Source organism: Meles meles, unplaced genomic scaffold, assembly GCF_922984935.1.
Source record: "Meles meles unplaced genomic scaffold, mMelMel3.1 paternal haplotype, whole genome shotgun sequence".
Classification (NCBI taxonomy): domain Eukaryota; kingdom Metazoa; phylum Chordata; class Mammalia; order Carnivora; family Mustelidae; genus Meles; species Meles meles.
In genome coordinates this window covers 36,549-97,496 of record NW_025721254.1, presented here as the reverse complement: position 1 = coordinate 97,496, position 60,948 = coordinate 36,549, and the positions used below count along the sequence as shown (strand labels likewise).

Below are 60,948 nucleotides of genomic sequence, written 5' to 3'. Positions count from 1 at the left end.
TCTGCTCAGCAGGGAGCCTGCTTCCTCCTCTCTCTCTGCCTGCCTCTCTGCCTACTTGTGATCTCTATTTGGAGAAAAAAAAGAAAGAATGGCATCCCTTCTCAACTACACACACAGCTTCCTCCTCATTTAAGCAGCAGTCACCATGGTAGGTAGGACACTGATAAAAAGTGTCAGGTCTGGGGCGCCTGGGTGGCTCAGTGGGTTAAGCCACTGCCTTCGGCTCAGGTCATGATCTCAGGTCCTGGGATCGAGTCCCGCAGCGGGCTCTCTGCTCGGCAGGGAGCCTGCTTCCCTCTCTCTCTCTCTCTGCCTGCCTCTCTATCTACCTGTGATCTCTCTCTGTCAAATAAATAAATAAAATCTTTAAAAAAAAAGTGTCAGGTCTGTCCACAAGATGCAGTCCTACATTGGCGTGAACAGCTTAATAGGAAATGTTGCAGTGGTGCAAAATACATTTAAACTTAGAATTTTATTTACCTAGCTGATGTTGTGAATTATATTTCAATTCCAGACACATTTGAACAGAATTTTTCGTTTGGGTCATAGTTATGTTTTGAGGTGTGAGTGGTGGTATAATTGAAGAATTAGGGAACCTTCTAAATAGCGGTGTGTGTTTGTGTATCCCATCTACGCTGAACTGTTGGATGTAGTTCCAATGACTGGACTCACAGGGGTACAACTAATTCGGGGGTAATGCTTAAAAAGTACTGGAAACAGAGGTTTATGTCCCATGTCAATGAATTTGAACTTTATCCTGAAAAACACGGGGAATCATTGAAAAATTTTGAGCAGGTGGGCGACTTGATCAGAGCGGTGTTTCCCCAGCCTCTCTCATTGGTATAACACCTTCATGATTTGTGCCATATCTATCACCTATCGTTTACTCAATGTTGTTTAAACCTACTTTTACTCTTTTTGCCAGTGTACTTAAAGAGGTAACTCATTACCAGCATTGCTTGCCATACTATTCAAAATCAGAGAACAACTGTTGACATGGAATAGTGTTCATTTATGAACAACTTAAAAGCTTCTCATGCACCATTCGTGTTAAGTCTGCCACACTTTGGGTCACTCTCCTGTGTCGTATGGACTGAGACGGGTGCCCCCTGAAGGCACAGAAACTGGATTTGCACCAGATTCTCAATGGCCAGGTCGGGTCTTAGATGTCACCCGGAATCCTGTTAGACAGTTGTAGGAGTGAAGTAAATCAGCCACAGGCCAAGGAGCTAGACATAAGTTTGTCTATGCCTTGTAAATGTCTGCAGCATCACCAGCGCTCCGGAAATTTTAATGTGCCCATGAATCTTGTACAATGCAGATTTCGACTCAGTATGGAGATTCTGCATTTCTGACTCCAAATGGTATTGATGCTGTTGGTTTCCCAACCTTGCTGCAGTCGCAGAGACTGTAAGTTCCTGAAGGACAAAGACCACGCCTTAATCTTGTGTCTGACACAAGGCGAATTCACAGTTAATACTCATGGAAAAAATGAACTTTCCTCCTCCGGATAGTGACATGACTCCCCATAGGCAGGTTTCAGCTCAGAAGTTACCCCCCGCACACACCCCCTACTCTTCAAAACCTTTTTTCTCATATGACAATTATAGTTAGGTTTTTGTCTCCTACGTAGCCCCAGCCTAGAATATGCATTTCACGAGAGCAGAGACCTTAGCGGGGAGGACTACCGGGACTTCAGGATTCATCCATGTGTGTCTCCCGCGGGTGCCGGGAGTCAGAGCAGCGAGTTCATTGGTCAAGGTCTCTACCCTCATTAGGCTAATGATCTAGTGAGGACTTCAGCACGCAAGAAGCAGTCATGCCCGGCTTCGAAATCCAGGTCTCTTCAGAAAGGCAAACAGATACGGAGACTCTTCTCTACAGGGCCCAGTCTCCTCTACAGACTTGCGGGGAGCGGCAGGTGCCAGGGCTCAGGGGCCGGATTGAGGCGGAGTCTGGGGCAAAGGGGCTGTGTCATGGGACAATCCGGTCGGGAGACTCCAAAGTGGCGGGGTGGGGGGTGTGATGGGCTGACCTAGACGTAGAGCAGGATTACAGAGTGCAGGATACAGGATATCCGCGCCAGGACGAGAATTCAAAAAGTGGCAAAATAAGTAATCTTCTGAGTATTTCCGTACAGAACGTTGTGTCGGCCTATACTGCGTCTTGGAGGAATTGGACTGGCCCGACCTCCTCCAGGGAGCAGTAGAGCGCGGTCCGCCTAGAGAGTCCTCTTCCCGGCGCCGGCGTGGGAAAGAGCGCGCGGGGGGAGCTGGGAAACGCCACTCGTCGGCCACCGTCTTGCTTTCCTTCCAGCCGGCCGTGACCGTGGATTAGAGCGAGCTTGAGCCGAGAAGCTACGAAGCGGACCCGGGCAGCCGGCGGGCACAGGGCAAGGTTGGGGAGCCGTTTCTCAACAAGGTGATACGGACCGGAGGTGCTTGGTTTGGAGCTCCGGGGCCTTGAGCTTCCGTCGGCCCTTCAGACAGACGGACTCTGCGGGCCAAGTGGTCTGCAAGCCGGGTGGGTCGGGCATTGGAGGCCCGGGTCGTGCTACGAGCAAAAGAGACCTAACGCCGGAAAACCTGAAGAGAATAGGGAAAGGGCTTGAGAGCGGCGGTGAAGCGAGTCGGTGGCGAAACCTCTGAAGGTCACTGCTGCACTTGCGTGCCGGAGGTGGAAACCGTGAGCTCTGGGGGCCAGGGGCCGGCGTAGACCTAGCCCTCCACCCTCGCCCTGTCAGCTCTGGCTCTGCTGCTTAGTGTATCATGGAACATCGGTTTCCGTGACCGTTAAGGGGGCTTATGAGTAAAATCTTAAGGAAGAAATGAGCTAATGCCTGTATAGTGCTTGTCACTATTCTAGAACTTTATTATGGTGTCCTGCCAGGATTACGTGTTTTTCTTGAAGTCTTGTTAGAGAAGTCTGGGAGGGCCTCTTGGCCGGCCCTCAGGAGCTGCTTAAACGACTCCACCAAGCCCAAGCGAAACATAGTTGTTCCTTGCGGCAAACTCCTCAGATGTCAGGGTGCTACCACAGTGGAGCGATGGTTCCCAAGAGGGGAGGTGAGGAGCACTTTTAAGAATCTCAGCTGGGCCCGTTTCCCCAGGGGACAGTTGGCAATATCTGAGTACATTTTTGGTTGGAACAACCTGTGAGGGAGTGCAGCTGGCCGCTAGAGTCCAGAAATGCTGCTAAATATCTTGCAGTGCATATTTCCAGGATAGAAAACATAATTTAGGAACAGGATATACCACAGAGTCTCGATTTTTAGAAAGTAAGGTGTGTGTGTATCCATCCTGGAAAGATACTAAGGTATTAACCGTGGTTACCTCAAAGTTATTAGCATTTTTTAAACATGTCTTTGGTCTAAAGGAAATTCTAAAGAAATTGGTACTAGAATTCTTTGAGTGATGGCAGCATTCAGTAGGGGAAAAATGGGATTCCACGCTGACTCAAGAGATGTGGGCACCATTCGCTTTAGGGCACACATTCTGGTAACTTGATTCAGTCACATTACCTTAGCCTAACGATTCTCAACATTATGACCCATTCCCTAGGAACCTTTTCAGCCGATTATTTCTACTCTGGCTCAGAGTGAATTTTTAATGTCAGAGACACTGTCTCTGCATATGTACATGTATATATATTTGTTTTATAAATAAAAGGAGTAAAATGTTTTTCTTGCCCCCGAGGGCCAATTTTCACTCCTTGGGAGCAATAGTCCTCCTGTTGAGGATAGGTTTTAAGCCCACTATAAAATGTTAATAATTTTTTTTAAATGTTCATAGTACTTTGTTTTTAATAATCCATATAAGACAAAAGAAATCTGCTACACGTCTGCTAAAATCACATAATAAAAGTCATAAGCTTAGTCTCATTTTTTTCAAATTCAGGCCAGTATGTGCTCTAATTTTTTTCAGGCCTATTGTTTGTTTGTTTTTTACAATTTTATTTATTTATTTGACAAAGATAGAGATCACAAGTGGGCAGAGAGGCAGGCAGGGAATGAGGGGGATGCAGGCTCCCTGCTGAGTAGAGAGCCGGATGCCGGGCCCAATCCCAGGACCTTAAGATCATGACCTGAGCAGAAGGCAGAGGCTTAACCCACTGAGACAGCCTGGTGCCTCTTCAGGTCATGTTTTTTTTTTTTGGTTTTTTTTTTTTTTTTTCTTAGATTTTTTTTTTTATTTATTCATTTGACAGGCAGAGATCACAAGTAGGCAGAGAGGCAGGCAGAGAGAGAGAGAAGGAAGCAGGCTCCCTGCCAAGCAGAGAGCCCGACGCGGGACTCGATCCCAGGACCCTGGGATCATGACCTGAGCCGAAGGCAGAGGCTTAAACCATTGAGCCACCCAGGTGCCCCTCTTCAGGTCATGTTTTAATCTTTTTTTTTTTTTTTTTTTTTTTTTTTTTTTTTTTTCCCCAGTACAGCTTTACTGAGATACAATTCACATGTCATACAGTTCACCTACATAAAGTGTATAATTCAGGGGCATCTGGGTGGCTCAGTCGGTTAAGTGTCTGACTCTTGGTTTCAGCTCAAGTCATGATCTCAGGGTCATAAGATCGAGCCCCATGTCAGGCTCCACACTGGATATGGACCCCTCTTGAGATTCTCTCTCTCCCTTTCCCAACTCATGGGCATGCTCACACTTGCTCGCTCTCTCTCTCGCTCTCTCTGTAAAATAAAGAAAATCTTTAAAAAAAAAAAAGTACAGCACACAGTTCAGTAGTTTTCACTGTATTCACCGTCATGTAACCATTACCACGTTAAGTTTCGTTCTTTTAATCAATAGTTTAAAAAATAAAAGCAGTATAATTCAGCACTAGATAGTCTGTAGCTCACTACAGTAGCTTTTAAGCCTGAGTATTTTCTGTTGCTCCGCAGTTTTAATTTTTTACAGCTTTTTGTATCTATACCAACATAACCTCACAGAATGTTCTTAATTTTCTCAGGTGCCTTACTTTGTCCAGAACCATTTCACAAGTGCGAGAATGGCTTTGATTGGACTTGGTAAGTTGGGAATTGCTTGCATGTCAGTCTGTTTCTTTAAGAGTAGTCTTTTTAAGCTGTAGTTATGTGAGCACAGGATTGAACCATATTTAATAACTCAGTCCTCTGTGGATGTCAGACGGGCACTGTGTGATAGGATCTTAACTGGTAAGTTGTTTGTTTTAGTAAGCAGAATCCAACATTTAACTATGTAAACTACTGGCTTTGAGTTTATTACAGTATTTGAAAAATCTATGATAAAGGGCAAATTTCTCTAAGCAAAGTGGTTTTACAAGTTTTTTGTTTTAAAGAAATATAATGTAATTCAAAATAGGTGAAGGGCACGAACAAACAATTCATGGGGGAAATGTGTGTGTATATGTGTGTAGCCAGTTATTAGAAAAGTTAGCCTTGGGGCACCTGGGTGGCTCAGTGGTTAAAGCCTCTGCCTTCAGCTCAAGTCATGATCCCAGGGTCCTGGGATCGAGCCCCGCATTGGGCTCTCTGCTCAGCGGGAGGCCTGCTTCCCTTCCTCTCTCTCTGCCTGCCTCTCTGCCTACTTGTGATCTGTCTGTCAAATAAATAAATAAAAATCTTAAAAAAAAAAAAGATAGCCTTGCCTAATAGTTAAAATTTTAACCCATGAGATTAGCAAAAATTAAAAGATTGACACTGCCCAGTATTAACCAGGGTTGGAGAAATTAGGCATTCCCAAAAATTGTTGGTGGGAATAGAAAGTCGTATATTTTGGCGTTCTCTTTAAGTATATTCAAATTTTATATATTGATACATTTAGACCCAGCGATTTTATCTTTAAGGATTTATCTTACAGAAACAGTTGGTCAGGTTTAGAAAATAATTTCACCAAGATATTTTTTGCAGTATTGTTTTTTGGTTCATTTGTTTTGTAAATAACCACATAATTGAGGTACAATTCAAATACCATAAAACCCACCTTTTAAAAGTATACGGTTCCATGAGGTTTATTCTATTCAGAGGGTGTTATAACTATTACCACTATCTAATTTTAGAACATTTTCATCAGCCCTCCCAAAAACCCTGTATTCATTACAGTCACTCCTTATTGCACCTCCTCCTTGCCCCTGGCAACCAATCTCCTTCCTGTCTCTGTAGAGGTGACTCTCCCAACATTTCATATAAGTGGAATTCGGCAGTATACGGCCTTTTATAACTGACTTCTTTCACTTGGCATCTTTTCAGAGTCCATCCATACTGTAGCACGTGCCAGTGTTCCATTCCCTTTTCTGGCTAAAATACTCCATGATCACTTTTTGTTCATCTGTTCATCACTTGGGCATTTGAGTTGTTTTCAACTTTTGGCTGTTGTAAATAAAAGCAGTCACATATAAGTTTTAGTTAGAACCACCTGTTCTAACCTGTTCCTTCTTCAGGGTATATCATAAGTAAAATTGCCAGGACCTGTGGTAACTGTTGTCTGATGCAGTTGAAGCATTTGACATCCCCCCAGACGCACAAGGGTTCTAGTATCTCCACTTCATCACCAGCACTTACTATTATCTGTCTTTTTGGTGATGGCCATCCTAGCGTCTGTGAGGTGGTACCTCATTCCCTTTGTGTCTCCCTAAGAACTAATAACATTGAACATCTTTTCGTGCTTTTTGGGCATTTGTATATCTTCTTTGGAGAAATGTCTGTTCACGTCCTTTGCCCATTTTTCAATTGGGTTGGTTTTTTATTATTTTTGAGTTGTAAGAGTTTTTTATGTACTTTGGATACTAAATCCTCATCAGATAGATTATTTACAATCATTTTTTTCCCAGTCTGTAGGTCCATTTCACTCTTGAAAGTGTTCTTTGATGTGGTGTATATTACATATAGTGGATACTACTCAGTCATCAAAAAGAATGAAATCTTGCCATTTGCCACAATGTGGGTGAAACGAGAGGGTATTATGCTAAGTGAAATAAGTCCGTCAGAAAAAGGCAATTATCAAATGATTTCACTCATAGGTGGAATTTAAGAAACAAAACAGATGAACATAGGGGAAGGGAAGGAAAACGAAAAGACAAAATCAGAGAGGGAGACAAGCCACAAGAGACTCTTTAACTGTAGGAAACAAAGGGAGGGTTGCTGGAGGGGAAGTGGAGAGGAGGATGGGGTAACTGGGTGGTGGCCTTCAGGAGGGCACATGATGTGATGAGCACTGGGTGTTACGTGTAACTCATGAATCACTCAACTACTTCTGGAACTAATAATACACTATGTTAATTGATTTTTAAGTTTAGCAAAAAAAAGTGTTCTTTGATGCACAGTGCAGTATTGTTTTAATAGCCAATGATTGGAAACATGCTAATATCCATCAAGAAGGGACTGATTAAGTAAATGATAGTACATCCGTGTAACGGAATTCTTTTTTTTTTTTTTTTTTTAAGATTTTTATTTATTTATTTATTTATTTGACAGAGAGAGACCATAAGTAGACAGAGAGACAGGCAGAGAGAGAGAGAGAGAGAGAAGCAGGCTCGCCGCCGAGCGGAGAGCCCGATTCGGGACTCGATCCCAGGACCCTGAGATCACGACCCGAGCCGAAGGCAGCGGCTCAACCCACTGAGCCACCCAGGCGCCCCCGTGTAACGGAATTCTTTATAGCCATTAAATGTTTGCTCTAAAACACTCAGATATAAATTATGAAAGACAAGTTAGAAACAATATAAATAAAATAACAGCATTTTAAAAATAAGAAAATGAGGATGATACTAATACAAGTATCGAAAAAAGTTCTAGATGAGTGTGTATTAGTGAACTATAAAGGGAATCTCTGGGAGAGAAGCATGGCTGGGGGGGACTCTTGTTTTCTTTACTTGAATGACTTGAATTGTATAACCACATATTATTTTTAAAACATGTTTTACAATTTGTATTTTAAAAAGTATGGTTCTAGCTCTGTTTTGTTTCTATTGAAATAGGTGTGAGTCACCGTGTCCTAAAGCAAGTTGCAGAACAGTTTCTCAACAGGAGGGGTGGGCTTGGTTTACCTGGTGCGAAGGCCAGATACCGTGGAGGTAAGCATTTTGTTGTTAGGGCCGATTTATCAGAAGGACGTGTCCCAGCACAGTAGTGTATTGGAGTAGGACAGGCCTGATTACTTACCACCAAACAGACTCCGTGTGGAAGGAAGGGATTAGATTGCTCCGGTGTTGTGTATTAAACATGTTTGTGTATGTGTCGTGGGGAGAGCAAGACGGTATGCTGGGAGCACCAGGCCACAGAAAACCGTAATCTTACTGGGTTAATACTGTGTCGTAGAGAATACAGAAGAATAAAGCCAATGGTGACCAAACCTCTTTCTTCCTCACTCTCTCCTTCCGTGGCACCAGGTGAAATCCGAGAGCAGAATGGAGACAGTCTTGTTCATGCTGCTCTTGTAGCCGAAAGTGCTGCCACAGGAAGTGCGGAAGCAAATGCATTTAGTGTTCTCCAGTATGTTCTTGGTGCCGGGCCACATGTCAAGAGGGGCAGCAATCCCACCAGCTCTCTGTACCAGGCTGTTGCCAAGGGAGTTCACCAGCCGTTTGATGTGAGTCTGAAGAGTCAGCATCTGTCCTTTTGTTTGTAAAGGCTCAGTATGTATGATGCAGTCCTGTTGATCTGCTTTTAAAATTTAAGGTGAACACAAAGAAAATCTTCGTAAAATTGAAGAGATAGCCAGGCTTGAGTTTAGTTCCTTAGGGTCTAATAAAAACCTTCCTGTCTTTTCAGTTATTCTAATATAGAAAGAGGGGAATGCTTAAAAAATCAGAAATTCACCCTTCAGTGCCCTTTTGAATAAAGTTTTAGATACTAAACATTTTCCTAGATTCTCATTAGTCTTTTTTTCTGGATTTTCTTTTTTCCTCTTGCGTTCTTGTGGCTGTTTTGTGAATTTCATTGCTCTTCATGTTTTCCAACCGAATGTACAGCATGTGCGCTGAGAAATGTTTACACGCCCATCCCTCCGGTTTGAGATTAAGTTAAAAAAAAAAAAAATGAGGGGCACCTGGGTGGCTCAGTCAGTTCAGTGTCTGCCTTTGGCTCAGGTCAGGATAACCAGAGTCCTGAGATCAAGCCCCGCATCAGGCTCCCTGCTCGCTGGGGAGCCTGCGCCTCCCTCTCCCTGCCGCTCCCCCTGCTTGTGCAAGTGTGCGCTTGCTCGCTCTCAGATAAAATGTTTAAAAAGAAAAAGAAAAATGATGTAACAAAAAGGTGTGTTACTCTAGAACACACTTTTTATGACAGAGTAAAATGCTAAAGCTTTCAAAATAATGATACTTAAAAGAATAAAAAATGTTGGCAAGCAGACTGCTTTAATGAGTGACCATCGTTTGCCCAATGTGATACCCCACATGACCTCCAATGGTAAACCTTTAAAAGGCAACAAATATACTACATTATGGGATTCAATATTGTTCATGATTTTATAACAGTACATGGCACAAGTAGGTAGTCTTTGGCCATTTGACAGTGAAGAGTAGAAATAAAGTCAACCCCTCTGTTCATTCCTCTGTTTAATACTGTCAATCCAAAGTGAACAAAACTTACAGAATCTCTGAAAGTAGGAAAGAGTTTTATTAGAGCCCAAGTCAGGACCCAGGAAACGTGGCCTTTGTTTATTTGTTTGTTGTTGTTTTTTAAGGATTTTACGTATTTATTTGACAGAGAGATCACAAGTAGGCAGAGAGGCAGGCAGAGAGAGGTGGAAGCAGGCTCCCTGCTGAGCAGAGAGCCCGATGTGGGGCTCGATCCCAGGACCCTGGGATCATGACCTGAGCCGAAGGCAGAGGCTTTAACCCACTGAGCCACCCAGGCGCTCCTGGGAACATGCTCTTCACAGGGAAGAAAGTGCTCTGGAGGATGAACAGTTTTTATAGGATTATTTACTTTTTACATTTTGTAAAAGCTCAAAAGATTTCTAGATTAGCATACAGGCAGGAATCACAAGTTTTTTTGTAAAGGAATGCAGGGAGTAGGGGCAGTGATCATTATTTTAAGGACAATGTGATTTTCCTGTAGGCTCCTCATTCACAAAACAGATGTATGGTGCATGCGTGTGTCAGGCCAGAAATCAGTCGTTTGGTGTGAGCAAAGTTCATTATATATGGTCATGTTGATTTAGAAATCTAAAATGGGGCGCCTGGGTGGCTCAGTGGGTTAAGCCTCTGCCTTCGGCTCAAGTCATGATCTCAGGGTCCTGGGATCGAGTCCCACGTCGGGCTCTCTGCTCAGCGGAGAGCCTGCTTCCCTTCCTCTCTCTCTGCCTGCCTCTCTTGTGATTTCTCTCTGTCAAATAAATAAATAAAATCTTTAAAAAAAAAAAAAAAGAAATCTAAAATGGTTCTGCTGTATCTCAGGCTTTTAGAGGGTTTTTCTCTCTTAAATGATGGTTTCCAAAAAAAAAAAAATTTTTTTTTTAAGCAGAGGAACCTTTTTCATCTTCGTTCAACCTTTTTCATCCCAGCTGCAATGCTGAACACAAAAAATGTTCACTTTTAAAGAAATTTTTTAATGTTTACTGGACCCTGAATGCCTTGGAATGTTCTCTGTAGAACCTTGGAGTTCCCTGGAGCATAGTTTGAAAACCGTTACCTTAAATTAGTCCTAATATTAAATTTAGCCGCTGCTTTTTAAATTCCCTCTATGTTTCCTCTTTCCTCGTTCATGCTACTGTTTTCTTCATGCTAACTCTTTACCACTGAATGTTAATGATGCTTTTGGGTGGCTGGAGTTCAGTTCTAATCAGTGATGTAATTTAATGGAAATTCCTACTTTAGCATTTGGCCAGAAATGTGAGGTATGAATAGGATAGTCTCAAAATTGTAATTCAACTTCAAATCATTAAAGAGCATTTCTTCTTATGCTTTCTATGGGCTAAGCCAGTGGTTCTCCAACTTTAACATGCATAAGAATCACCTGGAATTATTTTTGAAATGCGGCTTTCCAGATTGCATCTATGGGGATCTGACTGAGTAAATCTGTTACAGGAACTTGAACGTCTGTATTTTTAAAAACAGCCTAGGTGATCTTTATGTAAAGCGTCCACATAAACACTGGGAAACACGACACTGAGCATTCGTGTTCACCTTAGGGAGCTTAACACTCTGCTCAGACTGCAGACAGCAGTACCCAGTCCTGAGGCTGAACTTGCGGCTACCTTGGGTATCTGATAACGTCTACTGAGCATTTCCCCCAACCCTTTGACTTTAGTCTGTAGGAGAAGTGCAAGTGAATTGGCAAAAAAAAAAAAAGAGGTCACCAGCACTAGCCGAGGGAACACAGCAGGCTTGTCTGATACCGAAGCCCACAGTGTGTACCACTCAGCCATCCTACAGCTGTGATAATACTGTTCACAAATAAATGTTTACGTTAACCTTTAATCATCAAAGAACGTTAGAAAATACCCAGCAAAAAAGCAAAGCAAGGGGTCTGTTTTAGAGAGATTTAAGTGAAAATTGTTAAAACCATTATGGTTTTGAAAGAAGTAACCTGCATCCAAAACACTGCAGTCCTTGCCAGAACTGGTTACATGAAATCGTAATTCATCTCTTTTGCTTGTACCATGAAGGTCCCAGGTTTTTGTCTCTTTGGGAAATTGAGCCCTGTTTTCCCTGGTAAGATGACATACGGTAAAATTTCGTTATATTTCAGGTTTCCCCTTTTAACGCCAGTTACTCAGATTCTGGACTCTTTGGGATTTACCCCATCTCACAGGCTGCCGCATCTGGAGATGTAAGTTGCAAACTCACCAACTCTCACAAGTGTTTTTCCTCCATTAACATGTTTTTAGTAAAAAAAAAAATAGTGTTTGAAAGGCATGACTGATCAGAGTTCTGTATAGTGTAATATCATTACCATGTGTCTGCCTATAACCAACTGAAAAATGTTTATTCATGGGGCACCTGGGTGTCTCAGTGGGTTAAAGCCTCTGCCTTCACCTCGGGTTATGGTCCCAGGGTCCTTGGATCGAGCCCTGCATCGGGCTGTCTGCTCAGTGGGGAACCTGCTTCCCTGCCTGCTTCTACCCCATCGCCTGCCTCTCTGCTTACTTGTGATCTTTATCAAATAAATAAATAAAATCTTTTTTTAAAAATTAAAATTAGGGCTCCTGGGTGGCTCAGTTGGTTAAGCGACTGCCTTCAGCTCAGGTCATGATCCTGGAGTCCCGGGATCGAGTCCCACATCGGGCTCCCTGCTCCATGAGGAGTCTGCTTCTCCCGCTGACCTTCTCCTCGTTCATGCTCTCACTGTCTCTCTCTTAAACAAATAAAATGTTTAAGAAAAATAAAAATAAAAAAAAATAAATAAAAATAAAAATAAAAATAAAATTAAAATTAAAAAAAAAAGGTTTATTCATGCTTCCAGGAAAGAGGGAAGAAGTGTCTCCTAGGTATTTTGGTTCTGTTTGGGCAGGTGGCATTGAGTTGTCTCTCTGGGACATGTCCGTTGAGAACTCAGGTGACACCAAGGCCAAGATATATGTCCTCCACGTAGAGATTGTGTTGAAGTCAGAGTTGTGTGTGAAAGACTAGGAGAAAACGGCAGCTTAGTGACTAAGGAAAATGGCCCAGAAAGGAAGAAGAGAAACTGGTATTTTTAAGAGGCCAGGAAAGAGAGAATGGTTAACACCATTTTGATCCACTCTGGATTACCATCCAGTTCGTTACCAGAGAGCCCTGGTGGTTATAGTAGAGCAGGACATCACTGGTAGTATTATTTCAGTTTTCACCCGAGTGCTGGAAGGGAGCTCAAATGTATAGTGTTAAGGAATGAATGAGAAGAAACTTGAGGTTGGCATTGGCAGGTGGAACTCATATTTGCAGGGGAGGTGGGTAGCAGTTTGAGGAGAGCTTACACTGAGAGATTAAGCTGGGAGGGAATTCATACTGAAGGGAAAGACTGGAGCAGATACAGAACACAGGAAATTATAAATGGATCAGGTGCAAAATCGTGAGCGGGTGGGGTGCAGAGTACAAATGGACATTTTAGTCTTGCACACAAAGGCTGCTGGGGGCAAGATAGGGAAGTACATCGCAGTGAGGGAGGAGGCTGTCATGTCTTGCGAGTAAGAGAAAGTAGGAGAGTTGAAATAACGAGATTTGGGAGAAATGAATGGCTAGATACACATAGAATGGGCATCAACAGGGTATCTCGAGGTGAGAGACCACAGATTCCTACCGTAGTGACGTCCGACACTTACGGCACATGTAAGTGTACACATATCGTCGTGTATTCATCATTTCATAGTTTTTCTTCGGTAGTATTTCTTTTTTTTTTTTAAGATTTTATTTATTTATTTGACAGACAGAGATCACAAGCAGGCAGAGAGGCAGAGAGAGGGAGAAGCAGACTCACTGCTGAGCAGAGAGCCGGATGGGGGGCTCGATCCCAGGACCCTGAGATCATGACCTGAGCCAAAGGCAGAGGCTTAACCCACTGAGCCACCCAGGCGCCCCTTCGGTAGTATTTCTGATGGAAAAGTGGAGGGGGCAGGTCGTAGGGTCGATCCAGGGTTGGAAGTCTGCAAAGTGGGCAGGTCAGAAGTATGGGCAGATGGCGAGGGAGTGGGGCACACTGCTTGAGTGACTGAAGGAGTGATTCGTGGATCTCGCCGGAGAACTGAAGCCAGGGGACTTGATTGAAAGGAGACAAATTAAGGAACTAAAGATCTTGATAAAGTGGAACAAGGATTGTGTGATTAAAGACTCAGGCCAGGGGTTGTGGAATGAAGGATTTCACAGAGAGGGCAAATTCCGGTTACATCCAAGTCAGGTGGGGCTGTGCAGGGAAAGAAGGTCCCAGAATTTAGGTGAATAGGGATAGGTCAGTGACCCAGGATGGTACCAAGGTTGGGATGGAGAAAATCATGGACTGGTTTTATGAACTTATACATCCAACAAATATTTGCCAAATGCCCACCCACATCACTGGAACTTGATTCCTTCTTGACTCTGACATCCCAGGCAGGGATAAGCTTTATAAATCAGCTGTGTGTGAATTACTGCTTTCTCCTTAGTGAGTAGTAAGGGATAGCAGTATTAATTCCATGATGCTTTGAGAGTCTGGGGATATTTTAGAGCTATTTGTTCTTTACAGGGCATTAGAAATGGCTTTTTCTAAACCATCCTGGCATTCTCTGTGCTCTGCCACTATTTTTCGAAAAAGCTTGGCTCTAGGCAACCCTTTGGGGTTCCCTCCCTCTTCGGGAGCTTTGTACTATCACTCAGTAATAAAGTTTGCTATCGCTCCATAAACCTTACTCTGCTGCCCACCAGAAATCAATAGATAGATGACAAAGCTTGCTACTTGGGATATTACCGAGGTACAAACAGCTGCTTTATGGAACACTGGAAGAAGAAGGAACACATAGTGGCAAGAATCCCAAATTGGACACCGTTCTCTTTCTCTGGAACCAACCTTATTACATCTTACATTTTTTCCTCTGTAGAGGAGCATTTGATTACTTCATGAGTCTCTGGCACTGATCAGAAATGACCAGCTTTCTCTTGTCTATCCTGGGTTATCAAGGCTGCCTATAACCGAGTAAAAACGATTGCTCAAGGAAACCTTTCCAATGCAGATGTCCAAGCTGCCAAGGAAGTTGCAGTATTAACTGTGTTTTGTGTTTCAACTATTTGAGAGTTGTGTTTTTTTTTGTTGTGACATATGCCCAAAAGGATGGAAAGGTACAGAAAAGTATTTAAAAGGAAAGGGAAGGGGCACCTGGGTGGCTCAGTGGGTTAAAGCCTCTGCCTTCGGCTTAGGTCATGATCCTGGGGTCTGGGATCAAGCCCCGCATCCTCAGCGGGGAGCCTACTTCCCTTCCTCTCTGCTAAGCAGGGAGTCCGCTTCCTCCTCTCTCTGCCTGCCTCTCTGCCTACTTATGATGTCTGTCTGTCAAATAAATAAAAATAAAATCTTTAAAAAGCAAAAAAGAAATAGATATACTGTGGATTTTTGCAAATGGTGGTAATTTAAGCCTAAATTACCCTTACTGACACACCTAGACAAACCAGTGATGAACAGTGCTGAGAGCAGCCTAGAGTGGCAACAGAACCCCAGGTCTCCTCCATTCCATCCATCCCAACTTCCCCGTAGATAAAAGAACTCAAAGATAACAGTTGGAAGGACCAATGTAAACAAATTGCAGTAAACTTGAAAGCACTGAATGTTTCTAATTATATCACTCATTTTACAGACAGATAAATTTATTATACATATTTTGTTATTAAAGTTACCCAGTAATTGACAATTACAAGGATAAATCTTTGCAGCTGACTGGAACGGGACAAATTACAGGCGGTACAATGAGGTGAAACACCTCAGCCTTGGCAATGGAACTGTAGACGATTCATATTGAACAGCTGTGCTCACATGTCTTAAATTTTCTTTTTAGAGATTCAGAAGGTAAAATCACCACTAGGGTTAAGTATACCACACCCAGCAAATGAAACGGATGGTAAAACAAAGCTGATTGTAACTAAAAGGTACTAATAGCAAGTGAAAACTGGGGACCAACTCAGTGCAGCACTGATGGGGACTGTATTACAAACGGCTCTTTAGGACTCCACGGAGCAGGGGCATCGCAGCGTCTGGTGGGAGTCCTCCAGAACTCCAGCAGCACGTTCGTTTGATTCGGGGGTGACATCTCTTCTAATAACCTCATGAACCTTAGATGAATTCTATAGCATTGTGTATCATTTACCCAAAAAACAATAAAGTTAGGCATTTTGGGTCCATTTTCCTGCATTGAAGAGGACACTTTACGTTTTCAGTGGCTGCATGTAATGAACGGAGAATCTGCTGTAGCTGAAGCTGTTGTTAATCTCCGGGTGATATTCATGTGTATTAGTCAGAGAAATAAAAGCCTTGGTTGTGTGGTCTTACTCTAGCACCCAAGAGAGTGAAGATACTGTGCGAAACATTGGGGTCTTAGAGGAATTTTCCTTGATATACTTTGTCTTTTTTAAAGGTCACTAAAATGATTATAGAGATGAAGTCATTTCACTCGGGAAGTAAACTGAAATGAGACTCTGGGCAGATAAGGAAACTAGTAACGCTAAAATCTATGAAAGGGTACGGATGTGGCAGTCCTACTATTTTTCAAAAAATTCCAAAGCATTTTGGAGCCAGAAAGAACTACCTGAAGCTTTAATAAGATAGTTAACAGGGAAAAGAAAATACAGTGGTTTTTTCCATTCTAAACAAATGAACAGGTATTTCTTCGCATTCTACAAATCACAAATAAGTAGAGATTTAAGAGTGGCTGGGCAGTAATAAGTTAACTAAATCCTCCCAGTCCCATGAAGTTATTTTATCCCTGAACACTTTCTGTTGCGTGGGCGCACCGGAATACAAGACACTTTTCTTGAGAGAAATGTGTGTAACCTGTCTTTTTGTGTTTAGAGATTTTACTCCCTGACAGTTGCTCCCAAAGTGACAGCCGCGGCCGCCCCTGCAGGAGTGCCTTCACAGCCTCAGGACCTTGAGGTCAGGCCCACTGAGTGGCTCACTGGAACCCACACACGGCCTGTCTGTCTTTGGTAAGATAAAAGCGTTGATCACTTCTCACTTTATTTTAAATACAGTTTACCAAATTACCAAACGGCTTAGTGATGGCTTCTCTGGAAAACTACACTCCTGCATCAAGAAAAGTTTGTTCATTAAAACCGGCAGCAGATCTGAGGACTCCAGCAACTTAGGAACCTCTCATGTGCTTCGTCTTGCATCCAGTTTGGTAAGCATCTTTACTGTCTCACTCTGTTCAGGAATGCTTCGGTATCTCGATCGTACAGAAAAGAAAAGCTATTGTGTGTTTTGTTTTATAATACTTAAACTAAAAAAGGATCCGCTGTGTAGGTAAAGTCCTTTTTGAATCTAATGACAGTTAGACATTAGATTGTGATGTAGTGTGATGTTTGCCAACTTGGCATTAAGAAATTCCTAAAAATACAATTGTTGTTTCTTTTTCCAGACTACTAAAGGAGCTTCATCTTTCACGATAACCCGTTCAATCGAAGCAGTTGGTGGTAAATTAAGGTTTGTTAAAAACAAGTAACAGTAAATGAATAGTGAAAACACTGGAAAATACTCGATTATGAGGGAACTTTTCTGTCTTATCAAGGCAATTAAGGATTTGTTAAACAGATACAAGAAGAAAGCTACTGGGGGCGCCTGGGTGGCTCTGTGGGTTAAAGCCTATACGTTCGGCTCAGGTCATGAATCCTGGGATCGAGCCCCGCATCGGGCTCTCTGCGAAGCAGGAAGCCTGCTTCCCTTCCCCTCTCTCTGCCTGCCTCTCTGCCTCTTTGTGATCTCTCTCTGTCAAATAAATAAATAAAGTCTTTAAAAAAAAGAAGAAGAAGAAGGCTACTGAATTTAACTACATCAAAATGTAAAACATCTTTATGCCTTAAAGTGAACATTCAAGTAACTGGCAGTAAGATTTGCAACATACATAACTTGGAGAAGATTATTTGGAAAATATAAAGAACTACAAATTAGAAGACAAGCAAATAGGAAATGGATGGACAAAGGATAGGAACCGTCTATTCCCAGAGGCAGAAGCCAGAAACACTGATCTTTACTTGGAATCACAATGTGATGCTATTACCCGACAGACTTATGTATCATGTTGGCGGTGTTGAGAGGGAGAATCTTTTCTACGATTAGTGGAATAAATTGATACAACTACGTAGAAAAGAATCAAGAGAAATCTAGTCATACTGAAAGGAGCATATATTTCAAATTGAGTTTTTAATCCACCTGGGCAAAGATACTGTTTATTTTGTAAAGCCTGGAAATACTTTAAATAACATCTGCAGGGAAATGGGATAAGTAAAGTGTGATCTAGTGATGTGATGAGTCTAGAACACAGCAGTTAAGGGATGAACTAGATTATTCCAGTTAAATGTTTTGTGGAAAAACAAGATGTTTTTGAAGGCATGAGTTTTTTAAAAAAAAAATAATATGTAGTGCTATCTTTAAAAAAACAGGGGGTGCCTCGGATGCTCAGGTCGTGATCCTAGGATCCTGGGATCAAGCCCCACATCGGGCTCCTTGCTTGGCCAGAAACCTGCTTCTCCTTCATCCCTCTCCCCCTGCTTGTGTTCCCTCTCTTTCTCTCTCTCTCTCAAATAAGTGAATAAAATCTTTAAAAAAAAAAAAAAAAAAGGTAGTGCTTACAATTATGCTTGTCTCTAGAGTGGGAAGGAGGGAGTGAGTTCAGCCGGAGAAGAGTACAAAGACATCTTCAGCTTTAATTGCCATTTTTTTAAGTTGTAAAATGTACATGAAATTTACTGCTTTAAGTGTACAGGCCTTTGACGTGAAGTGGCATTAAGAAACCTTCACTACCATCCTTCTGCACAATATTTTTTTATGTTCCCCAACCGAAACTCTAGCTATTAAACAGAAACTCCCCCCTCTCTTCCTGCAACCCCCTACAGTGGCCATTGTCCGTTTTATGATTTTGACTTCTCTAGGTTCGTCCTGAAAGTGGAATCACGTTCTTTGTTCTTCCAAGACAGACTTACTTCACTTCACTCTATTTATTTTAATTTAATTTAATTTATTTAAAATTGAATTTAAATCTGATTTGATTTTATTTTAAGTTAGCAGGTTTGCACAAACTGTCACCAACGAATATTAAATCAATACCAACAACAATTTTAAGTAAATGAAATCGTAATGTGCTACTAAAAACTATTTCCTTTCCCTCTGATAGTTTCAGTGGCACTTCAGAGTCTCTTAGCAAATAGCAGTTCCTCTGACAAAAATCATTTCTAATTCAGCAGTGCCACACACGAGGTCAGCAGCACCTGAGAGCTGGAGAGCACATGAAGTTGGGTGGAGTCCATTTACGTTCACAGAAGTCACCACAGACTGCCTCCAAGTCTTCAAAACTTCTGTATTTGTCTATTCACTGAAGCAACCACCACTGACACCACTACATGTCCGACATGGCCCTAAGTGTTTCTTTAATGTCAAGATTCGTTTCATCTTTCCGGTCATCTGTGAAGTGGGATTATCATCATCCCCATCGCTCACATCAGGAAATGACACGTACAATGGATAAGGAACGTGGCTTATAAGAGGCAGAGCTATGATCCGCTTGGATCTGGACCCCATGCTTTAAATCACTCTGCTGAGTCGCCAAGAACCTATGAAAAGTCCAAGTCTTCACCCCAAACGTTCTTTTTCCCGACCCTATAGGGGCCCCTATGTGGCCCCATTCAAGGACATTCTCTCAATTCAAGGACATTCTCTCAGTTCCTTTAATGGTTCACACTCCTGCCCTGCTCTAACGGAACACCCTCCCACACCCTAAGACCATTTGTCTGAGCCTTCTGTCCGCAGCATAAACTGACTGCCTAAATTACAAACTAGTGCACATTGTATCTAGGCACTCAACACAGAACTGCAATTGCGTGATTCATGGGTCATTATTTGCTTCCTGTCTTTTCCACCAGGTGGTGAGTACCTCAGACATCCTGTCAGTCCTGCTTATCATGTGTTCCCGATCACTGAACACCCTCCACCCACCCAAAAGGAAGGGCCCACCACAAAGGACACCCTCAACAATTTCTGCTGAATGAAAGAATGAACAAAATGCACTCCAGCCTCCTGCTTTCTGATATGTGATACTTGTCTGTGAAAACTACGCTGCGGGCACTCCACCGCCAAGTCCCTTAAACAACAGGCTATGTACTGTTGAATGCAACACCTCCTAGGTGCCACTCTCATCCTCTCAGTGCGTTGGGTTCCTCATGCCGGTGGGCAAGGAGCCAAAGAAACGAGGGACAAGTGCAAGTGAGCTTCCCTGATTCTGAGTACATGAGGCACTCGGGGCGCAGACACAGAATGGGGGCAGGGAGAAGTCACTGAAGCATCCTGTGCTGCCCCCATGCCCCATGTGAACAGAAGACCGGCAGTTTCAGGAGCCATGGTCCAACAAGGGCAAGGGCTCAGAGAAACTTCGCAGGGTAGCGGAGGGTGAAGGTGAGGCGTAGGAACGAGGAGCTCCGCACCAACCGCAGGAGCAGGGATCATAGTTTTACAAACTCTCCCGCCTTGAGAGACTTGTCTGAGAATTTAGCTGGCTCCCAGCTGGATGCGGACTCTGTGACTAATCAGACTTGTACATTTTCTCTCCGGGAAGAAGGAAGGACATCTTGTTTGCAAAAGCGGAGGTCAACAGGGCACTCTTGTTGATGCAAGGGGCGGACCACGTGAGACACCGCTTCACCCGACTCCTACCACCCCTGAGATGCCATGAAAAGCAGGTGCCCTCGGACTGCGCCCCAACTCACCCCTTCACCTGGACCCCACACTTCTCATCTCCCCAAGGCTTCCCTGTTAGTGCCAAGCTGTTGGGCGCTGTGGGACTTGAGCTGGTACCCTGGCATGCAGACTCAGAAGTCCGAGGCAATCAGCACACCGCAGGAGAACCTGTGACCGTTGGAAGATGAGAGCTGGTGGGGAAAGCATCCCGCCACTCCAGCCCTCTAGAGGCACTGGCCTGACATGCAGTTTACGGAGCTTCTTTGATCTCCTGGTTGATCCAAGCATTCTTAAGCAAGGTGGTCTTTAGCTTCCAGGTGTTTGAGTTCCTTCTGAACTTTTCCTTGTGATTGAGCTCCAGTTTCAAAGCATTGTGATCGGAGAATATGCAGGGAATAATGTCAGTCTTTTGGTATCGGTTGAGTCCTGCTTTGTGACCCAGTATGTGGTCTATTCTGGAGAAGGTTCCATGTGCACTTGAGAAGAATGAGTATTCTGTTGTTTTAGGGTGGAATGTTCTGTATATGTCTATGAGGTCCATCTGGTCCAATGTTTCATTCAATGCTCTTATTTCTTTATTAATTTTCTGCTTCGATGATCTGTCTATTTCTGAGAGAGGCGTATTAAGATCTCCTACTATTATTGTATTCATATCAATATGGCTCTTTATCTTGATTAATAGTTTTCTTATGTAATTGGGTGCTCCCATATTGGGGGCATAGATATTCACAATTGTTAGATCGTCTTGGCGGATAGTCCCTTTAAGAATTATGTAGTGTCCTTCTGTATCTCTGACTACAGTCTTTAGTTTAAAATCTAATTTATCTGATATGAGAATTGCTACTCCGGCCTTCTTTTGAGGCCCATTGGCATGAAAGATGCTTCTCCATCCCTTCACTTTCAGTCTTGGTGTATCCTTAGGTTCAAAATGGGTCTCTTGTAGACAACATATGGATGGGTCCTGTCGTTTTATCCAATCTGCAACCCTGTGTCGTTTTATGGGCGCATTTAGGCCATTCACATTGAGAGTGATTATTGAGAGATAGGTTTTTATTGACATCGTGTTGCCTTTGAAGTCTTTCTGTCGATAGATTGTTCCTATATTTCTGTTCAATGATATTCTTGGGATTTTTTCTCTTTTATAGGACCCCCCTTAATATTTCCTGCAGTGTCGGCTTGGTGATTGCATAGTCTTTTAAGCCTTGCTGGTCTTGGAAACTCTTTATCTCTCCATCCATTTTAAATGTCAGTCTTGCTGGATAGAGTATTCTTGGTTGCATGTTCTTCTCATTTAGTACTCTGAATATATTTTGCCAGCCCTTCCTGGCTTTCCAGGTCTCTGTGGAAAGGTCTGACGTTATTCTAATGGGCTTTCCTCTGTATGTAAGAAGCTTCTTTGTCCTAGCTGCTTTTAAGAGGGTCTCTCTTGAAACATAATTCCCCATTTTAACTATAAGGTGCCGTGAGGACTTTCGAGAATCTAAAATCTTGGGAGGAGATCTTTCTGCCTCTAGTACATGAACATTGTTTCCATTCGTGAGATTGGGAAAATTTTCATAGACAACTTCTTCCACTGTATCTTCTAGACTTCTTTCTTTTCTTCCCCTTCAGGGATTCCAATAATTCTGACGTTGGAACGTTTCATGGCATCTTTTATTTCCCTGATTCTGTTTTCGTGGCTTCTGAGCTGTTTGTTCCAGGCTTCCTCCTGATCCTTTCTCTCTATCTGTTTGTCCTCCAGATCACTAATTCTATCTTCTGTCTCAGTTACCCTAGCTTTTAGAGAATTTAGATTGGACTGGAACTCATTGAGAGCATTTTGAACATCATCCCTGGTGGCTTTCAGTTCTGCCCTAACATTGTGAACATCATCCCTGGTGGCTTTCAGTTCTGCCCTAATCAATTCTGTTTGGTCATCCATGGCTTTCTCCAACCTAGCTATTGCCTGGATAATTGTTAGTCTGAATTCCTTTTCTGACATATTGTCTATGTCGATAGCCATTAGTTCTGTTGCAGAAGGCCCATCCTCTGTATTTTTCTTCTGTTGGGTATTCCTCCTCCTAGTCATTTTGGTAAGAGATGACTAAACAGATGCAGCTGGACTTATCGATTGTGGTGCAGTCAATGTGCACCCTGGAACGCTTCTGTGCAATCAGGATTCCCCACCCAAATGAGAGAAAAAAGAAAAGAAAAAGAAATAGAGAAGAAGAAAGAAAAAAAAGGGGGAAAGAAAAAAGGAAGAAAAAAAAAGAGAGAGAGAGAGAGAGATAGGAATAAAAGGGAAGATACAAGAGAAGGCTCAGCCCAAATGGGCCACAAGGTAAGATTTGTGGAGTATACAAACAAAAACAGACAGACAAAAAGAGTGATAAAAGTATATGACAAGAGAAAAAAATATGTATATATAAGCAAAAAAAGGGAAAAACCTCCTCAGAAAGAACCCCAAGTATAAGATTTATATATTGTCAGGACAGACACAAATTCACAGAAACACTGACAGAAGGAAAAATTGGGAGAATGGTTATAGATTCTCAGTGTGGGTGAGGAAGGTTATTTTGATTCTTCCTGAAGGTATCTTGATGTTTTTGTTAAGGGACTCAACTTTCCTAAGTTACAGGGGGATTAGAAACTGGTTTGCCTATAGGGGTAGCATTGATTGGGGAAAGGGGATTACCTTGAAGTTTAACTCTATATGTATAGTAGAAAATAAAAATTAAAAAAAGAATAAACTAGACTAAACTAAGTTAAAATTAAAAAAGAATTAAAAAAATAGAAAAACAAAAGAAAAACACGGGTGTATGTATCAGAAATTTCAGGTTAGAAGGTTATTAAAGAATTTGATGTACTGGACATCTCAGTGTGATGGTAAATAGGTTAAAAAATTATCTGTATGTATATAAAAAAAAGAACCAGAATATTGGTAAAGAGTTAAAAATAAAAGTTGTATTTATGAAGTAGTGGTGGTTGTTCTCTTGTAGTCTTTTTTTTTTTTTTTTTCCTTCCTTCCTGGTTGGTTTTCTGGGGGAGGGGCCTGCCACGTGGGTTTTCAGACAATGATGTTCCCTGAGTTAGGTCCTCCCACTCCCCTCAAGGGGGTGAGCTCTTTTTTTTTTCAGGAAACTGTTTTGTTTTTTTTTTTTTTCAGCCTTTTGTTCTCTGGGGTTTTTATGTTCTTTCATCTGCTTTCTCTCGCCTTGACAGCTTTTGATGGTTTTCGGAGGTTTAGAGGAGAGCAAACAGCACCCCAACCTCCCTCTCAAAGAGATGCCTCAGACTGTTTTGCTAAAGCTGCTGGCAGAGTTGGTTCTGGGTCACTGTCCCTGGGGATGCAGGAGCTCCTCGTTGTGCCCAAAACCAGGGCAGCGGTGGCTGTCTAGGCCGCTCCAGACCGCCAGAGAGGTTCCGAACAGAGGTCGCGCACTGAGATTTTCCCGCTGTCCCGGGCTGGGAATGTCTGGTTTTTCCGGCTGCCAGAGCTCCAGGCTAGCGCCTATGAGCACCTATCCCAAGGGAGGGTGTGGGACGCGCGCGTTTCAGGATTGCCGTCAGGCCAGGCTCCCAGCCCCTCACGGGAGACAGACCCCACTCGTTCTCGGGCGCGCTAGCGTTCAGGTGCACTCGCGGCTCAGGGACAGAGACCTGATTTCTCCGCCGCACTCTCTCTGGCTCCGCGCCAGGGGAGGCTGTCCTGGGTCCGGGGACTTAGGTCCCTGACCCTAACCGCCCAGGTTCCCACTATTACCCCCCCCCACCGCGATCCTTTGCTGTTTGTTTTTTGAGTGCTTTCAACCAGACTCCAAGTTAATGCTGGTCCCCAGATGGAGCTTCTTAGGGGACAGTCACACTTCAGGGCCGCCAACTTGATAATGCTTTCCCATACGGGCTCTTCCTCCTCCCTGTCCCCCTCACGTGTTCTCTGATATCACACCACCCAACAAGGGGCATATTAGCCCTCTGCCCTCAGAATTCTGCTTTTAGGAGCAAACCAAAGATACACAGAACAAAAAGTATAGAGGTAGGAAGTTCCAGAGTTCAGATCGATAAGTGCCCTTTCCATCTCTCTAATCTTCCGTTTTGATGTGTTGCGGTTTTGTCTTCACGCTTAATGCTTTCCTGGTTTAAAAGGACTGCAGTAACTCCGAGTGCCAGAACATCAAACAAAATTGTTGAAATTCTGAAAGAGGGGAAGAGGCCATTTCCCTTTCCCCCCTAACACAGGGGTTCAGTCTCCTAGAAGCTCCTCAGAGTTCTGCGGGATAACTTCTCACACGTCGCCGGCCAGAACTCCATCCCCATCCATTCCTGACACCAGGAGGAACGGAATCTCTTAACCCAGTCATCACTGGGGACTGGAGAGGACCCATCCTCCCCGCCAATCACATTCCTGAACAAATCCGGAAAGGAACGGAGAGCACCTGGCACAGCGGGTCACAACATCAGACAATCGGCGAACCCAAGAGTCCTTCTCAGCACTCCACCTTCGTCCACCTTGCGTTATAAAGGCCAAACAAACAAGATGCTCACTGTCCAGTTTCTCCTACAGCTAGGGAGCCATGCGCTCTGTTTCCAGACGTTTGTATGGAAGGGGAAGTCCTCTAAGGGGCTTCATCTTGGCCCTCCTTGATAAAAGTATAATGACATGAAATGAGCTCGAGCTCTCTCTCTCCCTCCCTCCCTGTCTCTGGTTACCCTTCTGATGTCGTTAGACTTGACGGTGAGAGGACATGATTCTCGGAGCTTTGGCAGCCACCTTGCAACCATGGGGCAATAAGCCTAAGTATGAAAAACTAATAAGCTGATACGGGGGGAGTAGGATGATGAAAAGCACCTGGCTCCTGAATTACATCCTTGAACCACTAAAGTAGTTCTGTGATTGCTACTCTCTGAAGTTCCTAGTTGTATCAGTTCATTATCTTTCTTACTTAGCCTGTATTAAAGTACTATATTACATGCAGCTAAATAAGCCATTCTAACTGATAGAGCAACCAACAGTGTCCGCCATTTCTAGGAAGTATTGCTGGACCTACAGACCACAGCAGCCGTCCCATCCCCCGGCACTGCTATCACAGTTATTACTGCACTGCGCTTTCACTGTTTGGTTGAACACAGAGTCCTTTGAAGTACCTACGGTGCACAAGCCAAAGCTGAGCCCCAGCCATGGAGACTGTGGTACAGGACACCAGTGGGCTGGACCAAGTGACCCGCAAAGTCTCTTACAACTTGGGAATCGATCATCCCGATTTTGTTCACATAAATGTCCCCTTTCCGTGTATAAAAAAGTCTTTTTACTCACATCATGACTTAACAAGTTGCCAGTTTGTCTTCCAAAATGAGGAAAATACAACAGTGCGAGTTGTAGAAATGTTCCCATTCTGGTTGGGATGTGGGGAGTTTCCCAGTTAAATTTCCACTTTGCAGATGATGTGGGGGTTATTTATTATTCTGAACAGGCCTGTCCCCGTTCTCCTTCAGCAGTATGGAGAAGGAATATGGAAAAAAAAATGCCTGTGTACAAACATTCACTTGGAAATGGTATGAATAATGGAGTTCCTGTGGTTATGGCTAACAAGTCACTTGTTTCCTAAATTTTCTGTGTGCAGGAAAGGCACATGGAAAAACTCTCATCGATATGCTTTTCATGGAAGCTAAGAACCCAAAACCTCTTCACATTGTGTGGTATTTGTAGAGTTCATTATCAACTATAATTAACAGAGGAACTGTCTTTCTGGAAGAACAGAAAATAGAAGACTAAAAATTTGGGGCGCCTGGGTGGCTGAGTAGGTAAAAGCCTCTGCCTTCGGCTCAGGTCATGATCCCAGGGTCCTGGGATTTAGCCCAGCATAGGGCTGTCTGCTCAGGGAGAGAGCAGGGAGGCTTCTTCTACCTCTCTCTGCCCGCCTCTCTGCCTACTTGTGATCTCTGCCTGTCAAATAAATAAATCAAATCTTTTAAAAATAAATAAAATTTAAAATCGACCAAATATCTGTCTGTAAACAGAAGCCTTTTATAAGTAGCAATGACGTCTTAAATTTATAATACACCTTGTGTTCAGAAAACATTCCCAATATTTGTCTCTCTTTTTTAATGTTTTATTTATTTATTTGAAAGAGAGACAGATCACAAGTAGGCAGAGAGGCAGGCAGAGAGAGAGGGAAGCAGGCTCCCTGCTGAGCAGAGAACCCGATGCGGGGCTTGATCCCAGAACCCTGGGATCATGGCCTAAGCCGAAGGCAGAGGCTTAACCCACTGAGCCACCCAGGCGCCCCAATATTTTGTCTCTCTTAAGTGCACAAATTTCTTGCTGCATGACCAGAGAGGAGAGAGAGAATGAAATTATTTCTCCTCCAATTTTGTGCCACGTACTTTATAGTATTATCTAATTAATTAGGTTTTTTCCTTTAAAATATACTATTTGAAATTACATACGTAAAAAAAATAAATAATACACACTCGTTGTAAAGTTTTTTGGCAATTCAGCGGCATAGAGATTAAAAAGCGAAAGTTCTGTTTCAGCCCCCTTCTCTCAATTTCACTCACATTCCTGGGGATAGATCATCTCTATATCCTTGCATGTGTAGCCATAAAAGACTTTTTCTTGTGCATTTTCATAAATACACGTATTCTTACAGGAATACATAAAGAAATCATATTTCATTTATTCTAGGATACAGATGGGGTTTTTTTCCTCAAATTAAGAAATCTCTGAAATAAGGATGCATCTTACAATTAAAGGCATTGTATGGTGGCCAATTCCTTTCCTTCTTAGTGGCACATAAAACCATGGTGCATCTCAAAGGATGTGGCATTTTAGAGTAACAAAATACAGCGGCCGCAGCACTTCCACAGTTACAGAGATGCACGGTTGTGTGAATTGCTAGCGACAGATTTCAGCACACATGGGTCTGTGTGATCTGTCATTGCATAAATGCACTGCCTTTATTTAGACAAATCTCTTACAGGTGGATTTTCAGATTATCTCTACACCTTCCTGTAGCAAACAGTGCTTCCATGACCATCCTTGTCCCGAGTCTTTGGGCCCAGTGTACACAGTTGTGAAAGAGAGATTGCTATCTCCTATGTTCTCCTAGTTACCTGCATGGCAGGAAGAGCCGACTCGTTCAGAACTCTGCTAGACTCCGGCTCCAGGGCTGCCACATGGAACCACTCAAGGGTGTTTAAACTGTCCTCTGGGAGAATGGTCAGCCCAGTGTTTCTGTAAGGAGCCAGATCGCCCACACTTTAGACTTTGTGGGCTGTACTGTGTCGCAGCTACTCAGCTCTGCCAACGTAGCATGAAAGCCAGCACAGATGATAGTTAATAAATGAACATGTCATTCCGTGTTCCTATAAAGCCTTATTTACAAAAACAGAAGTCAGGCGAGATTTGTCCCAAGGGTCACGGTTTGCTGATCCCTGGTCTGAGTGAATGGTCGTCCTGGAGTTGTGCAGTGCCCAACTTGAAGGGCCCTACATAGCAGCCCTGTCTGACTCCCGCCCCTCAAGGGATCTGACTCAGCATAAACATTATACAGCCTTTCCAACCTTGAGATTTTAATGTTTAATTGTGAAATGTAATCAAAACATGTCAAAAGCATGTGTTCTTGAACCAAAGTGACTACCTGAGTGTGTGTATATGACTCAGTTTCTTCATGAAGAAAATAAATCTCTTATAGTGATTGTGAAAATAGATGGATTGCTACATGTAAAATGTTTACAGGTGCTTAATGAATAGCATAACCATATTAAAACTTTTCTTTCACTCATCAGCAACTTCCTAGTTATTATGCACAGAGGCAAGACACAAATCAGGTGACTCTGACCCCAAAACTTCTGTCTGTCCTACAGCACGTACAAGCTCAAAAGGAAGGATCTCCTACTGCATAGAGAGTCTGAACCCACAGAGCCTAAAAGGCTTTTATAAGTCCCCACCAGGTCAGCATTGGACATCGTGGCTCCGGATCTCAGAGTATCTGGCAAATACACACACACTACCCACCGCAGGAGGAAGCTTCAGGAAGAGCCAGCCTTCTGGGCTTGCGGACATCCCCAGCCAGTGGATCGTCCTGTTATTTATGCCGAATTAATCTGACTGCAGTTCTCTTAGCTGGCTGGAAACGCAGCCACAAAAGGGCCGATAAAGCTGTCACAGCAAGTTGGAGATAGTCTCATTAATATAAGAAAAGAAGGAGCTCATCAATAAGAGATGATCAAGTGAAATAAGATAGTCTCAAATCTCAGGAGCAAAACCATGTCATTTCCCCAGGCGTACTCCCTGCAATCCAGATGCACAGCAAATGAGTTGTGCGGGAGGGAAACCGACATGCAGAACAACGAGCCGGCAAAAGCATTCCGGGCCCCCAGGCTCCCTGAGTCTTGTCGTTTATTTGAGAAGTCACCAAGTAGAATCATGGGGTCTGGACCACACCGATTATGGGGCACACCTGTCCTTGAATATAGCCTGGAGATGACGGAGAAGTGATGGGACTGTCCCCTTGAAGGTGAAGACAAAGCCAAGCCCCACCCACCCAACAGCTAAGGGCCAGTTCCCAGGGGGCGAAGAGCAGGTGCCGCCCCCTTGGTGGCACTACCCTGTCTCCCAGCACATGCCCCCGCCCATTCTGCCCACTGAGGGTCCAGCCTCCCGCCTCCCTCTCACTCTGTGGCTCAGTCATCCAGACTGAGGTGGTCACTGGCATTCCCCTACAGGGGGCCGCACCCAAAGCCACAGGCAGATGGAAGTTACATACGCAATAAGAGCTTTATTAAGTTGCAGAAATGTGACTCATTCACTAAGAGCCCCTTGCACACAGGGACTGGTTGGGTCTGTAACTTCAGGGCTCCCCCAGATGAATGGCTGGTGTGTGTAGGGGTCTAGAGGTCTTTACTGCTGGAAATTGAGTAAAGCCACCAACAAACTATTCCCAATGGATGAGAGACAGAGGGAGGAGAGAGGACAGGCACAGGAGTGAGGAGGAGGAGGAGGGCAGAGAAAGGGGCAAAGATGCTTGAATGTGCGTTGAGCAGAAGAGTTGGAGGAGGAGCGGAGACGGAGAAGGGAAGAGACGGGAAGCGGCCAGAGACAAGATGACAAGAGGGGAGGCGGATGTGAACTGGGCAGATGGGGCAGAGCAGATGGGGCAGAGACAGGAACAGAGAAAAGAAGCAGGTGCGGGGTGGGCAGAGGGCTGGCAGCAAGGTGGGCAAAGTGTAACCGTCCCTCAGAATCATATACTGCTTAGAACATAAGTAATGAGAATCTGTACTGGTCACGCAAGCGTGCTTAAAGATGACCTTGAGAAAAACACGTACTAGCAGCAGGCCTCTGGTGGAGAGGATGTATACACCCTTGAAGCCCAGACGCTGGGGATGCCAGGCCCACTCAGGGTAGGACACCCCGGCTTCCTTTTTTGTTTGCCTCCCCAGCCTCAAAGAAAGCCTGCTGTGAGAAGAATCCCTTTAAGGCGGGGGTGGGAGGTTGGGGGAACCAGGTGGTGGGTAAAAGGGAGAGCCCGTATTGCATGGAGCACTGGGAGTTGTGCAAAAACAATGAATACTGTTACGCTGAAAAATTAATTGAAGGAGAGGAAAAAAAAAAGAAGAATCCCTTTAAGTGCACTTGCTCAACTACAAATTCCCTGCTGCTTGACCAGGCACCCCCTACTCCTCTGTTTGTTTACCTGTAAGACTTGTGATCAACGCTTGACTCACATTCCTTCTCGTTTACTCACAAGGCCTATGACTATTATATATACTTCTTCTCCTTTGTTGGTTGTTATCTTGTATCTCATAAATACAGTCCATCTAGCTGTCGTCCCCTGCTCCCTCTGTCTTACAGCTGACTTGTTTGTGCCTCATTCTTCTCCTGTGCACCATTGGGAAGTGGCAGCAAAGAAAGACACACAGCAGGGGCACCCAAAGAGAAATGGACACCGCGATGCTCAGATCCCCACACAGGGAAACCGGGACCCAGAGACAGAACAGAGCCGAGGCCTGAGAAGACAGTGGGGGAGGGAGGGTTTGGAGGGGCAAAGAGTCTCCCAGTCTCCCTAGGAGATCCACATTCTTCTAGGTTTGGTGTTCTTTCTACTCATCTACTTCCCTGATAGAGAAATGACATAAGAAAAAATGTCTTTCTGGAAGAAACCTGTGCCAAAATTCTGGAGGGCCCGATACGCAGCACTTGTTCGGAATTTCTTGCATGTGTAGCAATTCTAAGAATGACCGTTGCAGCATTCACAATAACACATATTTGATTTCCCCCAGGCTCGCTCTCACAGACTATAATGTTTCTATACAGTTAGTTGTTTTGTGGTTCCTTTGTCTCAAATACTTTCTTGCTGTCCCTGTTAAGGGTTTATCTTTGAATGATCACAGTGGCAATGATGAGCTAAATGTCACCTAGAGCGTCCAAATGAGTTGCTCCCGTCACTCAGCCCATTACCCGAGTGGTTCTCCACCAGATGGGGCACTTCCCTGATGGGGGCTTTTGGAAATGTGGGAAGTGCCTGGGGCTGTCACAGTGAGCAAGGGAACACCACTGACATCCAGAGGAGCCAAGTGCACAAGCCATCTGCAACGTTCACAATTTCTCCGGCCCCAGATGCCTCTAGTGACCCACTGAGAAATACCATATAAGGCCCAATGAAGCCACACAGAGATGTTCTGGGGGAACCCAGGCTGGGCTCAAGGGTTATTTCCCTCCAGAGAAGATCTTCAACTAAAGAAAACCAAAAAACAACAGGGGTGCCTGGGTGGCTCAGTGAGTTAAAGCTTTTGCCTTTGGCTTCGGTCATGATCCCAGGGAGCCTGCTTCCTCCTCTCCCTCTCTGCCTGCCTCTCTGCCTACTTGTGATCTGTTTGTCAAATAAATAAATAAAATCTTTAAAAAAAAACCTATTTAACATATGTAAGAGGCAAGTAACATATATGAATTTATTCTTATTCTCTAAAGAGAGTAGAGAAAAACTGTCACATTTATCTTCTCTAAACCAAATTTGATTCCCAGCCTCACTCCATCAGCCAGGCAGGAATACTCAATTCCCACCATTAGCAGACCTTCCTCTCACTCTCCAGGACTAGCAAAAGGCCTCAGAGTTAGAAAGAACAGAACGGTCTGGAAGCCATTTTGCTTTCTGAAAGCAGGCAGCTCTACTCGGATGGGTCCTGCTTGGCCATGGGGCCCAAAGTATGCGAAGCCCAGTGTCTAAGAACACCTCTCTGGGTGCACCTTGACCGCCCACACTGAGGTCCGGACCACCCCAAAGTTTGGGAGGGAGCCAGTCTCATACCCCAACGTCTCACAGAACTGCCCACCTTCCTAGACTTGGGATCCCTTCTACTCTCTGCCCTTCTCACTTTTCCCTCCCATTCAGGCCTCTTCTTCCCCAGTGGGCTGTGCCTTTAAGGACCCAGACCTTATCGTGTCCTGCTTCAAACCCTCTGCTCTGCTGCCCTGATCCACAAGAGAAGATCCTCTTCCTGAGTCACTCTGTCTCTCTGGTTCCTCCTCCAACCTCCCCTCTGCAATGCTCTGAAAATGCAAATTAAACGAGGTCACTCCAACTTCAAAATCCTCAGAGATCCACTGTCCTTCAGCACAGAGCATCCAAAGTCCTTCCTCAACTCATCCCGCGCCCTTCCCTCACCCACATCTGGCTCCCTAGCCACGCCGGGTTACCTGCAGCTTCACAGCGGGTTCTCACTTCCCTGCTTTTACTCATGCTCTTTCCTACACCTGCAAGGTCTTTTTCTCAACTTACTCGCCTAACAGTAGGCCCTGCAGCGAATCACCTCACCTCTCTGACACAGAAACGGGCAGAAATGGGTTGTTCTGGGAGCTAGTGAAAAAGAATAAGAAAATGCAATGAGGTAAAACATTTCATGGCATGTGCCAGGCATTTTATATGTGTCATTCCATCTAATGGTCACCAACAACCCTATGGGATAGTCCCGATCGCTTTCCTGTCACAGGGTGATTAGGTCCCGAGTGTCACACAGGTAGAAGGTGGTGGAGTCCAGGTAGCCAGGACCCAAGAGCTCAAACACACAAACCCTCTCCACCAGACCAGGCCCCTGCGAGCTACCAAGGCTGCATAATTAATGTGCTGGCCCAGCAGGGGTCACCCAAGCATGAGATCACTGAGCTGATGGGTAAATGGCATCATGGCAACCGCAGGGCCTGGAAGGGGCCAAAAGGTTGACCATCCTCTACACGGAGCATCTCCTGCTTTGTGCTCTTTACACCGGAAGAACTTCCCTATGATAATATTAACCACAATGTTGAGTAACAATAAAAATACTTCTCGAGTGTTCCCCATGTGCCATCTTCTCTGTGAAGTTACGTATGTAAACATATTTTTTACATTTAATCCTTAAAACAGTCCATTTTACAGATGAGGAAACCGAGGCATAGAGAGGTTAGGTAACATGCCTAAGGAAGCACAGGAGCACGGGGCAGAGTCAGGGTGATAGTCTAAGGCTATTGGCCTCAAAGCCTGTTCTCGGAAAACCCAGGCTACCCTGCCTGTACACGCTCCCACCTTAGATGCCACCTTCCTCGATGAAGCTGGAATGGCCTGTGTCCGTCGGTATAGGACCCACCAGGAGAGTCCAGCAGGCGTCTCTCAAGGGGCCCCGCTGGATTCATTCATTCCTTGTGCCTCACAAACCCAAGGGCTGAGGACCCTACAGTCAGTGGTGTTCAGAGACTGAAGGTTGCTGGCAAAACTTATGAAAGACGGGCACGTACGACAGAAAGAACTCTCAATAAGTATGTCCACTTACAATGATTATTTGAGAGACCAAGAAGACCAGAGTGCCTCTGCTGCCATGAACAGCACATTCGTTCCCTGTCTGGAGACAAATGACAATCATGTGCCCATGAAACAGACGTTTGTGGAACCTCTGCACAGCGGTGAGCAAGGGCAGGTATAGCAAAAAGGTGGTTAGGTGAGCACGGCATCATCTAAACTATGCCAAGCTTCTCCGGGTTGTAGGGGACAGAAGTCCATTTGCATTTATTCAAGTAGGAAGGAGAGTTTCTTATTTAAAGAAATGGGGGGGGGCACCAGAGTGGCTCTGTGGGTTCAGCCCTGTCTTCGGCTCAGGTCATGGTCTCAGGGTCTTGGGATCGAGCCCCGTATCGGGCTCTTCGCTTGGCAGGAAGCCTGCTTCCCCGTCTCTCTCTGCCTGCCTCTCTGCCAATCTGTGATCTCTCTCTCTGTGTCAAATAATAAATGAAATCTTAAAAAAAAAAAGAAAGAAAGAAATATGGGGCTATCTCCTAATATTCCTGAGGAAGAATTAAACTGTGGTCTCGAGAGGGACAGAAGTTAAGAACAAGAAAAACAGAAGCCATGAGATTCTCTTGCTCTCAAATACTATATACATATATACGTGCATATAAAAATACATCTACTATACACTCTGTAAATGCCACTGTTAGATACAGAAATGACATACATATTTTTATGTATCTATGTCTCCTAATTCCTCTGTCTCCTGCCAGTCTGTCAAATCACCTTTCCTCTATACATGGGCTTCACCCTTTTCTTTTCTAAGGCAGAATTCTTGCTTCACAGAAACTGATTCTGACTGAATTTAACAGAAAAAGAATTTATTGAAAGGCTATTAGGAGGCCAAAGAACAAGACAGAACATGAAAAAAACAACAGGCAGAAAGAGAAGCTAGACAGCCAGACACCACCGATATCCCACTGCAGACCGAGCCCGGTGAGGACGCCGCTGCTGCTGCTCCTGTGAACCCACCGTCTTCGCCAAACAGCTCCCAGGGAACAAAACTGCCCTTGATGGACACACACATAGATACACCCACAAAACTATCATCACTCTTTACACATTTCAAAATAATTTCTCAATCCCTTCCTCTCTCTCTGCCTGCCTCTCTTGTGATTTCTCTCTGTCAAATAAATAAAATCTTTTAAAAAAAAAAAAGGGTGCCTGGGTGGCTCAGTGGGTTAGGTTGCTGCCTTCAGCTCGGGTCATGATCTCAGGGTTCTGGGATCGAGTCCCGCGTCGGGCTCTCTGCTCAGCGGAGAGCCTGCTTCCCTTCCTCTCTCTCTCTGCCTGCCTGTCTTGTGATTTCTCTCTGTCAAATAAATAAATAAAATCTTTAAAAATAATAATAATACGGGCGCCTGGGTGGCTCAGTGGTTTAAGCCGCTGCCTTCGGCTCAGGTCATGATCTCAGGGTCCTGGGATCGAGCCCTGCATCGGGCTCTCTGCTCTGCAGGGAGCCTGCTTCCTCCTCTCTCTCTGCCCGCCTCTCTGCCTACTTGTGATCTCTCTCTCTCTGTCAAATAAATTAAAAAAAAAAAAAGATTAAAAAAAATAATAATTTCTCAGTACCATGAAATGTCAAGCCACAGTTCAAATTGATCTGATTTTCTCATAAATATTTTGACTCTGTTTGTTAAATCCAGAGTGAGAGTAAGAACCATACCTTGGGGCGCCTGGGTGGCTCAGTTGGTTAAGACACTGCCTTCGGCTCAGGTCATGATCCTAGAGTCCCAGGATCGAGTCCCACATTGGGCTCCCAGCTCCATGAGGAGTCTGCTTCTCCCTCTGACCTCCTCCCCTCTCATGCTTTCTCTCTCTCTCTCTCTCTCTTTAGGGAAAACAAAACAAAACAAAACAAACACCAAAAAAGACCATACTTTGCCATTCGTTAACAGGTCTCACAAACCTCTTTTGATTACAGTCCTCACTTTCTCCCTTCTCTTTCTTTAGCCTTGCAATTTATTTTCTAAGACATCAGGTCCTGTAATTGTGCCTGGGTGGCTCAGTTTGGCTAAGCATCTGACTCTTGGTATCAGCTCAGGTCATGATCTCAGGGTTCTGGGATCCAGCCTCTCGTTGGGCTCCCTACTCAGCGGGGAGCCTGCTTCTCCCTCTCCCTCTACTGTTCCCCCTGCTTATGCTCTCTGGCTCGTTCTCTGTTAAATACATAAAAACTGAAAACAAAAGAAAAAACAGTCCATAACTTTTTTAAAATTTTAAAAATTTATTTTATGTTTTTAAGATTTAATTAATTTATTTGACAGACAGAGAGAGATCACAAGTAGGCAGAAAGGCAGGCAGAGAGAAAGGAGGAAGCAGGCTCCCTGCTCGGCTCCATCCCAGGACACTGGGATCATGACCTGAGCCGAAGGCAGAGGCTTTAACCCACTGAGACACCCAGGCACCCCGATCCATAACTTTCTGACAAGAGCTAAGGCTGTAACACATTACACCAAACATGCAGATCACGATATCCCAGAACCCGAAGGACAGAGCCCTGCTAAGTGTCATCCAACGTTAATTTATGGGTTCTCCCAATCTCGCTGAATGTTTTTTCAGATAATGGAAAGCCCAATGCCAAAAATGCTCTCCAAAAATGCATCTAGATGGTAAACATGCTTGGTCCTTGTACCCTGGGGCCTATCCCAGAGAGCTCTGACTCCGTGAGTCTAGAATAGGACTTAAGCATCTGTCTTTTCTTTAAAAAATCCCCACGGGGGCACCTGGGTGGGTCAGTGGGTTAAATAAAGCCTCTGCCTTCGCCTGAGGTCATGATCCCAGGATCCTGGGATGGAGCTCTGCATCGAGCTCTGCATTGGGCTCTCTGCTCAGCAGGGAGCCTGCCTCCCCCTCTCTCTGCCTGCCTCTGCCTGCTTGTGATCTGTGTTAAATGAACAAAATCTTAAAAAAAAAAAAAAAAAAAAAAAAAAGTCCTTCATGCTTTGCTGGTTTGCACTGGGTTGGGTACAACTATTTAGTCTCTGCAATTCCAAACCCAAACTTCGCCTACAATGTTTAGGCTGCAGACACAGGGAGGCATTGGAAACTGAGACAGAGAAGAACAGAGAAATTATAAAAACTATCCCAGAGAAAACCGGCTGCAGCGTGAGGCGGGATCACAGGGTGCGCAGTGGCGGCGGCTGCAAGGGAGGCTGGGGCCCTGCCTGAGGCGCAGGCAGGGAAGGTGCGGCCACAGAGGGGGGCGGTAGCTTGCAGGGCCTTGCAGACCCCCACGGGCCTCCTGGGCCTCACCCCCGGGCGCTGCCAGCGACACTGATCCTGGAGAAGAAGAGCGGTCCGGGCTGCAGGTGGACTGCATGGTGTGTGGGGACACGTCCAGCGGCAAGCACGACGGCGTCTTCACCTGCGAGGGCTGCAAGAGCTGCTTCAAGCGGAGCTTCCACAGCAGCCGAAGCGACACCGGCGGGTCCAACCGGGACTGCCAGATCGCCCAGCATCACCTGTGCCAATACTGCCGCCTGAAAAGTGCTTCCCGGTGGGCATGAGGAAGGACGTGGTGCAGCGCGGCCGCCTCCTCCGGCTGCGCCCCCGGGCTCCGAGCTGGTGGCCGCGGGGAGAGACCAGTTCCTGGGGCAGCCGGTGTTGGTGCTGATCGCGCAGCTGCTGCGAGCCGAGCCCTATCCCGCCGCGTCCAGGCGCGGGGCTGGGCACTGACGTGTGCGAGCAGGCAGCGCTGCTGCCCCTCCGCTGAGCGAGCTCTTCATGCTGATCGTGGCGCAGGCAGCTCTGCCCCTGCACAGGGCTCAGCTCCGGGCCGCCGCCCGCCTGCACGCCGCGCCCTTCACGGACCAGGTACGCGCCTTCCAGGAGCAGGTGGACAAGCTGGGCCGCCTGCAGGTCGACTCGGCTTCCTCAAGGCCATCCCGCTCTTCATGCCTGACGCCTGTGGCCTCTCCGACCCAGCGCACGCGGAACGCCTGCAGGAGAAGGCGCAGGTGGCCCTCACGGAGCATGTGCGGGCCCAGTCCCCGTCCGGGCCCCAGCACCTCGGGCGTCCGCTACTGCGGCTCCTGGCCCTGTGCGCCCTCCAAGACTCCCTCAACTCCCAGCTGTTCTTCATGCGCCTGGTGGGCAAGACGCCCTCCGAGACGCTGATCCGAGACATGCTGCTGTCAGCAAGTACCTTCAATTGGCCCTACGGCTCTGGCCAGTGACATCGCTTGCTGGACACACCACAGCTGGGTCAGCACACCTCAAGGGACACGGATGCTTCGGCCTCCCACGGGGCTCCCAAACGGAGGACCTTGGCTTCTCTCCTCAGACTCCTATTTTTTTTAAGACTGTGAAACATTTGTCTCCTCTGTTTTTGGTTTTTTTTTTTTTTAATGATCACGATACCAAAGAGAGCGTCAGGCTCCAGCCTCGGCCTCCCCAGAACTCCTGGCCAGAATAGAGGGCCAGGGACCGAGGGGACAATCCTGGGACAGCCTGGCACTCAGCACCCCAAGCATGAACTTTTGGGGCCGGTGGGGTTGGCTTCCCTCAGGGGATGGCCTGGTGTCTGGACTAGAGGGGCCAGCGTAGTAATGCGCCAGGCAGATTGTCTGGATCCGGAACCCACGTTGGACACTATATGACGAATGAATCAAGGCCAATAATAGAGATGTTTCCTACCTGGAAAAAAAAAAAAAAAAACAGAACAAAAAACCTATCCTATAGAGAGTCAAGAAAAGCCAAGCTCTAGTTATACTACTTCTCTGTCCTTATTGTGTCTCAGTTACTCTATAGTCAATTTAAGTAAGCAAGTTTGCACAAATGGTTACCAACAAATACTAAATCAATTTATCAGGAAATTTTAAGGACACCTAATTGGGACATGGTTCTGAAAAGCATTTTATTTCCCTCTCGTCATTTCAATGGCACTGCAGATTCTCTGGGCAAATAACTGTCCATTTGAGAAAAATTATTTCTAGTTCAACAGTGTGACACACGTGGTCAGCAGCACCTGAAAGCTGTTCACAAATGTCACCGCGGACTGCCTCTGAGTCTTCACAACTTATCCATGTGTTTATTTATTTCTGGAACCAACCACCACTGACCCCAACTACCTGTCAGACATGGCGCTAAGTGTTTTATTCATGTTAAATATCACTTCATCTTCACGATCATCTATGAAGTGGGATTATCATCATCCCCATTTCTCCCATCAGGAAACTGAGACGTACAATGCTTTAGCAACACGGCTCATAAGAGGCAGAGCTAGGATCTGCTTGGGTCTGGACCCCATGTTTTCAGTCACTATGATTAGTTTCCAAGACCCTACAAAAAGTCCAAGTCTTCATCCCAAACCTTGGTTTTCCCCGTCCTACAGTCCCCACGTGGCTCCAGCTTCAAGGACGTTCTCTCAATTCCTTGAACAGTCCACATCCTTCTCGGCTCTAACTGAACACCTTCCCACATCCGCCTTCATTTCTTAGCCTCCTGGTCTCAGCTTAAAGATTACTCAGGAAATTACAAACTCTAATGCACCCTATATTTCTCAGCACTCAATGCAAAACAGTAATGACGAATTTCACAGTTCATCATTTCCTTCCTGTCTTTTCCAGCCAGGTGGTGAGTCCCTCACACATCCTAGCAGTCCTATTTATCATGCATTCCAATCACTGATACCCACAACCCACCCAAAAGGAAGGCCATTCCCCCTACACACAGACACAGACACACACACACACAGACACACACACACACACATACACACATACACACACACACACAGAGACACGGACCCCTGACTGGCCTGATCTCAGGTGCATGGTGGGGATCCTGACAACCCATAGTGGAATGTAACCTAGGCAAGAAGGAGAACGGAACTTCTCCCCCGTCAACAATACACTTACTGGCTTCAAGTCGGTCTTGTAGCAGGACTTGAGCCCCAATAAGGTTGAAACCTCATCTGCCTGGTTCGGCCGCATTTCCACTCTCGCTGTCTCCAGGCCGCACACATAATTAGCAGCTCCATAAATGAATCCCCGTTCTGGGCTCTTCACAGCTGTGAAACGAGGGGCGCACAAGCTGACGTCTACCTTTTGGCAAACCAGTGTATTCCTGAGACACAGGCCCGCCTCCCAGCGAGGCCCCAGCCCCCGGGGACACAGGGCCCTGACACCATGCCCTACAGGTACCTCCGTGCAGAGAAGCATCTTCCCAAGGGCCACTCACTCCTTCGTCCTCTGTGTCGACCCTGAGGAGGAAGTACAGGAGGTGAAAAGGGGCATCCTCAGACCAGTGGCCATGGGTCTGGAGGTTCTGAGGTGCTGCACCCACCGGGGCAAGGTTGCAGGATCCTCAGACGCCAGGCAAGAAGCAAGCCTCACAGACGGCTGCAAACTGGGAGTTGCTTCTGCCCAGGCTCAGCTGAGGCGTCTGTGACCCACCCACGTCAGCTGTCCTGACAACCTTCCCGCTCACTGGCACCTGTGCCCACACGCTGATTGGACAATTTCCCCGCTCCCTCGGCCTTCGGAAAGCATCCCTGGATGGCTCTTTGGACCCCGCCCGCACAACCCTGGGCACACACTCTCCCATTCCCATCTGGTATGGCCTCGGTCACACCACCATCCTCCTTCTCTGCTGCTGCTCTTTTCTGAGTTTGGCCTCTCTGAGTTCATCACAAGCTTTAGATGGCTGTAGTCGGTACAAGACCGAGCTATCTGGAATGGAATTGCTTTAGCACGCTTTTCAAAACTCAGATGGGCATATTTGTGGGGACTCTTTCTGGGTTCTTTGCTCTGTTCTGTTCTATGTGTCTGTCCTTCTGCAAATACCACACAGGCTTTCTTTTTTTTTTTTTTTAATATTTTATTTATTTATTTGACAGAGAGAGAGGTCACAAGTAGGCAGAGAGGCAGGCAGAGAGAGAGGGAGAAACAGGCTCCCCACTGAGCAGAGAGCCCGATGCGGGGCTCGATCCCAGGACCCTGAGATCATGACCTGAGCCGAAGGCAGAGGCTTAAACCACTGAGCCACCCAGGCGCCCCCACACAGGCTTTCTTATTGTAACTACTAAGTTCAGAAACTCCAGAGACTCTGATCCCAAATTAGTATTATTTTCAAAATTGTTTTTGAAACTACTCTAATTCCTTTGTCCTTCCACATACATTTTAGAGTATTTTTGTCTATCTCTACAAAAATGAACAAAGCTGACAGGATTGTGATAGGAATGGCATTAAATCTATCAATCTGGGGAGAATTGACCTCATGACGATGCTTAGTCTTCCAAATCACGAACATGGTGTATCTCTCCATTTATTCACATCTTTGATTTCCTCTATCAGTGCTAAATAGTTTCAGCATGTGAGGCCTGGATAGACGCTCTTAGATTTATCCTGAAGTAGTTTCTTTGTAATTGTAATTAATTGTGAATGTGTGTTTGATTGTGGAGCCTACATATTCATCGCTAGCATAGAGCAATACGACTTACCTTTACGCGTTTATCCTGTATACTGCTTCACAGTGAAATTCCATTATTAGTTCTAAGAAGAATTACTTTGTCATACCGTCTTGTGGCATAAGGCCTGAAATTCAGATTCCGTATTAAGGGCTGTCTTGACACCTGGAAGATCAAGGAGGGACTCAAATGGCATCATGCATGTTCTCCTCTCCCTCTTCCCTCACAGGGGAGGTCTCGTAACCAAACACCCTTCTCATCACAGGCACTAGACATCGTGCCTATTGGTTTTTGGGGAGCAGCATTCAGTTCCCTAGAAGCCCACTCAATTCTTCAAGCAATTGAAGAACTCTTCACACCCTCCCATGGGAACCAGGACTTCCCACACCCTCTTGTTTCAAGTAAGTCTTGCCTCCCAAGGCCCTGCTGGTTCTCTCTGTTCTCAAGTGCAATCTCTGAGCAGTCCTGCACGGTGTGTGGTATCCTCCTCCCCTGAAGTGTGAGTATATGTGACTAGTAAACTGTTGTCAATCACATGTGCCGGGTGTCAGGGGATCCCCACAAGTCTGGAGCAGGAATCTCTCTCTCTCTCATCAGAAGGGGATTAAAACCAGTGGTATGACAAACAGGGTGTACTCACATTAAATGAGGACATGGGGCAGCTTGACCTGCTCCTTCGCTAACTAACTGGTTTCAGAGCTGAGAGTCACGATCTGGGAGGGAACTGGCCATCGCTGGCCAGCTTGTGTGTTGGCTCGTGTTCTGTTATCTCACACGGAGGTCGCCATCCATTTCCAACCTAATGTCCCAACCTTGCCAACAAGGTGAGAATGAATGAGAATTGACTGTATCTAGGAGGGAGGTGTCACCTATGTGACCTGCATGTGGCCTGTATTGGTCTCCAAGGCTCCCCCCTGAGGTTGGCAACCGAAGGACATGCTGCCTGGTGTGCTTGAGTTCCAGGGACTGGGTGTTGGGCCAGTGCTTGATGCTGATGAACAGATCCTATGGGGGAAAGCACACCCCAAGCACAGTCCTGGGGGTGACCCTCTGTGTTGTGGGTGCAAAGGAGGGAGGCCCCGACCCCAGGGAAATGTAAGAACGGCTCCCTGGCTGTCTCCTGAGTCACTGTGGTTCAGGCAATGGGAGTGGCCTTGCCCGGCTCCCGAGCTGCCGCTCCTCTCCCGGTTACCATGTGTCTTCTTGAGCCCTCAGGGTTTTGAGGTGCTCATCCATGGCAGCCCAGGGTCCACAAGCTGATGAAGAACAGAAAAGTGGAGGGGGGCGTTTGGTGTTCCATTTCTCTCCCAGAGCCAAACCCCTCCCCAGCACACTTGCCTTTCTCGTAGTGTTGTTGGTCCCCAGCTCGTCGATAGACTCCTCTTGTGATCCAGGGGCTTGAGGCTCTGACTCTGGCCATGGGCAGAAGGATTTTGCTGGCTGTGGACTCCAACACTGGGGAGATGGACTGGCATTCCCACAGGAAGAGGACAGCCATCTGTGGGCTGACCCACCCAGTCCCCTTCCCCATAAACACCCAGAACGTGTGCACCCTGTGTGATTAGATGGGGACAGAAACAAAAACTCGTGACTTGACGGGGCTAGAAATGAAAACTTATCCTGAGGGAATCTGTAGAGGGGGAAAAGGCGGCAGGGCAAACAGTCCACACTGAGAGAAGGTAGGGCTGTAGAGAAGATGGTTTTGCTTCATCAGCAAATAGGCTGTGGGTCCCGTGCACTTCCACTGACCACTCCACTGCCTGAACCTGTTTGGCACAAGATCCTGATCCTCAGGGTTATGGGAGAAACATAAAGGGGAACCCCTTGGCACAGTGAGGGGATCAATGCCCACCTTGACTTACGCCAGGAGACTTGAAATCATACAACCACCGCCACGACAGAAGCTCCAAGTCTGATGATGCTGATTTGAGACTCTCTGGAAGAAAAAACCGAGAAAGAGGAGCAGAGCAAAAAGACACTCCCCCACCCCACATGCATATCCAGGAAGACACAAACCCAAGCAAAGGAGGAGTGGAAGAGAGAAAACTGAATACAGGAGGCAAAACCTGTCCCCCACCCCACCGACTAATTCAACATAGGTTGAAATTTGACCCAATTGGAAATCCAGCATTTACAAGGGCACCTGGGTGGCTCACATGGTTAGTCTTCTGACTTCAGCTCGGGTCTTGATCCCGGGATCCTGGAATAGAGCCCCATGTCAAGCTCCCTGCTGGGCAAGGAGTCAGTCTGCTTCTCCCTCTACCTCTCCCTGCTGCTCCCCCTGGGTCCTGCTCTGTCACACTTGCTTGTTCTCTCTCTCTCTGTCTCTCTCTCAAATGAATACATAAAATCTCTAAAAAATAAAAAGGAAATCCAAAATTTACTAGAACAATTTGATTGGCAACATTAAAAGGAGGCCGATTGCCTTCTGTGCCTCTACAACATAGGTTCTGAATGAACTCTAATGTTGCTAACATGCACCGGTTGGCTAACCTTCTCGGACTTATCAAGTTCTGTTTAAAGCAAGTATAATAACCATAGATTCTACCTTCTGTATTTAATGCTTTGACATCTCAGGCCTTGCTGACTTTGGAGGGACTGTCCCTGGCAGGCTGACTTAATTCCTAGAGATGGTCAACAGCTTGCCCACCGGCAAAGCTTTCACATGTAAAGCAACCAATTCAGAGCCTTTACCCCCAACCACCTCTTGTAAGAAACTCTTACTCTGGGCCACTATCCCCTGCCCTGATCACCCCAGGGCCAGGGCCAGACTACTCCAGACAGACACCACTGTGTCCCGGAACCCAGTGAGATGACACAAACTAGGCAGTCTTAAACGTGCTTACCCGGACTCACCTGCCCCTTCCCATGGAAACCACAATAAAGGGTCTTGTCCATATTGTCTGTCCCTTCACTTCCTCTTTCTCCTGACCGACTCTGGTGCTTCCCTGGGAGGCCCTCCACGGCTCTCAGGACCTCTTTTATCGGGATCAGTCTACAAACGCTTCTTGTGTTGTGAGAGTTACTTGTATATCTGCTTGTCTTACCATACCTGATTAAATAAACCCCTGTATCCTTAAAACACTGGAGACATCTGGGGTGTTCAGTGGGTTGAGCTTTGGCTCAGGTCAGGATCTCAGGGTCATAAGATCGGGTCCCATGTCCGTCTATGTGCTCAGGGTGGAGTCTGCTTGGGATTTTCTCTCCCTCTGCCCTTCCTTTCCCACCACCATCCCCTAACCCCGCTCCTTGCTAGCTCTCTCTCTTCTCCCTCTTGCTCTCTCCTTAAAATAAACAAAATCATTACAAAAAACCATGAGGGAGCCCAACAAATTTAAAGATGGTGAATATTTTGCTATTATACATTTGACCAATATGTTCTGTTCAGTGCCTATTTCAACATCATCTCAGTCACACGTGTCCTGACCTTGAAGGAGACACGATTTCCCTCGTTATGCACAGGACACCCAAACCGCTCTGCTATCGCAGGCAAACTGTGGGCAGGATCTTACTGCACCCAGCTTTCTCCAGGAACTTCCTGGATGAGACATCACATTTAGGACACCCTACTGTGAGGATATTTGTTTGGCAAACTTGTTAAGGACCTACAAATGTGGGGCTTCCTGGGTGGCTCTGTCGGTTAAGTGTCTGCCTTGGGCTCAGGTCCTGATCTCAGGGTGCTGGCAAGAAGCCCTGCATCAGGCTCCCTGATCGGCGGGAAGCCTGTTTCTCCTTCTCCCTCTGCCCCTACCAGCCCCTCGTACTCTCTCTCTCTGTTTCTCTCTCTCTCTCGTGTTCTATCAAGTCACTAACTAAAATCCTTAAAAAGAAAAAAGGACAAAAGTCCAAACAAGAAAAAAGAAGTCCAACATCTTTCAGTACTTTTGGGGTTCTAGAGGCAACATATTCCTTGTTTATAAATTTTACGGAAGCCCATTTCAGCTTTTACTTCTCAATGAGCCCACGCTGGTGGGGGGGGGGAGGTCTCCCCTCAACAAAAGGCTCTAGGATCTGTGCTAGTAAAAATTACCTGTTGGGGGTGACTGGGTGGCTCAGTTGATGAAACGTCTGCCTTTGTCTCAGGTCCTGATCTGGGGATCCTGAGATAGAGCCTGGCAGGGGATTCCCTGCTCGGTGGGGAGCCTGCTTCTCCCCCTGTCCCTTTCACCCCCTCTTCCAGCCAGAGCTCTCTCTTAACTACATAAATAAAAGCTTTCGAAAAAACCACCTGTTCGTGCCCAGGTCAAAAGGCTGTAGCAGCTTCCTATCCTGCTTCCTGGAGTCCCTGGACCACCCATGCCATCTGTCAATTGTCCGTGGGCTCCCAAAGCAAGAAATGGCCCTCCTTGGCCTTGGTGAGAGACCATGAAAGCAGCAATTGCTGGCCATGCACTGCGCTCTCCTGGAAACAGAGTCTCTCACACTCTGAGCCTTCCTATCCAGCTGTCTATTATTCTCTGGGTCATGGCACCCCCACCAGCTCCATAGAGTCACCAAGGCCTACTTGCTACAGGCTGAAGCCAACGTCTGCACATCCTACCTGCAGGTGGAGGTGGCGGCTTCTGTCCACAGTCACTGCCTGACTCCATGGTGCTGGAGGACGTCAGCTCTTCCTTCTATCCCTTGGCCACCCAGGGATTCCCTTGGGATCAACTGCATGAACATCAGTGGAAGTTATTACATTTGGGACTTGATGACCACATCTGCCTCCTGCTCACGTGACGACTTCACGTCCTAGAGAAGCACCTGTCCTATGCCTTAAGACTCTCAGGTTGAAAGTGATGTCCACACATCAGAGTCCACTGTGATGGAAAGCCCGAGATGAAGATTCAATAGCAAGTGTTGTCTTGGCATCCGGGAACTTTGGAGGGCCTCAAATGGCCTCACTCCATGTTCCCTTCCCACTCTGCTCCCACAGATCAGATCCCCTGGCCAACAAGCCCTCCTTAGCACAGGGACCAGGCACAGTTTCTTCCCAAGTAAGCTCCAGTTCCCTGACAGCCTGTGCAATGATCCAGCAAGGCAATCAGTGCCTCCTGCAGGAAGTAGGGCTCACCTTCGCTCTCCTGGTACTACATAGTCTGCACGCGCAGCCTTTGTCCATTACGTTCCCAGGTGCAACATCCCCCGTGGCCCTGCATGCTGTGTGTGTCCCTCCTTTCCTATAACCATATGATAGGCCTTGAATTAATTATGGTGGAGCTCAGCTGTGCAGCCTCTGGACATCCCAAAACTGTAGAGTGGGAATCCCTCCCTTTACCAATGGGTGAAGAAGAGAAGAATGAAATCTTTCTCACTTGCACCTTTGTCAAGGCACAATGATGAGGCTCATGGGCTTGAAGTGATTGGGATAGTAATGTATTGGGGGCTTGCAAGAATTCACCTGGAGCTAAAGGGCGGCCTTTATGTGAACGATGAAGAGGAAGGAAGACCGCGAAGGCAAGGGCTTGGATGGTCTCTTAAATGTCAAACTCCCGGCAGAGGGGGAACCCTCCAGTAATTACAGCAGGGAAGGAACATCACATTGTCATCTCAGTCCACCCTAACAGCCGTGTGCAGAATGGACTCAAGGGAGGCCAAGCGTGGAACCAGCAAGATCGGTAGGGAATCGACTGCACCAGTCTGTGACAGGAGTGGGTGAATCAGAGCACTGACAACAGGAAGGCAGGGAAGGAATTACCGTATTTGGCAGGCTGAAGAGACAGCAGAATGGAAAATGAATGGAATGAGGACGTTAAGGAGATCTGGATGGATCCTTTCCAAGGTACAATGGAGCAATTCGCCTTGAAGGGCAAATGAAGATTCGAAGGGGCTTTTGAAGAAATGAACAAGGGAGCTGACCATGGACATTCCAGGTAAAAACCACTTACAGGCTGATCAAGAGGAGCTACTTATATAATTTAGGGTAGAACCATAAGCTGCTGGGTTTTCATTTAACGAATAAGATGGAATTCATTCCCATTTCAAATGGTCTCTAAGGCAGAGTGATTTGGGGGTGGGGGGAAAGCAAGTCAGAGAATAGTATACTCCTACACAGGCCAACATACACAAGGCCCGAGAGAAATCAGGTTACGCATAGTGTGCTTTTGCAGACAACAGAAAAGGAAATGATTTTTAAAACTAGAAAATAAAAAATAAATGAAGAGAAATGAGACTTACCTGGGAAAGGCGAATTTCCATTTTTTTTTTTTTTTTTACCTTATATTCATCTTGTACTTTCGTGCTATTCACCTCGTTTCCCATATAAGGAGTGTGTGCTCGTGCATCTGATAAATTTGAAAACACTAAAACAAGTTGATGTGTTCTCTACATAAGGTATACAGAGACTCCTGGCCCTTGTGAAAACCTTAAGCATTACAAACATTGTTGGAAGAATCCTTGGACCACAGCCTCCAGGCCCATCAGTGTCGACTCTCCTACAAAAGTCAGCACTGTTGGGCATCTGGGTGGCTCAGTCTATTAACTGTCTGCCTTTGCCTCGTGTCCTGGTCCCGGGGTCCTAGGATCAGGTCACAGGTCAGGATCCCTGCTCCGTGGGGAGCCTGCTTCTCTCTCTCCCTCTGATGCTCCCCCTGTGTGTGTGCCCTCAATTTCTATAAAAAAATTTAATAAAATCTTAAAAAAAAAAGGGGTCACCAGGGTTTTCACTTTAGCAAATACTTCTGCAGTCAGTAAGAGACCCCTTTTTTGTTAAGTCATAAAAGAATATGTTTCCTAAGCTGAAAGCAAAACCGTGAACATTGGACATTTTGCAAAAGGATATTAGGGGATAAGGTAGACACACAGAGTGACTTGGGATCTTCAAGCGTGGGCTCGTCTCTGGCTTGACAATCGTCTATTTCGTTGAGAGGTCTTCGGCCGCCTTTCCAACCTTCTTGGCCGGTGACAGGATATGCGGTGTGTACGTGGGTAAAGCATCAGGGACAGCACTCAGAAGAAGGTGCTCCGATCCACCCATTTCCGGTCCCAGTGGGTTAATAAGAGACACGGCTGTGGTGCGGGGCTTGACATCTTTCTTTGGGGGTGTGGATCCCAAGGTAGCGTTCAGTCGTGGTGGGCCTTGTTTCTTAGGCAGTTTTCCCCTTCCTCCTGAATGTGGGGGCTTCACTTCACGACCAGATGGTTTTGGTGGTGGAAAAGCTGAATGAGATTCCGCTTCTAGAAACTGGACAAAAAGTTCTGAAAAGGAATGTTTGGCCACAGCTTGGTGATTTGGTTTCGCAGGTGTGTTGGGGGCGCTTTGGGATCCAGGCCCCCCAGTCACCCCGCTGGGCACACCCGCGGGCTCCTGGCTGCGCAGCTGCCGCAGCTGGTCTTCTCGGATCCCCAGCGTGCTTGCCATCAACCTCAACGCTTCCTGCCGTTCCGCATCAGCTGCCTGGAACGATCCCACGAAGAGTCTCCTTAGGAGGGTTTTGTCCACCATTCCTTCGGACTGACTTACTAAGGTCATCAGTTTCTTCTGTGTGTCCTTCAGTATTTCCTGCTGGACCTCATTCTGTTTCTTGAACTCTTGGAGTTGGTCTTCCTTCACCTCCAAGTCGGCATTTGTTTGATGCAATCGTCCCTGTAACGACTTCAGTTTTCCTTCGAGGGCGTCTGCCTTTTCCATCCATTCGGCCAGTTCCAGCTTCAGGTTCGCTAGTCTTCGCTCATAGCGCCTTCCCTCTTCCTGGGAGGCAGCAAGCCGGAGCTCAGCATCCTCCTTCTGCTGGATGACCACGTGCAACTGCTCCCGCAGCGACTCTGCCTGCAGACTGGCTCTGTGGCTGGCCTCTTCCATGGCAGCGGAAGACAAAAGGAGTTTTCCCTGCAAGACCGTCACTTCCTCTCTTAGCTGAGCCACTTGGTCTTCTGAGGCCAAGGCTTCCCGGCGACGAGAATCTTGGGCTTCTGCAGCGAGGTGCTGCCCTCTCTCCAGCTCCTGGCTTAGGAGCAATTCTCGCTCACGTAACTGGTGAACCTCCTTCTGGAGGGCACAGGTTTCCGTTTCTTTCTGTGTCAGGGCCAACACCACCTCATCTCTCTCCCGTTGACACACAGCTGCCTTTTCCTGCATCCTCTGGAGGTCTGCTTCTTTGGCAGCAAGTCGATGGGTCATTTCCTGATAGTCCCTTTTCAGATCGCTATTCTCCCTCGTCTTCTCATTTAGGACGGCCAAGACCCGTTTGCTTTTCAAAGCACACTCTTGCAATTGCCACTGAAGTTGTTTCACGTGCCTGTTCTGGCTGTGAGACGCTGCAGAGAAGCTCCTGGAAAGACTCTGAATCTTCACATCCTTTTGCCGGATGATCCGAGTGAGTTTCCCGATCTCCTCTTTGGAGAGCCGATCCACCTGCTCGGTCAGTCGGATGTTCTGTTCAGTGAGAAGCTTCATCTCCAGTTCCTGTTCTTTGATTCCTTGGACTAATCTTTGAATTTCGGCTTTAGATGGATCACGCTCTTCACTTCCGTTTTCTCTGGGGAGAGGCTGGCTCGCTCGCACTTCCTCATCCTCACAGGGTTCTCTTGGAATTTGTGGGCTTTTGTCGGGCAACTGGGCTTTCAGCTCTTCTAGCGTGACTTGCAGAATCCGAATCGTCTCGTCTTTCGCTGCAAGGAGCTGAGCGTGTTCAGTGTTCATCTCCTCCTGCCGGTGTTGGAGACGGTTCACTTTCTCCTTCTGCTCCTGTAAGGACTGAAGCAGTGCTCTCTTCCCCTGCTGCTGGTTGTGAATGATCTTCTGTTGTTCTTTTATTTCCTCCTTGAGATCATCTTTTAACTCGTTGAGCTGGAAGACCTCACACTCTAGTTGTACAATCTCCTCTAGGATTTTAGGGTCAACCAGAGGGACAGCGCGACTCTGCTGTGTTAGGCGCTCCAGGTCTTCGTCCACATGAGGACGTTGGTCTGTCATGGATGGGAGACGCATGTCTTTGTCCTCCACGGATGGGGGTAAAATATCATGGCTTCTTAAGGTTTCGGTCGACCCACCGAATTCCTTCTGAAGCTCTGGCCTTTCTGTAAGTTCTTTGATGTACTCGTCTTGTTCTCTGACGCATTCTGTCAATTGCTTCTGCTCCTCCAAAGCAAAGGACAGCAGTTCCTTCGTTTCCTGATGGTCGGCGTCCATCTCCTCGATCCTCTTCCGGAGGTGTAGTATCTCCAGGTCTTTCTCTCGACCGAGTTGAATGAAATGTGAATTATCTACTGGGGACCAGTCTTTGAGACTTCGCTCAGACTTCTCTTGTAACAGCTTCTTTTCGGCCCGACACAATTTTGCCACCAACCGTCCTTTCTCGATTTTTAAAGCCCTCACGGCAATGTTGTTCTTCAGAGAATCTTCGTTGTTGTGCAGAATGGATTCCTCCAGCTGATGTCTTGCATCTTGGAGCTCGAGAACCAACTTTTGCTTTTCTGCTCGGAGATCCGAAGCAAGGTTGTTCAAACTGTCGTTCAGCCGCTGCGTTTGTGTAAGTTGTTCCTTCAACCTTCTCAGCTCCATTTCCCGTTCCTGAAGAAGGTCCTCGTTCACGTTCCCGGCAGCGTCTCGGTTCTGCAGGTCTTCCAGCTGTCGTTGATAGTCCATCAGTTGTTGGCGGTGCCGGTCAGTGAGGTCTGCAAGCTTCTGCTGGTGGACGTTTTGCAACACCGCCACTTCCAGCTGATGTTCGTCCATCTCCCGCATCAGCCGCTGCTCTAGGTCTCTGATGTGGCTCTTCAGTTTCCACACCGTTTCTGGGTCCATGGTATTGGGTCCCCGGGTGGAACACAGGCACAACTTCTTCCAATGAGTGACTTCACCCTTCAGTGTTTCAATCTCACGGAGGAGACTATTGATCTGTGTCTGGGCTGAGATGACATCAGCCAAATCCATGGAGTCCGCAGGGAAAGTCCCTTTCCCCAGCACATGTCTGTTAATATCAGAGATGTCCCTGGTCAAAGAGGTCTGGCTGCTGTCCAAGGCCCCTAGGGAATGGCCTAGGCCAGAGCCCAGGCCACCAGCCCAGGAGAACATCTGACGGTCCTACAACTGCCCTGGTCCGCCGTGAGAAAGCGTCCAGTCCAGTCGGACTACCCCGCCAAGTGTCACAGAACCCCTGCTTGCGCGAGGCTAAGAATCAAAAGCCAACTGGCGTTTCCAGGCAGCGCCTGCGTGCCCCTCCCTTACCCCCACCTCGGGCACGCTCCCGCGCTCCCGCGCTCCCGCGCTCCCGCGCGCCCGCCCGCGCTCCTGCATGCCACTGCTGCTCGGGTAGTTCCAAACAGCCAAGGCCCACTGGCCACTGGTCTGGGTCCCAGCTACTCATTCCTGCAACTTCCCACGCTAGGTCTGGGCCCTTGCCCTCCTTCCCCTGCTTTCCTGCCTCCTGGAGGGGCCCCTAGCATTCTCCTGCCTGAGTGCCCCCAGGTGCCTGCCGCCAGAAAATGCACCTGGCCCTGGACTTCCCCCTAAGTGGGATCACAGTACACAAAGTCCGGTGGCATGAGCTTTCCGGGCAACAGTATCTTTTTCACTGAGGTGAAAAATACAGTCAGAGGCATCCATCTAGCTAGGGGAGAGGATCGTCGGTGCATTTCACAGATGTCTATACCAGCGTAGAGAACAGACGTCACGGAGACTTTGGATATTTCCAGTCTCCAGCGACTCCAGAGTATCCTGCCCCTCCTTGCCCCGTCAGCCCTGCAGGGACAGCTCGGCCAGTGCCTTGGTTTGGCGGTTCACTGTCCTCAGCCTGCGGCCGCGCCTCTATCATCTCCGGAGGCTGTGCGCCTAGACCAGGCAGGCGGTTGCGCAGGACGGTGGAGGTGCCTGGTCTGCAGGTCCTCCGATCTGCACAGCGTGGCCCAGGTGTGGGGGCGGCAGAGGCCCGAGTCCACCCCGCGGGGTCCCGGCCTGACGCTAGTCTGCCGGGTATGGTTAGGAATCGCTTCCGCAGCTTCCGCAGCTGCCCCGCCGAGAGCCCCGCTATCCGCCACCGTCGTCATGGTGAAGCTGCAGCTGGCCAACCAGACCCTGGCAGGGGAATGCGACTGTGCGGGGTGCGGTTCGGCGTCGGAACAGGAGGGCTGGCTGCTCTCTTGGTGGTGTGCTCCCGTCCCCTGCCGCCACCACGCACCAGGCACAGGGGGTCCTGGTCCCGAGCTGTGCCATGCCACAGACTGGAGCCCAGCTCCGGGGCCCCTCCAGAATCCCAGAGGAGCCGCTTGGTGGGTCGGCCCTGGGAGACACCACCCCGCATCACCCTGGGGGGACTCTGCCTGAGCCTTCCCTGCCCTCCCCCAGGGTTTGTCCTGGGCGAAAACTCCAGTCAGGGATGTGCCTGAGGCCTGCTGGACGCTGTGCTCTGGGGGCAGTGTTCTCCCCCATTCGCAGACCTCTGCAGACCCTAAGCCTCCAAGAGCCTGATGGCAGGAAAGAATTAAGGGACCAGCAGAGTCCACAGGATCCGCCTCCGGAGTTCCTGGTGTCCATGGAGGGACTGTAGAGGTGCTGCTGCCTCTGAGCCCAGGCCTCTGGGAGGACAGACTGTGGAATCGCTTTGGGCCGACTTTTAGTTTGTTTTTTCTTTCTCTTTGTTTTGTTGTTTTTTTTTTTTTAAAGAGCCTCTCTCCCTTTGGATTTGGAAGCAGATCCTTCTCCAGGTTTCTCTGGTTTTTTTTTTTTTTTAATTTTTTAAATGATTTTATTTATTTATTTGAGAGATCACAAGTAGGCAGAGGCAGGCAGAGAGAGAGAGAGGGGGAAGCAGGCTCCCTGCTGAGCAGAAGGCCCAATGTGGGGCTGGATCCCAGGACCCTGGGGTCATGACTTGAGCTGAAGGCAGAGGCTTAACCCACTGGGTCACCCAGGTGCCCTTCTCTGGTTTCTCTTTAATGCCTGACAGTGAGGTCAGAAAGCATCCCTGCAGAGCCTGGCCCAGGAGAAGAGCAAATGAGGAGTCTGCTCTCTCCTTGGGGTCAGTGATCTTTCTCTGGACTCATGGGAGAAATCAGCACTTTCACATTCTCTTCTTCCTCTTCTTCTTTTTTTCTTTTACTTAAAGCTGCTGGAGCCAAAGGAAGTAAAATCTATTTAATGATTTAATGGTGGAATTAAATATCTTAGAACTACAATGTCCCTTGGGGCACCTGGGTGGCTCAGTCGGTTAAGCAACTGCCTTTGGCTCAGGTCAGGATCTCAGAGTCCTGGGTTTAAGCCCCGCATCGGGGCTGGCTTGGCTGAGAGCCTGCTTTTCCCTCTCCCTCTGGTCCTCCCACTCCAATGAATAAACAAACAAACAAACAAACAAACAAATAAATAAATAAATAAAATCTTTAAAAATTGAAATAAAATGCCCCATGATTGTATATAGGAAACACAATTGTTTTACACCAAAACATCAGATCTTAATGTTCCTCTTTGACATACGCTTTTTCGTGGCCATGTAGATACTACTTAGGACTCAGTTAAACCCCAAAATGTGAGATCATGATGAAATAATAATTTGCAGTCAGAATATGGGGCAGATAAATGTCCAAGCAAAATGAAACAAAATAAAATAAAGCCATATGTCTTACCACGTTCCCTTCATCTCTACCCTGTGTGGGTAACAGACTCTATGCTCAGAAATTGCCTTCACAGACCGTCTGCAGGAGAGGAAGGCACGAGCAAACATTGCCCCAAAAATGGACTTATTCAGCTCCAAGGCGGGGAGCATGGGTAAAGGAGATGGGAAATAAAAGAGGGGGAAAGGAATATAAAATCTGTGTTCTAAAAGTCTTGTTTCTTAAAGTAGAACCATCCTAAGAACAAAATTTGAGTAGCATTTAGAAACGTACTGCAATGTGATACAGGAGTTCTAGGTCTATTGATTCTCCTAATAAATAATTTGAGCTTGTAGTTTATAGGTTATCTTGCATTTTACGTTTCTAGAAAATCATTTCTATTGTATGTTGTAGAATATCGTCCACAATAAACTTCAAAGTTTTTGAAACAAAAACTTGAAAGATGCTCACCACACCCTATTTGGGAAGCACTCTCCTAGTGGGCCTCAGTGTGGAGATACCGGACCAAGCAGAGAGAGAAGGAAGGCAGGCGGCTGACACGCTGCCTGGGGGCACCCAGCTCGCGGGGGCTCCAAGCTGGGTCCCTGCCTCTGGTTAGGAAAGCTGCCTCAGGAGCCCGGGGCGGAGGCTTCAGGCCTCTTAGGCAGGCCTGGCTTCATCTTCCTAAAACCTGGGGTCACCCTCAGCTCAAAGTAAGGTGCATGTCCTTACTGTCAGGGACCACCACATTAAACTGTCTTTGCGTTTCTTACAGAATCTACCCACAGGCACCATCTTTAGGGCCAGGATTCCCTGCATGCCCGAGCACTTGGGGTCATTTGGCTAAGTGCTCAATCTGATTGGGAATGAGTCACCCTCCCCTCTCAAATCCTTTCACTGCCTTGATAGAAAGGGCTTGCAGAGCCTAATAGTGTTACTATCACTTCAGTAAGGCCAAAAAGGTGATTTCTTACTTGGACAGTTCACAGGAAAAGATATTGGAAATAGCTCTTAAACCTATAAAAATGATTCTTAACCTATGCCCCGAAATAAGAGGAATAAAATTTTAAAAATTTACAATAAGATACCATTTTTCACATAGCAGATGAACCACAATGTAAAGGCTCCTGTGTTGGTGAGGATGTTGGGAAGTGAGCACTTTCATACGCCACTGGAGAGAGTGAACACTCTCTTTTGAAGTAGGAATCCCTAAAAGCTCAGGCCTCTGGGCTGATGAGGGGATGTTGGGAGGGAGGGGGTCACTTGCCTCTGTTAATTCTGAGGGCCTTCCTCTCCTTAGACAGTCTTACAAAATGCTGGATGGAAGGGTCAAGCCAGTAGCCAAGACTTACTGCAGACTTGGAAGGAAGGAAAGGAGGCAGACGAGGCAAGGTCAGTAGGTTCTGGCCCAGTTCTCAGGAACCAGGTCAAGGAGGACAATCGGCTACCTCCAACTGTCAACAGAGGCACGTTTCATGCTCCATGACAAATGTCAGGAGACTCAGCCATCCATCTTGGTGCTCACATACACGGCCCCTCATCACCACCCCCCATCCCCCGGTGGCCATTTCTTCTCTCTCTCTGCTCATGTGCCTAACTCCCTTCCCAGGACCCTACAGAGCACAGCACCTCACCTCATACCTCACCTAGAAGACCTGCCACCATGTATTCCCTCAGCAAACTCACTGGCAAGAGCCCGTCAGACAACTCTGCTCGACCACAAGTTCTGTGTCCATAGGAAAGGAGATCCAGGATTATTTCCTAAAACTCACGAATGACTACCTAAGCCTTTCCCCCAGCTCTGTATTAGGTACCAGTCCTTCCACATCCCTCAGGCAGGTCATAGTGGAAAAACCAGGAACGAATTAACACAACAGCTACAACCTAGAAAATGGTGCACTCGCCTGAACTCTGGTCTACACAACCTGGAAAATGCTATGGTAGCCTAAACTCTAACCGGTCTATATTACAAGGAACCAAAGGTTTAGTGTTCTAAACCAGGAGCTCGAGCCCAGCTTACCGGTGGAGGACTTCTGCCAACTGTAAGGAACCAGCCTTAGGAAAACAAGAAGTAGTGGAAGGAGCCTGGATCCCTAAAGGCCATGTGAAGCCATTTTGGCCCTTGCCCTTCAATGGATATCTTGGGAATTAATAAACATCTTTACCATTTAAACCAAATGGAGGTGCGTGGCCAGGTCTTGGTTTCGGCTCAGGTCACGATCTCAGGGTTCTGGCATCCAGCCTGGCATCGGACTTCACCTTCAGCGGGGAGTCTACTTCAGGATTCTCTCTCCCTCTGCCCTTCCCCCCACTACTCTGTCTCACTCAAATAAATCTTTTAAGAAATGTAATAAATTAATCAAATGGAGTTGGTCTTCTGTTACTTACACCATGAAACATCCTAAGTGCTGTTCTGAGCACACTACCTCATTTCCATTTGCCTGATCAGTGAACTCAAAGAGGTAGGGAGCACGCAACTGTGTGTGTCTATGTGTCTGGGCGTGTGTGTGTTTTCACCCAGCTAGGTTCTAAGTTCTCAGATATCCATCTCAGATAGACATCATATGTTCTCTTCATATCCACTGACAAGGCTTACTGCTGCCCTGACTACAGTCTACGCTAATCCTGTACATGTCCCCATCAGTCTCCCACAGACGGCCATGTGCCCACCTCAGCAGGCACCCCTAAGGAAGCAAATACCTTCGGCCACTCAAGGCAGCAACTCAGCACAGAAACACACTAAGTATGCACTAAAGGACACAATTACTTACAAGCCCAGACTGTTAAGGAAACCTGACCAGAGGGGTTTTACAAGGGTGTCTAAAATAGTGCTTTTCAGACAATGAATTATGACCCACCCATGTCATAAAATCAATGTACTAGTCTGCAAATCCCTGGCTTAGAAAATGGCAGACGACAAGAGTTAAACAGAAAATATCAGCATGCATTACATACTGTAAGAGTTAAAGACCGTTTTGTGAAGCTGTTGTTGAAGTGTGTGTTTGGGTATAAACACACCATGAAGTTTGGCGTGAAACTGCCATGAAGAGTCTGTTCTCCAAACAAACAAAACTAAATAGACTCCTCAACACAGAATGGTGACTGCCAGAGGGAAGGGGGGGGAGCGAATCTGGTGATGGGGATTAAGAGGTACATACTTCCACTTATATAAATAACTCACAAAAAGGAAAAATTCCTTAGGAATATCATCAGTAATATCATAATAATGTACTGTGACAGTGAATACATGTATTGTGGTGCGTGCAGAATAATGTACAGACTTGTCGAATCAGTAATGTTGCACACTTCAAAGTGACATAACATTGTATACATCAAACAATAATTCAATAATTTAAAGAGAAAATTCTGTTCTCACTGCTGGGGATTTGATGGGCACTACCTTCAAAGGCATCATCTAGTGCCCTCTAGTGGTACGAGCCATATCTGCAGTTGAGAAGAACCACAGACCAGTGAGAATAGTAAGCAACGTAGATGTTAGGAAGGAAGGGGCCTTCCAAATGACCTGGTCAACCCTGACACCCAGGGCAAGAACCCTTCAAACAGCACCAAGCCACCGCCTGAGCATGCCCCACCGCTGAGCAGCTCTACCTGCTGAAAAGCTGACCAAGCTGCCTTCCTCTAGGAGCTCCTCCCTGGACTTCCTACTGCCCTATCCTGGATGACATGGAGCAGCTTCTGTATTCGCCCTTCGCTAACACTATTGATCCAGGCAAACAATACTTCCTGAGTGTCTGCAAAGTACCAGGCATTGGGGATACAGTGGGGAACCCGGGAAGAGACAGAGACAAAGGAAGAGCTTATGCCAGATGAAGGACAACAGCATGGAGGACGAAGGACCTGCATCAGACGAGGTCAAAGGGAAGGCCTCTCTGAAAAGGGGAGGACTGCATGGAGTCCTACAGGATTGGAGAAAGTTGTGCAGAAGGCACTCGGGATGGGATGAGCAGCTGATAGAAATGCTCTGGGCAGGAAGTGCCTTGGAATGTTCCAGTAGCAGAAGGTAGGCAGGGGGGCTGGAGAACAGCAGAGAAACAAGAGAAACCTCAGAAGTCTGGGGTCTCTGTAAGTGTACGTGTGTGTATGTGTGTTTTAACTTCTCTCTGTTTTAAAATGGTTCCACACTACCCACATGCCATATTTCATTCAAAGACACCATCAAATATAAGACTGAAAAAAGAAGAAACACTTTCAGTTGGTCAGTGTTTTTCCTATTGCTTAGAATTTTAATTTGATTTTAATTTTGTGCTGATGAAAACGCCCTTTGGATATATTTGAACAGAATGAAAGGGAAAGGATGAGTGACAGAAGTTGGTTAAGTCTTTTATATTTAGGCTTATGATCCTTCCCAAATTGACATGTGTATGTAAAGAATGAGGTAGGGGTCAAGGTCTGTTTTGTTTCCACTTCAATATCCAATTCACCCAGAATTATTCACACAAAGACTCCCCTGGGTCACCTGGCTTGTTCACTCTGTTGGGCCTGGTCTTCGGCTCAGGTCATGATCCCTGGGGTCCTGACATCTGGCCCCACATCGGGCATCCTGCTCAGTCGTGAGTCTGCTTCTCCCTCTCTCCTTCCTCCCTGCTTATGATCTCTCACTCTCTCTCTGATAAATAAAATAAGTAAATAAATCTTTAAAACAATAAAATTCAATGACTTCCTTTTCCCCATTGAACTGACTTGACACTATGGGCAAAAATCAATCGACAGTACCTGTTGTGATTGGTCTATTTTTGGACTCTCTCTTCGGTTTCATTGATCTATTGGCAAAGACTTTGATTACCGTGGTTTTACCATAAGTCTTAAAACTGAGCAGGAATAATCAGTGTGGGTTCTTCAACTGTGTTCTTTTGAAGATTTGTCTGGTTATTCTAGGACATTCGCATTTCCATATACATTTTGGGATCGACTTGTTCATTTTCTTTTCTTTTTTTTTTTTTTTAAGATTTTATTCATTCATTTGACAGAGAGAGAGAGATCACAAGTAGGCAGAGAGGCAGGCAGAAGGAGAGGAGGAAGCAGGCTCCCTGCAGAGCAGAGAGCCCGATGCGGGACTCGATCCCAGGACCCTGAGATCATGACCTAAGCCGAAGGCAGCGGCTTAACCCACTGAGCCACCCAGGCGCCCCGTTCATTTTCTTTTAAAAAGAGGAAAAAGATGGCTAGGAGTTTGACTGGGATTGCATTGTTTGCATGAATCAATCATGGAATACAGAAATCTCAATGATGTCATATCTTCCGGTGTGTAAACAAAGCCTATCTCCCATTGATTTCATTCTTCTTGAATTCCTCTCAATAATGTTTTGTTCTCTGTGTATAGGTGTTTCATGCCTATCATGAGACTTATTTCCAGCCAGTTTTTTTTTTGTCGCTTCCCCCCCCCCCCCCCCCCCCCAGTAAGCTCCATGAACAGCATGGAGCCCAGCATGCAGCCCAGCATGGAGCCCAAAGCAGGGCCTGAACTCACAACCCTGAGTTCAAGACCTGAGGAGATCAAGTCAGATGATTCCTCCACTGAGTCACCCTGTCACCTGAACCAGCTTATATCTCAGATGCTACTATAAAATATTTTAATTTTTTATTTTTCTATCCATGTATGTTTATCATGCATCAGTCTGAGAATTCCTATCCAGAATACACAATAAACTCCAACAAATCAAAACCAAAAACAACATTAACGACAACAATGGGCAAAAGACGTGAACAGATGGTCCCCAAAAGATGTAGGAATGCCCACTACACACACGAAATGGTGCCTAACTCAGATCATTCGTCACCAGGGAAATGCAATGTGAAACCATAATGAGCTGCTATTTCACCCTCACTGACAACACAGAATGTTAACGAGGATGCTGAGCAACTGGAGTGTCACTATATTGCTGGGGACAAGTGTAAACTGATCAACCACTTTGGAAACTAGGCTAGCACTTTGATATATCCCCACCCTGAGACTAAGCAATCCCACTAACAATTTCAAGAGAAATTGAAGACTTCTGTAAGAAAGTTTATTGTAGCCTATTCACAATGACCAAAAACTCAGGTACAACGAAATGTCTAATCATCAGATGAACAGATGAACCAATCGTGGTACATGCACACTACATACAAAGGAGGAAACTACTTTACACTGACGAAGACTCTTTCCTTGACCAAACTCTAGCCAGACCGCTCTGAGCCCTCTTCTCAAACCTGGCTTATCATATACAAACTCAAACAGACATTAACATAGTTTCTAACAGCTCCAGGTCCCACCCTGCGACACCAGTCCCCCTTAGTGCCTGCCTGAGCAAACTCAAGGCATCTACTGTTTGTTCAATCAACACTGAAAAGTCAGGCCCTTGTCTCCCAGTGAGCAAATATAGGTGGTTTCATATGGGTCAATACCTATTCTACTTTTTGTCATCTGTTCCTCCTCTGACTTTACTCATCCCTGGCCTTCCTTCTTCATTCTCTCTTTAAAATGCCCTCTGGACAAACCGAGGTGGAGTTTCACTCATGCAGGACTCTTTTCCTGATTGCTGCAGTTATTACTGATTAAAATCCCTCCTCTCCACTTTAACCAGCATCAGGCTTTCATTATCTTTGATAAGTGCACACAACATGAATAAATCTCAAAGAGCGCTGAGTGAAAGAAGACAAAGGAATTACATGCGGCAAGATTCCATTCACACCTTGTTCAAGACTTTTCTGATCCTGAAATCAGAAAATGACCAGAGGCGCTAAGGAGACTTACTGCAAAGAGATACGAGGGTAACTTCTGGAACTTCAGATACACTTTATGTCTTGTGTTTGGGGCTGGGACACAGATACACACAGTTGACCCTTCAACAACACAGTGGTTAGGGGTACCCATTCCCGTGCAGTCAAAAATCTGCACGTAAATTTCATCTCCCCCAAAATTTCACTACTTGCCTACTGTTGACCAGAAGCACTACTGGTAATGGAAACAGTTGATTAAAGGCATTTTGTATGGTCTATGTATTATACGTTTTATCCTTTCACTAAGTATGCTAAAGAAAATGTTCAGAAAATCATGAAGAAAATATATTTGCATTACTGTGCTATATTTATAAAAAGATCCGCATATAAGTGGACTCATGCAATTCAAACCCATGTTGTTCAAGAGTCAACTGTGTACATTTCTTAATGCTCATCCAACTGACCACTGAAGACTGAGCATTTTCTTTTATACATTATCTCCTCTCCCCTGCTCTCCCACCTCCAGTCTCTTTCTTCCCCTCCCCTTCTGTCTCTTAGGAATACCTGGGGAAATCCTTGTTTTCTTTTTCTTTCTTTTTTTTTTTTTTAAGAAGGCTCTGTGCCCAGCATGGAACACCACATGGGGCTTGAACTCACAACCCTGAGATTGAGACCTAAGCTGAGATAAAGACTCACACACTCAACCCCAGTAAGCTGCCCAGGCACGGCTACCTGGGGAAATTCTAAAGGGAAAAAAAAAAAAACACACACAAAAATAAAAAGCAATGAGAGACGTGGCTGAACCTCCAAGTTCCCCTTTCAACATCCATCTGCCTGTACTTCCGTAGTAAAAGGACCCCAATTTTGTTCAAGGTCTCAATCTGCCCTGTGAGAAATTCTCCCCTCCCACATGTTCCTGCAGCTAGGGGTAGGGTCACATGCCTGGTTTGGGCCAGTAACCCGTATCTTGAAGTCTACACAGTACGGCCTCCTGAAAAACTATTGTTCTCGCAGACTTAGACATGTGCCTTTTGTCACTGTCACTTTCTTCTGTTCCTTCCTGGAGTCCAGCTGCTCAAGTAAACTAAGAAAGTGGGGCTATTCCCTGGCACAAACCTATTCTTACCCTGAGAAGCAAGCTTTGGGATCTCTCAATCAATTCACAACTAAGTTACATCGCAAGTCAAAACGTGTAGGCATCCAAATGAAAAAAGCAAGTCCAACTG

General features: G+C 46.3%; 1 protein-coding gene, 1 long non-coding RNA gene and 1 pseudogene across 8 annotated transcripts; 2 read left to right on the top strand and 1 right to left on the bottom strand.

The window, feature by feature from the left end:
- The first annotated feature begins 4,951 nt into the window (after positions 1–4,951).
- On the top strand, positions 4,952–20,546 carry LOC123936227 (cytochrome b-c1 complex subunit 2, mitochondrial-like). Of its 7 annotated transcripts, none has more exons than XR_006817172.1 (8): positions 4,952–5,017; positions 7,945–8,040; positions 8,356–8,555; positions 11,660–11,740; positions 16,597–16,745; positions 16,983–17,047; positions 18,805–18,992; positions 19,480–20,546. XR_006817172.1 is itself a non-coding variant. In XM_045996894.1 (7 exons), exons 1-6 carry the CDS (start codon positions 4,999–5,001, stop codon positions 16,708–16,710), a joined length of 594 nt encoding a protein of 197 aa, XP_045852850.1. In that variant the 5' UTR covers positions 4,958–4,998; the 3' UTR covers positions 16,711–16,745; positions 16,983–17,059. The 7 variants fall into 7 exon arrangements, 4 of the variants coding, with proteins under 4 accessions (XP_045852850.1, XP_045852852.1, XP_045852851.1 ...); XR_006817171.1 differs by having other exon boundaries at positions 18,802–18,992; XR_006817173.1 differs by lacking the exon at positions 18,805–18,992.
- A 12,572-nt stretch (positions 20,547–33,118) lies between these two features.
- LOC123936235 lies at positions 33,119–37,426 on the top strand (annotated as a pseudogene).
- A 4,408-nt stretch (positions 37,427–41,834) lies between these two features.
- On the bottom strand, positions 41,835–45,723 carry LOC123936229. Its single transcript, XR_006817177.1, has 5 exons — positions 45,552–45,723; positions 45,036–45,148; positions 42,652–42,695; positions 42,348–42,431; positions 41,835–41,907 (listed from the first exon to the last, which is right to left on the bottom strand). It is a non-coding gene; the product is annotated as an uncharacterized LOC123936229 (long non-coding RNA).
- Positions 45,724–60,948: the final 15,225 nt, after the last annotated feature.

Coding starts and splice junctions, on each gene's coding strand:
- LOC123936227 (XM_045996894.1), top strand. Junction 8,041..8,355: donor GAAGGCCAGATACCGTGGAG/GTAAGCATTTTG, acceptor CCGTGGCACCAG/GTGAAATCCGAGAGCAGAAT. Junction 11,741..16,414: donor AGGCTGCCGCATCTGGAGAT/GTAAGTTGCAAA, acceptor TTTTGTGTTTAG/AGATTTTACTCCCTGACAGT.